Here is a 72,089-nt window from a genome sequence, read left to right as displayed (position 1 = left end):
CTAACACCTGTGGTCAATTAGTGTTTCTGTTCTGCTGAGGTGGATGATTAAATGTAGGGAGAGTGTGCCCGGTCATCCCCACACCAAGACCCCCACCGAAGTAGCAGTGGTAGCCAGGACCCCCCGATAACCTCACAGTACAGCAGATAGAGGAAATCCCCCTGCAATGCAATCATGTCTGCAACCCAGACCACAGCCAGCAGGACCGCCACAGGGGCCCCCAACGTCCAAGAGCAGGTAGGTACAGGAGCCCAGAGAGTGCAAACTCCAGACAGAAGAATAGCCCTCCTGTCCCATGCCACCCACCCACTCCGCGAGAGGAGAGAACAAGGCAGGGGGCGGCCAGCCTCGCCTAGGAGAAGTGGGGGTCCGCAAGGAGTGTTGCAGACATGGCCCGACCAGGCTCACCCACAGTTGGAATTTTGGAGAAGGTGGCGCTTGAGGGCAAGGACTCTAACCCTTGTGCTGTCTTAGATGACCCCCCCCCCTTCCATTGACGTGTTCTCCCTACCATGACAAAGGTGGATAAAGGTGGAAAGATTTCATGTAATCCATGGACACCAGTGAAGATCACAAATCATTGAAGAAAAAAGGTTCAGAGCACTGTCTAGTGGGTCTAGATGACCCAACTCCCAATGTTAAAGTGCCTAGGATAGCACAAGGGTTAAGGAGAAACAAGATCATCTTTGCAGTCATTGATAACAAAAAACAAAAATCTTTTTTTTTCCAGTTTATTTTTACCCAACTAAAAATATGCTTTCTATTTTATAAGGTGCCTGAGACTTCACTTTGTAATAAAGAGAGCTTTGGCTTCAGAAATTAAAAGAAAAGGGCAGAAAAGGGCAGAATTCCCATTCATACCACAGTAACTAACTTAAAATAAAAACACCATTCCTTGAATGATCAAACACACTTAATCATAGCACACATAAAGCATTCATTGTTAAACTGGATGCATCTAATAAAATTGCTTCTAGAGCGTCACATGTTTGAACTTGACAGCAGGGAGACATTTTCCGTGAGGCGGGACATGCGTTGTTGGTCTGAGGTCGCTGTGATCCAGTGATACATGGGCACTCCACAAACCTTCCAGAGTGAAAACCCAATTACCACAGCAACATGTCAGTTCCCAGAAAAGCATTAGAGTGACAGCATGGGCTTTTCCAACCTGCTTGCATGGGCTGAGCAGATAATGCTCCAAAAAATGTTTGATGGACACATGTGATGGAAAAAGCCTCAAAGCTAAAGATGAGGACAGTGAGACGTAGCAACCTGGCCTCATTTTATTTTCACACATAATAAATTGTAGTTATTTTAAAATTCAATCCAGGCGTTCGGGTGTAAAGTGTGTAAGAAAATGTTATTTTGGTGTTAGAGGGGGGCAAAAAATGCGATGGAAACATAAAATTGATTGATGTGATCAGTGAATGGGGATCAGAAAAGCAGGTGTTCTACAGCAAAGACGCTGATCCTTTTAAGAATGTTTCATTTAATTTGATATAGATAGACGCTCAGCACAACTTTGAGAGTAAATGTGTCCATGAATAGATATGCAGATTTTTTTCCCAAGAATCCCAGACTCATATTTGAAAGGAAACGGGCTGCTCAGTATTCGGATCAGCTTCTGCACTTGTGTGTCTATGGAGGGTGAGGAGGTTGCTGAGGATGGAGCTAATTCCCCCGCCTTCACTCCTCTGCTGAGACATGAGCCATTTCCCATCACCCTGAATGGAACGCTCACTGTACAATCTGCAGGAATATCAATGCACTGAAACACCTGGAGTTTATGAACCGCCTGACAGGACTTTGGAACAGTGTCACAACACATGTCTTTTTTTTTTTTAAGAAACAGTGTTTGCAGAGCACGAATTGTTTTTTCTGTTTTTTTGGGAAAAACTCTTTATATTAAAGTGCTTTATATTATCATGTTTACAAAAGATGTTTTTGTAGCACCTGAGTATGACAGGGTTTTTTATTTGTCAGATTATTCAAGTATTCCTGCTGACAATAGAAAGGCAGAAAAACAACTTCTGAGGAGTTACTTTTAGTCCGGTTGAACTCATTTTAGACAGAAAGTCTTTTTTACTTCCGTTTACTGATCAAAGCTCTTGGATATGAGATCAATGTGGGACACGGGTTGTGGAGAGTTTGAGGCCTTCGCTGCACAAAGGGACCTGCACTCACCTCTGAATATGGATTAACCCATGTGCCATCTTAGATGAACCAACTCCCAATGTTTAATCTACCCCAAAACTCAGAATATAGGTGTCAACCTTCAAAAATCTGTGTTTTACTTTGTTAAATGACTAAAAAAATCAGAGAAAGCAAATAGAACGCATGGGATGCTACTGAGATGACTGTCTTTTGTATCACAGGTTTATCTCTTAGTATTTCTATAGCTTGTAATATTACCAAAAGTACCAATAGAAGTTATATTTAAAAGATGTTTCATGTTAACTTGTATGCCTTCCAATAATCTGGTGTCTTAGAATCAGCATGAAGCTTGATCTCTGAGGTTTATCATCTTGTTTGTTCTCCAAATGTCATTATTTTATGCTGAATTACCTGATCAGGTGTCAGTCAAGCAGTAAAAACCTTAAAAACCCAATTCAATAAAAAAGGTGTTTTGGCGTTTTTCACATGTAATAGTAGCATTTTTCTCATAATGGAGACAGAAATTTAGCTTAAAACTCCATTTCTGAGTGCTTCTTTTTTTCCCCCACAACTTTTTAGTAAAGAACGAGTCATTCCTAGTTAGTGACAGGTGGTTCTTTAATCCTAAACCAGTCCATGGATTTTTTGTGGGGAAAATGCTTTAAAGCAGTAATAAATAAGAAGTTAATGAGCAGAAAATGGACAGATAACATGCACATCACCAGCTTTATCACCAGTTTGAACAATCAGTTTTGGCTGCAAATCCGCAACCAGACAAGTTGAATGATGGGAGGCAGGGGGCCATCTGGCTGGAAAGCCCGAGAGGTCCCTTCTCCACGTCTGCACAAAGCAGATTATCCTGTATGCAGCTGAAGGAAGATCATTTCTCTGAAAACAACCAGGGGCATATTGCACTCAGAGGATGTTCTCTCTACTCATCAAAAATGATTTGATCTTCATGTTGGCTGGAGTCTTTTTTTTTACCACATGTTCAAGGTGGATGTTAAGGGGAGGGGCCAGGTGGAGCTTTAGGACTTATTATGGGCTGCTTGACACTTATTTCTATACATTGAGACCAGAATCTCTTTTGCCTGTTTTGGTTTTTTTAACTAAATTTGTGCTTTTTCTCCATTTACATTTTTCTGCAAATTGGCAAATAAAAAATATACCAAGACGGATTTTTTTTTTCTTTTTTCTTTTAATATGTGGAATCTATAAACATTTCATTGGAAATGGTGGCTTGAACACGTGTTGCTGATGGCGCGGAGAACGTAGCATGACTTTCCTCAAACAATAGATTCTCCATAAGAAAAGTAACAAAAGTTACAGTACATTTACCTGAGTAAACATCTGACACCAAATATATATGTATGATGATAAAGTCGGTGCATCCCAAAAGTCACCCCCAGCAGTGCTGGCTTACAGCAGCATAATTACACGCATGACTCAGGCTCACACATGTCAACTATAAAAACCTTATCAAGGAAAAAACCTTGTAGGTCTAGCCTTTAATTGGAGAGGATGTCTGCACATCAAAGTTAGGCGTTTCTCTCAGTTCTGAAATGCTAAAATCCAGTCTTACCACAGACAGGGCACATATGTTCAGCCCAGAATACATAAAACCCGCTGAAATCAGGTAAAGACCTGATGGATGCCTCCTGCACAGTTGGGTTAAGAGTTTCAAAACATTTTCTTTCAGACAGCCAGATGCTCCACTGCTATGGTTTATCTCAGCCAGACTGAGCCCCCTTCATCCTCCCGTAATACCATCACCGTTCTGGCAGCTCTGATGGATCACCGGCAGACTGTCCACAAACATGAAAGTCAGAGAAATCCAGCCCATACCTAGAGGGTGTCCAAAGAATTTCACACCTGAAAGGTGTGTTTGTGATTTCCCATCAGTCCATTTTAGTTTGCTTTCCCTTTTCACAACTTGCTGTGAGCTGGTCTAGGATCTGTGTGTCCAAGTCCTGAGCGTGTCTACCCCCAGCAGCATATTAGGAAGGGGCTTTGTGAGCCGGGGCACTACATCCATATGCTTTACACAGATACAAATATATACTGTATATATTTCGTCACTGTATCCTTGAGGTCAAAATAAATCCTCTTTTATGATGGGTCATCAGATTGATTGTAGCTGATCTCCCCCTCACTGATGGGCTGTTGGCTTTACTTACTATGAAAAGTAGTTGAACATTTCACATCATAAACGCAAGGCTTTTATAATTTCAAAAAACTTAATACTAAACTTACTAAATATTTTTATGCCTGTTTCAGACGGAAATACATACATTTAATGTACAACATTCCACTTTCAGTATAAAAATAATGTATTTTTTAATGTTCGTGTAAAAACTATCAGCTATTATTATATCAGCAATCCTTGTGAAGCTTTGATGCAATTTCAAAAGGAGGATGTAGCTCACTTACAGGTACGCTGGATGTTCCGTCACTCTGCACACCATTATCAATTAGGCCTTCACTTTCAACCAATAGCTGAATAGCCTGCCCTCTGCTCAGCCAATCACAATCTTTCTCTCTGCATCCTAGAAGGTTTGCTGTCCTCCCTCCACCTGGAGTCATCCTTTAGCACGGTCTGGCCTCTAACCACCATCAGCGTCTGGGATTTATGACACTATGGTCCGAGTTCATCCCAATCACGCAGGATGTCATTGGCTCAGAGCCGAACCGCCAAAGGTTATGGACTTATTTCATACCCATTCTATTGTAAGACAAAAACCTCTTTACTTGCATTCCTAATGTCCTTCTTTATTGAATTTGTATTGGTTGAATTATTTAGTACCTATAGGATTTTTGTATTCTGTTAGAGTTCTGAACTGCTCCAATCAAAGACAAAGGCCTTGACCAACATGAGCTGTGCTGCTCTGCAGGGAAAGTAAAGTCCTCAACAGAAAAATAAAACTGTTTTCATAACTGGCTAAAAGTGGTGGACACTCAATAAAAGATTGTTTTTTAAGTAAAACACAAACAAAAGTTTAATAATTTACAATAGAGAGTATTTTGATTTAATCTGAAACGACACACGGCTTTGTTAAATGATGTTATAACAAATTGAATTTCAACATCCTGGAGCAGCTGGAAAGCTGAGCTTGTTAATGACTTCATCTAATTCAGGGCATTACTTCTTTTTCCATTACAAATCCCATAAAATGTGCAGGACAACAAACAACAAGAAAGTTATTTAAGTTTTTAATAAGAAAAACAGAATTGACATGACTTAATATTTATTACGTATTTTTCATCTTTAAGCAGCAATTTAAGTGTAACAGCTATTCCAGCAATTTAAGAGAATTGAAGATTTCCTTGGATTCATAGGCAGTAAATCCAAATTTCAGCCTGAAGGTAAAATGCTTCAAGGACATAGAGAGGCAGCAGATCGGACACTCACGGACAAAAGTACCAACAACACATAAACCAGCAAGTAGAAACATTTCACGGGGATTTAGTTCATGCTGCTTTGACATGATCCCTTCCACGTGTCGACCAACAGCTGATTGATATCAAATAAGTGGTTTTCCCACATTCACTGGCTGCTCATGTAGTCCCCTCACAAGCAGAAAACACTGATATGTTTCATAATGCAGGACATTTTCCAGCATCAAAAGCTATGAAAAGAATAAGCTGCCGAAACCTAACATCTCTAAAAGGAAACACAAAAACGACTCAAACATTTAGATCAAGTTGGTGAACTTAAAGGGAAACAGTGTTAAAGCTACACATATAGTGTATCTAGTGGTTTTTAAATCAGTGGGTCAAAAGTTAAAAACATGTTAATACTTTAGAAATATCTATTAACTTTAGCTCATCATTTCAAAAAGAACAGCATTAAAAATGATCAAGTATTTGTTTAAGAGATGATCAGAGACTTAATCTGAGCTTTCAAGACTTCAAGGTTTTCAGGAAGCTCAAAAAACAAAAGTTAGAAACATTTTGACACTAAGGGCTACGTTGAACAGCATGTTTGAAATCAGACCAACAAATGATGTTTTCATTTTTTCTGAAACAATGTTTTGAAAGGTCAAGTTCAGATCTGCTAGCTTCACTTCCTAGCTGTTCATGTCAACAGATGAGCAAATCTGTCTTGAAGTGATGCACGGCAGAATGTCTGCTGTTCTGTCTCAGACTGAAGATCAGCTCCACGTTCACATCCTGCCCTCCTCAGCAACACCAGACCTGAAGCGGCAAAGCAACGAGCCACGTCCATCATGCGTGTGACTTGAAGCGGATCTTTTTGACATTCACAGCGGGAAGGCGCATGAGTTGGGTGCATTTGGGATTTCGCATCTCCGCAGGTTCGTTTGGCTAAAACACTCCGTCACTCTGTCCTCACTGAGCATGCTCCTGCTGTCTTGATGTTTCTTGAAATGATTGACTGTAGTTCATCATGTGCGTGTTTTTAAGGGTGCACGTTTATGTAAAGTCATGTTCAGTTTGCTTACACTGATTATTTTTCGTGCTGATTTGTAACAGATTCCCTCTTCGAGCATAAGTGCAGCGGTCAGTAAAGGTACCCAAACAGTGCATGACTACAGGATACTGAGATGTGTCTACAGATTTAGCCTCCACCTATGGGAGGTAGAGCATCATGCCCTAAAACTCCAGCTCCTCTGGAACGGTTGGAGAGGTTTCTTCAGGAAGGTGAGCGGGGGTCTGAACCGCGAGCTTTTCTCTGGGATTACAGCAGCTTTGCTTTCCTCAGTGGGAAATCTGTTGCGGTAGACTTCAGGGTAGGACTTCTGGAACTGAAAAGATGGATGAACAGGTTACTGTCCCATTCTGGGAACAAACGTCAAGAGGCACCAACACTCTGAAGCTGCGTTCACACCCAACCATTGACTGTATATTAGAACTGGACTGAGTGACTGTTCCGTCCTCACACGCCTGTTGGTTTCTGCTGGTTCCCAGAAGCCAAAACCCCATAGATGTCTGTAGAGAAACACCGAGCTGCTACTCACTCATTCTATTGTAGAATAGACATTCTTGCTCAACATGTTTTCTACAACATGTTCTTGATAGATTTTTTTTCATATTTTTGCTTTAGCACAAGTTATTCCAGTTATGACCAGACATCTCAGGTGCCTCGGTAAATCTGCGTGGTCTCTTGTTGAGCATTCAAAGCATTTGATTGACAGATTGTCCCGGGCCTGCTTTCAGCAGTAGGGTTGTGAACTTCTAACAAGCTCAGTCCTGGTTGGCGAAGGCAGTTGCCATAGAAATGTGGATCACTGCTTACTGACGATCTCTGGTTCAACATGGTAACAGTGCATCTCAAAAAAGTGGCGACTAAATTGACTTCATTTTGTTGGAGCAAGTCATTTTCTATGTGTGACACCACACTCACTCGGTCCAGTTCTCTGTGCCAATGCACAGAGGACAATTTCTGTTTCAGTGTTAAGTCAATGTACAGACGCCATCAGAGGTCCTGCGGTGGGATTTGAGCGCCAGGCGTGGTGGTCTGGTTTTGGGTGACATGGCAACTCAGCGCAGTTTAAATTTTGTTGTCCAAGCTCAAATATGTGGACTTTGGCGAAGAATTCGCATCACGTCAATCAATCAGGAACTCTGCTTTGCTGTGCTAATGATGGGACTAGTGGGTGGAGTCCAAACCCAACATGCAGGACAATGTGGTCATTCTCCTCCTGAACTTTATGATACTATGTAACTTGTAGTTAGACAATAACAAAAAGAGCTTGTTCTTATTTCTTCCTTCCTCTGACTAATGCAGACAACAAGTTATTCAACTGAGTCACAGAGAGACGGACGGACCACTGCAAGCGTAAACCGTGAGGCTCGGCGTACTGGGAGAGTCTCTGAATGATCTCATGAACCCAGACATGGAGACGTGTTTACCAATGCTTTTGCAGATATAAAGTCCATGCTTCCATTTAGTGATAATGCAGAGCGTTTTGGACAGTAGCTCCTCCCACATGTGGTGGAAGCGTTAGGTCTATGAATGCACGTTTGGACAAGTGTCCAGCAACAAATTGGCAGCACGAATTGCATTCAGTGTAAAGGCAACTTAAAAGGTCTGTCTACATTCAGTATATTCATTTACCATTTCTAAATGACAGTTGAAAGGTCAAATGAAAATATTTGTTGTGAAAATCAAAAGAAAGAAGTCCAGAAATGATCCCTTTCAGGACAGTGGGGTTTTAGGAACCTGTCCCGGCTACTGTTGGGTGAAGGCGGGAACACCCTAGACAGTCTGTAGCAGGACCCGCGGGGGCTGGAGCGATTGATCTTGCTATGCGGCTCCCAGAAAGCGAGCTGGTGGCCGGACAGAGAGCTGCTGCTGGATGGAAACACAGCAGTCATGACAATAATATTCTTATTCTTCCCTCTTGGGTTAATGCGGGACAGCAAGCCTTCAAACTCGATCAGAGAGAGATGGAAACTCTCAGCCTCAGAGAAGCTCACTGAACGGGGAGAATGTGAATAATTCCCAAAGTTGGAGAAGAGATTATCGCTGTTTTGTGTAGAGCTTTAATAATAATAAATAATAATAATAAATAAATCAGATTTCTCAACATCATCTGTGTTTTCCATTCATAGTAAATGGTTCTTCTGACTGATAGAATGACTGAGTAACAGCTGTTTGTTTCTCTATAGAAGTCTATAGGATTTTGGCTTCTTGGAGCCACTTCCTGTGAGGGAGGGGCCACTCAGTCCAGTTCTCATATCCAGCCAACGGTGCTGAGACACAGGCCATAATATGACAGACAAACAGGCTGCATGTGGTTGATTTTGTGAAGCAGTTCTGATTTTTCTGCTAACCTGACCGTCTGTGTAACAGAAGCTAGCAGCTTCACAGTGTGAGTTTCTGAAGGTTTCTAAGGTTTGCTTTCTTCCCGTGCAGCCATGCCGTCTCATAAATAAGGCGGTGAGTGTTTGGTCACGTTTCATAGAAGTCCTGTTTATACTTCCTTTTGTGATTTAGCGATCAGGGAAATGATGCTAGCTACTGGATTTAAACAAAATCAGAAAGGTTTAAAATGTCTACAGTGAATTATTTACAGCATTTGCCTAAAAATAACAATTAGGATTTGAAAGAAATTACAACTCCAAACAAAAATAGATGAACTGGTTAGGAACTTACTAAAGCATGAGTGTACCTGTTTTAGCCTTTTCCTCTTGTCTTTGACAGTGAGCTCTTTGTCTGCAATCAGGCCTTCCAGCAGCTGCTGCAGGGGGATCTGAGTGCCGATGACCTTCTGCTCCTCACTGTCCACTTTGCTGATGTGTTTGCAAAAAGCTGGAGAGGAGCTGAAATCTGTGTCTGAGCCAACATATTTGATCTGGTGGAAGAAAAAACATATTAAGCTTTAAAAATATTAAAGTCATCCTATTCAAGCTCTTCTCGCTGCACCAAGTGATGGGAACTATTATGACTACGGTACTATCCACCCCGCCTCCTAACACAGGCACCTGCGGGTTCGTGTGATGCATTTCACTCTGTGCTGCAACAGCCAGCGCATCAATGATGGATGCCACCTTTTGCATTTGTATCAGGTCTGAGGTACAGGCTGAATTGGGTAAATTAGGTCAGGTGGAGTGTGGAGCTCTTTCTTCGCCCGGCTTAGGAGACAGCAGACCACAAAGCAGTTGAACATGTGAGCTTCAGCTCTGAGCCGCTGAAGTTCAGACAGGAACAGCGGTCAAACAGTCAGAAGAATGTGTGATTATTCAGAAGAGGTTCTATTGATGACCAAACTGGATTGCTCTTCCTTCCACATTTGAAAGCGAGGGAGGCTGTGGTTCCACCCAAAACAAAAGCAGAAGGAACACAGAGCAACAGTGATAGAAACCGACTTCATCTCCATAGAAATCTCTGTAAGCAGTCAGAGCGGCTCCACTGCAGCAGCTACCAGACGCAACCACCGTCAGTGATCAAGTGATCAGCTTCACTTCTTATACGAGGCTGAACACCACACAGAATCTAATGCAGACACACACAAAATCAATAAAAAGACTACTACATTTTATGTCACCTAACCCCTTTGACCTTTAAAGTCCCACTCTGACCATCATTGGCCCATTTTAAAACACTTCCAGTGGACTTTTAATTAGGGGTGGGCGATACAACGATGTCAGTATCCATATCGGACCAATATTTTAAAAATCTACAGAAATTCTTCTGACTGTTTGCAGAAACATTTTATTTTTGAAATGCATATTCGTTCCTCACAGATTGGCAGGCTTCTGTTTACAGTCATAGTCAGTAATGGACTGTTTTCAGGTAAATGGATGCATGTTGTTCCTAATAGATCAATGAGGAGCTTCTGGTTTAAAGTTATTCAAATAATGCTCTGAATGCTTACAGATAGATTTACATGGAAGTTTTAAAGTGATACTTGTTCCTAGGAGATCCTTTGCTGTTTGGTAAAAACATCAATAAGATGACTAGGTAATAAAGAAACAAAGGAAATCTACACGTTGTGTTACTGTAGACTTCAGTATCCTATCAACAAACATCGGCTATCGGCCACAGTTTCAGCTTCAGGTATCAACCAGAATAAGTTATATGGGCCCATCCCTACGGTACTTTTAATTATGATTATGCTTTTTTTTAGCCAGAATCCAAAAAACAAAACGTTTTTATGGGATGTAGTTTCTGCACAGCGGCAGTTCATGAGAAATTCTCAGAAATGTTCATTTAGACAAATCCCAAATAATGATTTAATAAAACAGAAGTAACATGTCTAAAGAATCATGAATACTGGTGTGGAATGCTCCATTCAGTCCTGTATGAACATGCGATGTATGAAGACTTTCTTCAAACATTATTGCATTTGCTACCATCAGCATTACTTCCCTTGAGTTTCCTATGGTAGTCTGGAACCTTCAGTCTCAAACAGCAGAATCTCCATCGAGCTTTTTCATGCTGATTTTGACATTTTTTAGATATTCCATATGCATGTATAAAGTAATGTGTAACAAATAAACAATAAATGCATAATGCATAATGTCCATTCCCAAATCACTCTTCCCTCTCATACAATATGTATTATTTGACAGCGGGAGCCCAAAGGCCAATTCCCTTCAACAGACTTGTTATTGCGGCTGAAGTAACTGTGGGGACCTGCATCGATTCTTCCATTTCTAGATCTACCCCCAGTTAGAAGCTAAAATGGAATGGATTGTTTTGTCCGTGCTGGTTGTTCACCATTTGCTCCAGAGTAGAAATTGAACCGACCTGAGCTCTTTTGAGGTGAGACAGGTGCTCCTCCACCTGGCAGCGAAGCTTTCGGTTCACGTGGAAAATGTTGTTGTGGTGCTCCATCATGAAGGTGACCAGTTTGGTAGCAAGCAGCTCGTCCAGGTCCATGTCGTCTGCAGAACCCAGAACACAGGGGGAGAACAAGTGCACCATCTAGACGGAGAGCAGAAGGGAAACAGAACAACCGATTACAGCTGCAGGGGAAGATAGTTATTTATTTTATTACACAACAGCTGAATCTATGCTACAGCTTTTAAATAAATGTTTACAGAACAAACCAATCATTTCATTTTTCTACTGGTGTAAAACCACCTCAGGTTTCATGTGAACATCTGCATCATCTGCCAAAATGTGGGATTGTCTTTCTCCTAATGTCAATTTTTCTGCAAGTATTGTGAAAAGAGCAAAACAGTTTGTTTTTTCTAAAGGTCAAGAATGACCTTCAGTGCTCCAATCATATTCAGCCTTGCTGAATGACTGCTGTCTTCCTTGATGCATAAAACATGGCAAGTCTTAAACAATCTATTTTCCTGGAATCCGGCTTCTCTTTCACAGTTGCTATTCAGCAATGTTCTGCCAAATTTATCCGGGGTTTAAAACTTAAGTGGTTTTCTCTGAATCCTTCTGCTGCTGAAGTGGGTTTTATAAAGAGGACCTCTTCAGGCGGTTCAAGATACAGGAGAGTAGAAATTATGTCAGGAGAGTAAATACAATTAATTATGTATGAAAATACTGTGCTCCTCAAACTGTGATGATTCAGACCTGGTGCATCAGAGCAGACAAATGCAGGGAAAAGTCAGAGTGAGTACCAGCGTGTGGGTAGCGATGGTGTCGTTGAGTGGAGGCAGGAGGGGATTGTGGCAAACCCGAGCCATTAGTCGCAGCAGAAGCTGGAGGCGTCTTCGGTTGGGTGGTGGCAGCAGGAGGCAGCTGATTTGAAGGGCTTCGGTAGCCGTGTCCTTCTCCTGCAGCAAACCTGCAATGGCGTTCAAATCAATCGAACTTAATCACAAGCATGCAGTGCTGACACCACTCCACGGCGTGAAGAACTCACCCAGAATGCTGACAAAGACCTCATAGAGATGGAAAGTCAGGAGCGGCTCTTTGAGTCGCTGAAAGTAATCCACGATTGTTCTCAGCACATCCCTCTCAAAGCTGGGGTACAGCGGCTGCTTGCTGTCGTTGCTGTTGGGCCCTTCCAAAAAAAGCCAAAGCCACTTTTAAACATTTACAAGACAAGCTAATCCATATAAATGTATGCATAAAATTCTATGTTTAGACAAGAAATACAACTAATGTTACACAAATTTGTAAAAACGTTTTTAAGAAAAGATTTGAAAGAAATCAATATAAAGACCTTTTTCAGCTGCCCGCGTTTCAAAAACTAGTCTTCCAAATTACTGACAAAGAAAAATTATCTGAAAATTTTTTACAACAAGGAGCCAATAATATTAAAGAGCCAATGAAAATCCTGTTCTTTTTCTTTTTAACCAAAAAACCTGCATTTCTGAGTTTTTCTTTATTCAAATAGTTGTCAGTTAGGAGCAGATGAAAAATGCAGTGTGATAAAGATTATAGGATTGACGCAGAAAAGGTCCCTGCTCCACTCCATCCTGATTAATTCACTTAATCTCTCTCCTCTGTCCTACATAAACGACACCGTTTTGTTTTATTTTGGCTAAAAACGGCATGTTCATTACCGCTTTGAAAAAGGTCAAAAGATGATCGGGACTTTAAGTTGTTTACAAGAGTTTTCACCAGAGTCTTTCTAAACATGTTCTAAAGCGGATATTCCCACCCTAATCCCTACATAGAGCACCGTGTAGCGCGTTCGCCGTTTTCTAGTGCTGTTCGAATCTACATTTTCAAAAACCAGAGCCCTAGAAATTCCCCAGAAGTCTCTACGAACAACCAGTGTGCATCGATGCTCAATAGATCGGCCAATATAGACCACAATGCATTGCGTCTAAACAGTTTTTGCCAAAAATATGTATTTCTTTTAATGAACCATCAACGTTCTTATCTTCATAAACAATCATCACAAAACGCTCATACCAATTAGATTTTAACTTTGTGAAATTAGTGACGTCATATTTGCCGTTACAATAAAAAGTAGTGAGCGTGGTTTCCAAACTGCTTTAAAGCCCAGGGCGCTACATGGTTCCACACTACAGTGATCCCTTGCTATAACGCGGTTTACTTTTCACGGTTTCGCTACTTCACGGATTTGCATGGTGCATTGTGTTCTGCATTCTGATTGGCTAAAAAGTCACTTCACTTCTTCTCTACCTGTGCGTCAATAACGCTGCAGTTTAATATGTACACGTACGTAGAACAGCTTGCCAAATACACAACACGTACGTGCAAATCATCTTGCAATTTCGAGTGTCTCTAAAACCCATAGAAAAAAGAGCGACAACAACTACCTATGACTATGTTCTAGGGTTGTGCCGATGGACGATATCATCGTCCATCGTGATGGGTGACTGACATCCCGATGGAGAGACCACCATCGTGATGCCACGCCCCCGCCACGTTGCGCGTCGACACCAGAAGCCGCGGTTACATGTACAAAATATCTTGATGGGATCAATGGTCGGATTAGAATCCAACCGTGTACATGGGCCCAGAAAAATGTTTTCAGAATATAAAAACGTTCACTAAGGTCACAATTTCGGTCGGAATAAATCATTCGCACACGCGCAGTATTCGCACATGCGCAGTTTGAAAACCGGAAGAGGATACAACTTCCGCCGAGCGGCTTTTTTTCCAAACTTTATTGAAGGTAACAATTCAATACAAAACGATAACAGCGGCGAGCAGCTATATACATTGACATGTCAGCTCGGTAAAATACGAGACGATCTTCTAAACGTGCTTTTAATAATGTTACGGTTATTATGAAACACCTGTTCGCTCATCATTTGAATTTTAATCCGTGTGGTCAGTGCTTTTTCTGAACGTAGCCAGGATTAGCAGTATGCTAACACGGGCTAACAACATTAGCTTTGGGTGGCGCTGCATCCTGTGAATAACATCAGCCTTTATTTAGTCGGGACACGACTGGAAACACAAATCCACGTGATTGATTGAATGTTTTCTAAGGACTGAGCGAAATTTCTGCTTTGAAGCTCAAACCGCTGTGTGTCTGCTGACGGTCCGAACTGTGCTCAGACACACGTTTAGACCCGGTTCTGAGTTTGATAGCTCGTCGTACCCCTAGAGCTGCGGGACGGATCGCAGTCTTAAATCTCCCACACATACCGCTCATGTACCCCCCCCCCCCTTCCCATCAAACATAAAGCTGTAAATCCGCCCTCCGCCGGTCCACTTCGCTAGTTAAGTGCGGGAGCGGACCACTTCTTTTCTATTTTGCTTGTTACTTTTTCTGTTAAAGTCACTTCCCTCAGTTTATACTGGATCATCGCAGATTAACCATTAGTTGGGAAATAAAATGAAAAAAGCAAAATAACGAATAGCAGTTATATAAGAACGAAAAATTTAAAAATACCCCCCCCGACGATGTCATTGTCCATCCCGATGGTTGACAGCAAACATCGTCAACGGCCAAATTAGGGGACATCGCCCAACCCTACTATGTTCTTCTCCTGAACAAACACAGCTGCACCGCGGGCTTCAAAATAAGAAAACACATCAGAGCGGAGTCAGGATGCAGCGGCTCAGTCTGAAGAGCAGTGAAATACACCTGAGTCACTATTTGTTCCACTGCACTTTGTATTTTTTTCATAATCATTTTAAATTTTCTCCCGTTTAATCCAATTACTCGGGTCGTGGTGGGCGGGGCTAATCTCCGCGATTTGAAGCCTTCTGTTCACATCGATGATTAAAATTATTATTTGACAGTACAGTACAGAAGTTATTTGTTGAAAAAAAAAACGTTTCTAAAGTACTTTGATTTGTGAAACAAATGCTTGAGCCTGTAAAATGGTTTGTTCTTTCTTTTCAATGTATAAAAGAGTATTTAATTGTATAATAATTGTAAAAGAAAAATAGAGGTGTCTACTTCACGGATTTTGCCTATCACGGGTTATTTTTGGAACGTAACCCCCGCGAAAAACAAGGGTTTACTGTATATCATTTTTTAGTATTTAGGGAGTAGGGAGGGAATTCAGACACAGCCTGTGTCTTTTCATACTCCTGTCAAAAAGCCAAAGGTTTACTCACAGTTAGCAAGACATTTCATGGCTGACACCACCCAATAAGGCATATCCTCTGAAAACACAAAGATACATCAAAGTACTATTACTACTTTTAAGTTGTAACACAAAAAAGAAAAACACACTTTCCATTTTGGTTGTAAATAAATCATCTCACCAGATTTGTTCTCCAGTACCACGATGCCAGTTTTATTAACACTGAAGACATTGTGAACAATATGCCTTCCATTGACATGAACAGGATTTAAAACGCCATCCAATGTCTTCAGACCCAGGACTTTCTGTAAACTGAAGCAGCAGAGAGTTAACATCACAAAGACCCAGAAGGGAGATTGACAAACGTACTGTGTGACGGTCATTGTTTTCCAGATGTGGTCCACTTGTTTTTGAGTGACTTCCTTCCTGCGTATGAGCTTGCATTCGTTCACATCCCCAATGGCTACACTGTGTCGTTTGTTCCACAAATCTGAAGCCTGAGAAACCAGGAGAATTGAGAAGATGCTTCTGTAAAATGATAGAGGCTTCAGATTTAAACATGGCAGGGATCCAAGCAAAGAGGTTTTTGATAAAAAAGGTTCAAAATCCTGCCTAAATCTTAAATGTCACGCTTTAAAAACCCACTGCCACCTTCCAATTTCCAACAATTGACGATTTTCAAAAAAATCAGGTGGCGGCATGAAATGTTTCTGCCAATGCATCACCCCCCCATTGTATCTGTGACCGTGGTGTAGGGATAAAGCAGGTGAGACGCAGGCACGTCGTAAGGATACTTTCCAAAATCTGCACAGGGAGCTCGTTAGTTCTGTTCAAGTCATAAGAGTGCGCTCTGAGTGTGCAGTTTGTGTGGACGTCCAACAGACGTCCTACAGGCACGCATAACCTGCTCCCCCCGCCGTGCAGCCTTTGCATCAGTCAGTTAGGAGCCATTGTGCTCACCTGACTAACAGTGTGGCATAAGGGCACCATAGGACAGCATCACCCATACGTTACAATTGTGCACAACTTACATTAGCCTTATTCATTTCCTACACGAACAACAACGGTACCTTCCATTCTCATTCTTCCATTCTCTTAAGGTGGGCGTACGAGCCTCCAGAGAACTGTATAACACACCTGCGCTCCCTTTATGATGCAGCCGCACCTGTCTACAACCCCCCATGAGCACAGACAACCTAGACACCTGGATGGGTTGACCCCATACGGGTGCGTGTGGCTTTTCAGACCTAGACACATGTTTGCAGTTGGATGCAAACATGTGCTGCACAGTGGAATATGAGGGATTGTTTGCTTTGTGTTCAGCCTCAGCTGGAGAATCCAACACACAACAAGCAATAACCGTCTGCTGTGCAACTGCATGAAAGCACAGAGGGAGGGGCTGGTTTCTTACCAGGACAGCAGACTTGGAAGGTGCTACGTTTTCCTGCAGAGGCAGTTCCTCGTAGTCGTCCCAGCGGATGAGTCTGGGCAGGTCTCTGCTGTCCCTCACAAGAGGTCTGGTAGGAAGGGTCTTTAGAGGGGACATTGTGGGAAACCTGGGGAGAAAAATAGGACTCTCACTCAAATAACAGAGACTAAACACCTCTCAGGTGTGTTGATTATTTCAGGCCAAGAAGAAAGTTGCTGTGATGGATTGACTAAGACAGGTAAATGTTTTTCTTCACTTGATTTCTGGAGCCGCTATGAAAATCTGTCACTCAGTGTAAAGGGTACAACTCAAAATGACTGCCAAGTCTCTACTTATTAATCAAAGCAGCAACACCGGCACATTTCAGAAATGAAAAAGTGGATGCAAGAAACCCGACGAGGAAACCGGGGCATATTTAATGACTGTTGGGTAGTAGACGGTCAGAATGACCAGCCTGAAGAACAGGCTGTTTCTCAGAGCAGCAAGACTCTGTGCCAGAGTGCAGGGATGTGCACAAGCAGCATGATAGAAAAACAGGTCCTTCTTAATCTCCTATTGGAAGATGTGTCTCATGGCCAGGCTAGAATCATCAAACATTTTCAAAATTCATACATGTTCACAGCAAAGTTGGTCAGAAATCAGAGCTCTATGATTCTGCAGGGTGGAAAATATATGATTTATGTTATCAGCCTCAGATGCTCCTTGAGTGCAGTCAAGTTGTAAATGAGCTAAAGGCCATGCTTCGAATGTCAGCTGAACGAGATGCTTTAACTGCAGAGGAAGAGGAGAAGAACTGAGTCCATTCCATCACAGAGCATGGTGAAACCCAGGCAGCATGTTAGACACTCACGGGATACCAAAGTGAATGTTACATGGCTGTTACCAAAGAAACGAGTACCCAGGTTTTCACGACCAACCACTGATGCATCCTGGGAGTTGGAGGGCTGCAAACAAACCAACACTTCAGGATCATCGCCCACACTCCCTTCAGATTTCCAGCAGGCTACTTCTCAAACTTTCACAGGAGACGTGGGCTGAGCTAACGCACCACTGTCAAAACTAATTCTCGTTTGGAGTCTGCAGGAAGATTTCCCCTCAGAGTCTCTAGCACTATGAAGACTGCACTCCATCAGCTGGATGCTCCTTTTTAGGTAAAAAAAATATCAGGAACAAACTAAAGCAAAGTATTTTTTTATTTCAACTTCCTAAAAGTCTCAAAAGGTTGAATTTGGAGTCAAAAACAGTTGGAACCTTACTGGATTGATCATTTACTGTTTATTTATCATTTTAAAGACCCACTTTGATGAAAGTCATGTTTTTAACATATTCTTGCAGCATTATTCTGATGATGGAGGACAAGAAATGAATTAGATTAAAAATGCATTTCTGAATATTTCTTTTTTTAAATTGTTGTGATTTAGGGCAGAAAATAAAATGCTGTTTAAAAAAGCTTATTTGTGATGTAGAAAGTACAATCTACAACCATGCTCCATTACGATCATCCACCTGCAGACAAATAGATCCATCTTGTTTTCCTCGTCTGAGCTGGCATCACACTCAGAACTGAACGACTAGACAGCTCTGCTAATGCTCACCGTTTTTGTTGCAGCAGTAATGTAAAGTGGGGGGCGTGAGGGCGGTAAGCTAGGGGGAGAGCACGTAAACAGATGGGTGACAGGAAGCGGGGCAGGCTTATGCTGCGCCACTGGTTCCGCCCACAAACTAGAAGACGACACCGGTTTTGGATATTGGCTAAAAATAATTAATAGACTTTCTGCAAAAGTTTTTCAAAAAGATCAAAAGATGACTAATTTTAGATAACTAAAATTCAGTGTACTCACTTAGATCTTCCTTTTCTTGCAGTTTAAGAAAAGTAAAATAAACTCCAATGAGTAACAAGAGTGGGTAGCACTTGGTTTAAATATGCAGTGTCTCCTGTGCTTTCAATGAGCCTCAATTATACATACTGTGTTCAATTTAAAATGAGGAGGTTTGCAGCTTATATAAGCCACTGTTTGGCTCAAGGTTTTCTTCATTTTTCCATGGTTTTATTTTGGTGATAAAATGTATTTCTGTTTCTTATTGTGTTCTGTGTTGCACCTCTGTCAGAGAATATTTTAAAAAAGGATTTTGTGTATAAAACATTATCTTTTTTTAAATAAATCTATAAAACCAAAACAAATATTTGAGGTATCTTACATTTCTTTCTTTTACCTGTACAGTTGGCCGCCGTCTTCAAAGTCCTCTGTCCCGTAGCGACCCTTAACGTCTTCAATCACGTGAGCTTTGAAGAACTTCTTGAGCAGCTGCAGGGTCTGGTAGCGCGTCACCTCCGGCCCAAAGTTGGAGTTGCTTCTGAGCAGTTGGTGCAGATAATCCACAGCCTCTGATCCCGAGAAACTCCAGTCGTAGCAGCGGAAGTGCGCCCAGTGCCTCCGAACCGGCATCCCTCCCCGGAAGAGTTTGATCGTTTCGTTCCACTGAATCCAAAAGACACACACAATGGCAGGGCTGCAGGATTTGAGGAAAACTTGCGAAATGCGACATTAATGATCAATATTGCGATGTCAATATGACTTGAGATACATGAACAAATAGCAAAACAACCAAAAACCTCAATTCCATGTCACTGCAGGAGTTTAATTTAAATAATAGTCAACATAACTTAAATTATACTCCAAATGGTAATTTGGAGTATAATATAATATAAATATATAGTATTTATATATAATTGGAGAAAAGCTCCAATTGGGTGGCAGTTTAGCTCAGGCGGTAGAGCAGGTCGTCTAATAACCAAAGGGTTGGAGGATCTATCCCCGCTCTCCTCAGCCAGCTAGTCTGCAGCTCCCCGCTCCCCCTAGGGGATGGGTTAAAGTGCAGAGAACAATTTCCCCATTGTGGGATAAATAAAAGTAAATAATTTTTTTTTTTTAAAAAGACCCTCATCTACATAGGAGGCAAGCATCTAACATCAAAGGGCTCCATCTGATTGGTCAAATGCATTAAGGGATTTATTTGATTCATTAAATACTTCAAGCTGCCATGCTTTGCAAGGCAACCATTGATTTTATTGCGATTCTCGTCATCTTTTGCGATATGCATATTCCACACCTTGATATTGCGATAACGATAAATGTGCGATTTGTTGTGCCTGCCTACACAATGGCATTTAAAAATGCTTCAAGAGGAAAAAGAAGGCATCTTGCGTATCAGAGGGTCATGGATTCTATAGTTTTTAAGACAGATGTTCATAAGTTTCAATGCTGAAAGGACTGAAACTTACGACCCCAAGTTTTCCTAAGAACCCTACAATAACAGGAACATTTTTTGTATCTTTTATCAGTGTATTTTGTAAAGAACTAATTGCAGTAAAGTACCATTACGTTCTAAATCGAGTTTTCATTAACTACAAAGACCTAGAAAATGGCATGCAGTTCAAATGTTAACTAATAGACTTTCATCACTAAAACGTCTTCATATTGGTGGATTTGTGCGTATCGACCAGCATTTCAATAGCGCTAAATGATTGAGATGCTTTGTGGCTTTAAAGTTGACACTGTTGTGTCTGATATTGTGTTTGTTTGCAGAAACATACTTGTTTAGTGATTGTCCGAAACAAAAAGTACATTTGTGTGATGTGGTTAACATTTATGAAGTACTTTAGAGTTGCTTGTTCGATGTTTTAAGGATAAAAGTAGTATGTGATGCATTCAGACAAAAGCGGAGACAACGTCATTTTGGATGTGTATTTGTGAAAAACACACTAGTTTTAGAAGGACTCCAGCGCAGGGCTCTTTTCTTCCTGTGGGGATTCAGATGGCAACTCAGAACGATGTCTTCTGTAAGTATATGTGATCATGCTGATGTTTTAGATCAAAAGGATTCATCTAGATGTGAAGAAGACCTTCAGAGAGAATAGACTGCACTAAAGCTCTTCACTGAGTCCAGACAATACAAGAAGAAAACATGTTAAGTCTTAAACAAGCAGCTTGAAACAGAGTTCATAGATGGGTACTGCGATAGATAAAATGTTAAGAAATGCCTTGACACTGTTGGAAGAACAGATTTGAACTAAGTCCATGTAGAAAACATGAAATAGAACCTCTGATTGTCCATACAAAGAGCATCCTGAGGCCACGTCACACAGCCACTGCCAACACTATGAGATATTAGTCTTTCGTGATACAATTACATGTTATAATATACGTGTTTCCTACCAGTTTATGCGTTCATCATTCATAAATACGCCCAGGTGTCCGTCGAGGTGAATTCGGTTTTAAGCTGTTCAAAATGTTTGGTCAGCTGAGATTTACGTAGTTTATACGCAATTATTAAGTAAATCTTACGCAATTGTGTGTAATTTTTTTGCAAGATGCACATTAGTGTCTGTCCACGACCGTTCCACGCATGTTTAATGGACTTTTCATGCATGTACCACCGATGTATAACTTATATATATTGCACATATGTTCAAATTATGGGATTGATGTACGGATCACTAATGCAAAAATAAAAATGTTCATGTTGTCCTACTGTTCAGGCAGACGTTTTTAGGTTGTAATCCATAAAATATAATATGTGGCTGCAATATTCTTACACAGACAGTCTGACATTGAAGTATGGTGTCACTAACGAAATAAAAGTTAGAAAAAAATGCCCCGTTTTGTACCAAATGTTGTTAAAGCTGTATAAGTACAACTTAAGATTTCTTTATTACCAATATAAGAACATGTTCCAGTCATTCCGTAACATAGTTCTAGGTTTTACGTTGATGTCTAGGATTTTCGGCTAGCTTTCGTAAATAAACTCGTTCTTCATGCCAACAATTCACTTTACGTAGACTCACCAGTTTGGTTGCTCTGTAAGGCCCGGGGCCGATAACTTCCCCCTCCATTCTCAACTCCGGGTTACCTGTGGAGAAAACGCGGCGGAGGCAGACAAAAGTGTTAAAAACTCCGTGGAGGATGTTTCCAAACAGAGACGTTGCTGCCAACTTTGAATCTCCTGCGTTCCACCAATCAAAGGCCGTGATTGGATAGAAGGGTGGTCACGTGACTAACGGAAATCCAAACACGGAAGTTCAGTGGCAAAGCGTTTTTTAAATGACAAAAAATGTTTTTATAGAATGAGACTTTTATAATTTGTTTCCACATATCTACAGTTTTAAGTTAAACATTTTTTTCTTGTAAATAAAGAGTTTTACAGGGAAAAATCTAGAAAACCATGAAAAGGTTGCAGAAATATTTTTTGGGGAGGGGTTGCATTTGCCTAAGGACTGTTTTAATTTACTTTATATATTGCAAAAAAACATCTCTTCAAGCAATACTAAAATTATTTATTTTTGCTTACTTCATCAATAAGCAAAACAATATACTTTCAGATTCCATTTTTTAAATTCACATTTATGATTATTGTTTTGACGAAATTTTTCAGAGTTGATGTGAATTTCATTTTTCTGTCTTGAAAGCATAGAACATATACATTTTATACTATGGCAAAGAAAAAAAGTGATTTGGGTTCATGACATTATAAAATTTAAACCAAATAATTTTGTTAAACACCAATGAGGCCAGATCTTTGAAAACTCATTTTATGACAACAACGACAAAAAAACTGTAAGGAAGTACATAAACATTGAGCCGCAGAGGAGCTGAGAATATGATAATTTAACAACAGGCTTAGTTAACCACAGGCCAAAGTGCAAAGAAGAATCCTGTATAAATTGTCCACTGTGGGACCTGGAAACACATCCACTGGTGGTTGAGGCGAGGCTCATCCCAGAGAGTTTGCCAGTCTGTCACAGGGCTAAACAACCTATTCACACCTAAGGGACAATTTAGAGTATTTTTGGAAGCCAGAAGGGATTTTAGGGGAAAACCCACACATGCACAGGGAAAATATGCAAACTCAACACTGAAAGGACCTAACTGGGATTTGAATCAGAGCTTTTTTCCTGAGAGGAATGAGAGTAAACCACTACTCCACTCTGCAGCCAACAGTAAGGGATTTATACATTTTTTAAGAGACGCTGACTGCAAATGTCCTGTTTATAATCCATTTCAGTTATGTCAAATTCATTGATGTTGAGGCATTGACTGTCTTGTAACAGTAAGGAACCTCCAGCACAAAAAGTTGGTGTGGGCATCAACCAGTGACCTGCGGTCAGGTGAGGCAAGTGAGGCAGAGCCTCACCTGTCACAATCGTGATAAAATAGAAAAAGGTAAATTAAGGAAATGTTATTGTCCACTGATCTGTTTTAAATATACATGTTCAGTCAACTCAACACATTTTCCACAGTTTCTGAGGTTAAAATTACAGAATTTGAGTGTTGCGCGATCACAGATGGAGCAGAAACTCCAGGTGAGGCTCTGAAGCGCTGTGCCTCATGTCTGACGGCAGGACTCAATGTTAACGGAGACGTGCGCTAAAAACTCTGCTGTAGGCCCACAGAAAAGGCTTTAGGTGAGGCTTGACTCACCAGCAGGGGGCAGACGTGAACTGACAGCTGCTTTGTAGGTACACTGCTGCTGTACGAAAAGACTAAGTACGTCTTTCTCCATTCAGAGGGAGAAAGTCATATAAACTAAAGGACAATAAGGAAGACTTTTCCAAACAGATCATATCATATGTCATTGTGGAGAAGGATCAGCGCACTGACTCAAAAAGTAAGGCCAAACATGGTTTTTAATGTTTGTTTTTAAAAAATAAAATGGGAGTAAGTGGGAAAAAATGTACGTAAAATCATTTATTTTATGATCATTTTCACAGACAACATTTGATTACTGATTAAAGCTCCAGAATCTGAAGTTTGAAAAATACCAGAAATAGTTACTGAGAGTCAAATGTGTGCTGAACACATCTGTATAATTTAATTTGTTTTCAGTATAGATGAATAATTTATAGACAAGAAGAGTGTTCTCTCCATGTCTTGAAAAGAAATATTCTCTGTAGGACAAATATGTTCTTGTGTGTATTTTATAAGCTGTTAGCTGCTGTTGGATGAACGGTGAAATGTTCAGTTCTTGTAATTGTAAATGTGACTCCAGAGGAGTCAGTGCCTCACCAGCCATCAACCTCACCGCACGTCACTGGCATCGACGTGGACAGAACAGTGTGTTTAAAAATTAATAAAAAAAAGTGTACACAGAAGAACAGCCCTCAGTGCATAGCATAATGAAATCTTACTAACCACAGCAAAACACTGTGGAGCTTCAGAACTCAACTGAACAAACCTAGTAGACAAAACACAAAAACGTCTGTTCAGGCCGAGGAGAGGTCTTGTCAAAAGCAGCCACTTCAGCTGCACTGGTTTGTACTTTAGAAAACTCTTGGAACAACAAGTAGACCTACAGTCTGAGGACAAAGTGCTCTGTTGGGATAAGATGTGACAAAAAATGTGAGAAAATCACATGTGCCTTTACAGGCACCACTGTGGAGACTAACTAGACAGACTTTTTGATGTCGATTATTCATTTTTGACATTCCAAGTTTTGGTTGGTAGAGTTCTATAAATGTTTGTTTTCGTGCAGTCCCACAGCAACATTTCAATCAGGCTTCTTTTCTGGACTTTGACCCATGAATTCAATATGTTGATTCTCTCTTCTTCCTCGGCCATTCTCCAGTGAATTTCCTAAAGTGCTTGGTGTCTTTATGCTAAAGCACGACTCTGTTTAGCTGAACTGATGCTGTTGCAGATGTTCGTCTGTTTGAACGCCCAAGTGTAGAAATGGATGCACGACCAACTTGAAGAACACGGACTCTGTGACTGAGAGACTACACGAGAGTCTTTTTTTACACCATCATGCTTGATACCGCAGAAAAATGAGGCATTAGCCCTGAGTGTTTTGGCTTTTTTTTTATTCAGCCAGGTAAATATCTGTGCTTTCTGTGCATTACTGTTCATAAACACTGTATATTTCCTCATTGCCATCTCTTTATCATTTCTCTCTATCACTCTCCGTTAATGTCAGGTGTTGTGTTTTTAATAAACTATTTTTAAAAGCAGATTTTTATTGAATTTCTTCCCTGAAATATAAATGTGTTCTAGGAAAGTAGATCAGAACATTGAAAACAGAGAAAACAACAACTTAAACTGATGTTTTTGTGTTCAAGCTCTCATTACCTGCAGTTCACATGAATAGAAACAAATTCTGACATAGATGAAAGCCGTCTGAAGGTCTTGAAGGTTCGGTTTCTCCACCTGCTGGGAAGTGACTGAAGTTTATCTGTAACTAGATAAAATGAACCGTTTTATTCAGCTCCATCTCTCTTCTAAAATAGAAGAACATACAGTAGATGAGTGGCTGATGTGAATCTGTTTGGCCATTTCTCTGAATTCATTGGTATAGAGGCCTTTTGTTACTTCAAGGTGGCAGCAGCTCATTCACATTCATTAGGGTTTTTTTTGGTATAAACATCATACAGCTGTATTTCCATGACACAAATATGCAAAACTTTATCGAAATTCTACAAATGTTAAAAAAAACCTGAATTTGCAATTACACTGTTTCCATTATATCATAAGATATAGAACCAAGCGATAAGTCCTTCAGAAACATGGCGAAGGATGTAAGCAATACTTTGATTGACAGCAGATACATTCACATTTCTGCCACGGCGCTCATCATCACCTATCAAAGTAGACGATGGCGTCTTCTTCAGGCTGTGGAGCGGCGAGCTCCTTACACGTGGGAGCGGCCACAGATGAAGCCATTCTAGAAAATGGTGGTTGGTGATTTCACAGAGGAGCCATGGATCTGACAATTCCACATGACACGCCCATCTATTGATTAGCTGTGTGATGCTGTGGGACGTCTGGTGGCGCCCGCTGTACAGCACACTATCTACAAACTGCCTACCTGTGGTCACTTGACTCATTTAATTTGAAAAGAGTGTTTTCACTGCAGCTTTTTAAAATAGGTCAGTTTCAAAAACACCTCCGCAAGCGCAAAAACTGTTTTTCAATAAATGCAAGTTTTTTTTTAACTTGTGTTTCCATTAGGCAAATTCATTATCGCAGATCTAATTTGCGGAATCATAGTCAATGGAGATGCAGCTACTGTAGTTTTATGTAAGCAATACAACAAGCTGACTGAATTTGTGGGAATAAATTTAAATGAACAAACATTCATTTCTTTATAACGCTGTTTTCTTAATGGTTATTGTGACTCTCTGAAAAGCTTTAGGTACAAAAAAAAAAGATGACAATAGAGAAAATGACCCACCCACCTACTCCATCCATCCACTTTTCTTATCCACTGCATATCCTTGGGGGTCACGGGGTTACTAAAGTTTGTCCCGGCTACTGTTGGGGCGGGGTATACCCTGAACAGGTCACAGGTCTCTGTTACAGGACCCTGTCTACTCCATTTATAAAATCTTCCTTTAATCAAATACAACAAAAACTCTTCATTGTCTAAATATTGAGTTTTTTTATTGAGAGGATAAAAAAACAACAATTTTGACTAATAAAGTTTGTCTAAATGCCTTTAGACAAACAAGTTGATAAAGACATTTTTACTTTCTGACTTATTGATTTTTTTTCACTTACCGGTAATCATAATGTAATCTGTCATTAAAATCAATAATATTAGTCCCCCAACACCTTCTGAAAACCTTAGGATTTCTTGATTTTGATTGGCTAAGTTACCGTTACAACTCGTTGAAAATGAAACCCAGTTCTTTCTCTTTGGTGGATGTGGTGGATCCTCTCCATCTGCCTTTCTGAAAAGCGCCACGTCCATCACTGAATAGAGCAAGTGTCACTTTAAGATGGGGGAAAATTCAATTCAATTCAATTCAATTCAATTTTATTTGTATAGCCCAAAATCACAACAACAGTCGTCTCGATGGGCTTCGAAGTAAAACATGAAATCAAAAGGATCACGAATACAAAGAGTTCAATAGAAAAATACTAAAATGAACTAACAAACTGACTAAGCTATACTGGCATCCCTGCCCTTAGACCCCCCTTCGCGGTAAGGAAAAACTCCCAAAAAAAAACGGATTCCGGAAAAAACGAAGAAACCTCAGGGGTGCCCACATGAAGGAGGGATCCTCCCCCAGGACGGACAGGCGATTTACCAGAAATCTTAGAGAAGAATTAACTTATCTAAATCTACAACTACATATATAAAAGTCCAGCAGACGAGCTTCATCCAGCCGTGGTTGTGGGGACAGTCAAAGGCGCGAGTCGAGCCGGAGACAGGAACCACAGCCAGGTGTAGGAGCAGGAGCAGAGGCGAGATACTCGGTCAGGTACAGAGCAGAGACGAGCCAGAGATGAGCCAGAGGCAGGATCCACAGCCAGGTGTAGGAGCAGGAGCAAAGGCGAGGTAAACGGTCAGGAACTGGAGCACGGATGAGCCAACAGGAGTCTGGAAGCACTCCCACTCCCCAGGAGGGGAGAGGAAAAGAGGGACAATACATGAATCGCACTGCACCAAACAGAGGCATGGAGAACTAAATGATAAATTATGATCAAGAATAGAGGAGAGGAAGGGTAGAAGTAAAAACAGGAAAGAGGACAGAACCCCAGTGTACCATAGTTACCCCAGCTTCAACTTCTAGCAGCCTTTTAAAAGAAATAGTTATTATTAAGTTTAATTTAAACAAACTAACATTAAGTTAAATAATCTCTGAATACTAACTAGTCTGACAATAAGCCTGTCCAAAGAGGAATGTTTTCAGTCTAGCTTTGAATGTAGAAACTGAGTCGGCCTCTCTTACATGAGCTGGGAGTTTATTCCATAAGACAGGGGCTTGGTGGCTAAACGCTCTACCTCCAACCGTACTTTTACTAATTCTAGGAACCACAAGCAGTCCTGCATTTTGCGAGCGAAGTGTTCTGATTGGTTGGTAAGGGACTATGAGGTCCTTAATATAGGACGGGGCCAGTCCATGTAAGGCCTTATAGGTTAACAGGAGGATCTTGAACTTAATTCTAGAATCAACTGGGAGCCAATGGAGCGAAACTAACACAGGAGTGATGTGATCTCTTCTGCTGGTTCCAGCTAACAATCTAGCTGCTGCGTTCTGAACAAGCTGGAGACTTCTTAAGGAACTCTTAGGACACGCTGCTAACAAGGAGTTACAGTAATCCAGCCTCGACGTAACAAATGCATGGATGAGTTTTTCAGCATCACTCTTAGAAAGTATATTTCTGATCTTAGCAATATTCCGCAGGTGAAAAAAGGCAGTTCTACATGCCTGAGATATGTGAGCCTTAAATGATAAATCCTGGTCAAGTAAAACCCCAAGGTTTCTAACTGTGGAATTGGGGGCTATACTTATGCCATCCACGGAGACTATCTGAGCAGACAGAGTATCTCTGAGGTTTTTAGGACCAAGTATAATGACCTCAGTTTTTTCTGGGTTCAAGAGGAGGTAATTAATTGTCATCCAGGTCTTGATGTCACTGATGCAGGCGTTCAGTTTCTCTATCTGGTCATTCTGGTCAGGCTTCATGGATAAATACAACTGCGTATCGTCGGCATAACAATGAAAATTAATGCTGTGTTTCCTGATTATGTTTCCTAGGGGTAACATATAAAGCGTAAACAGGATCGGTCCCAAGACTGAGCCCTGTGGGACTCCATAGTTGACTCGAGTGCACTGAGAGGAATGGCCATTTACATTAACGAACTGATACCTATCAGACAGATAGGATTTAAACCACTGGAGAGCAGATCCTCTGATCCCTATGTCCTGCTCTAATCTATGGAGTAAAATACTGTGGTCGATAGTGTCAAAGGCTGCACTGAGGTCCAACAGGAAAATTGCACAGAAGGGTAATGGCTGTGTTTACTAAAGGCCAAAGCTACCACTGCTCTTGGATCATGGTATGTTGACAGAGGAAACAAAGCAGAGCTACATGAGACTGCACTGATCTCGTTTTACCAGTAAATCAACAAAGACTGTAAGAAAAAAGTGGTGGGTAAAAAAACAGCATGAATAATAACTGGTAACCCAAAAAAACCAGAGGATTTCAGTTCTCAACAAAGAACAGCATTGAAAGGAAGATTTGAGAGAAAGACTTTCAAAAACATTGGAATGGATCGCTAACTTAGATTTCTCTACTGAAAAACAACTTTTGTTTTCTTAATTCGAAGTTAAGCTGCAATTTTTTAGCTATTAACAAAATGTTCCACAACACTGATGGTAAAAAAAAAACTTTTACTTAGAGAAATATGAATGAACTGAGAAACTTCGACATTTAATTGATACATCAATTATGCAGCATAATAAGACTTTGCCTTCAAAGGGGCAATTAAAGGAGCAGCTCAATAAAAATCTCAGAGAACAATAGAAGGCGCTTGACATTTTTTGTGGTTCTTTCACAACTTTCCAGCACATTTTGGCTGAAGTCTGATATTTTTCTTTACTTTTCTTTCATGTGTGATATTTTTGTGCAGAAAACAGCAGCATGATAGAGTTCCAGCTTGGAATGGAACCGCATTGCTGCCCCTGAAGGCACTGCATCAAAAATGATGGAGAGGATATTACTGAGCCGCACACAAATGTTTTAGTTTGAAGCTTAAATCTTTGGGTTTAGATGCAGATAGGAAATTTATGTTGGAAACACAGCAAAATGAGATTTTTATTGTCAAACAGAAACTTTGAAGAGAGATGAAATCTTTTTTGAGAAGTATATCAGCTGACAGAAAAGCCTGAAACAAGCAGGTGAAGCAGCAGGAAGTGGGCGCTTTATGTTTAAATCATTTCATTATGTTCCCTAACCTTGACGCTTCATCCAAACACTCTGCTTTCACTCGAATGCTTCATTTGCATTTTCGTTCTAAAGATGTCCCGGGCGATGTGCTTTAAATTCAGACATCCCAACATTTATGGCAGGGGCTGACATGCAGAAAAAAGCCACGACTCAGAAAGCCTGGATGGAAGCAGAATGTAGAACTTTCAAAAAACTTTCAATGAACTCAGTTTGTCTAAAAAAAAAGAAAGAAAAGAAGAAGATGGCCTTTTGAATCCAGCCTTCTTCCACATCTATTGGAAAATAATTCAGGTCAAAATGGAATACACTGTGTGTGCTTGGAAATATGGTTTTGCATAAGTTATTAAGTTTGGTTGTTTTGTGTGTGTGGGGGGGGGCTTTATCCTCTTGTGGGGTATAGATTAAGCAGCTTGTGTGCCATCTCAACGCAAGACTTTAAAATTAGAAAAAAATGACAATGTTTTCTTTTAAGGTCATGAACAGCCATTACTCAAGAGGATGTACCACCAGAAGAAACAGCACCTCGGAACCAGTTCTAGTGGTTTAATCCCACTTAAAAGACAAAAGACGCTCATCTGAAGACCAGAACGTACAGATTATTGACAGATGGTTTGAAAGAGGGTCAGAGAAAAACAGTGGAACTGATGGGAACTGAAAGTAGGCTCACTGTGCTCCAACAGAACTGCCCAAAACTCAGAGGTGAGTTTCCAATGAACTCCTGCCACTCTGAAGAAACCATGTCCCAGAAACGACACTGGTTTTTGGATCATAATTAAAAGAGCACTGGGGAGGCTTTTACAGTAGATCAAAAGATGATGGAAGTGGGACTTCAATGATACATCCATTTTTAGGATTGTGGGTGTGAGGACACAAACGTGGACTGAGTCCTGCACCACTCAGACTGATGAAGCTCCTGGATGGAGAAATGTTTTAAGAAAGAAGATTTTCATTCCTGTTTGATTCTGTCTGGTTCCGGGTTACACAGCAGGACGCGTGGCGTGCCTCTCTGCGAATACAACTATCTTCAAATTACTTAAAAGGTTGATTTTCCCCAAAAAAGAGAGCTGACAATGCCCTCGAAGAAACCCCAGGAATACGAAGACCTCAAAAAGACTCTTGACATTATTCAAGAAACGCTGAAAAGTTTTATGGAACAAGTGTCGGCTAAGCTAACGCCACTTTGGGAAATGATGGAAGAGTTCCGAAGATTTCGGGCTCAAAACAAGCAGCGAGAAAACCGGGTCGAGATTCTGGAGAAAAGACTGGACGATGTGGATCAGCAAGTAAGGATGAATAATGTCATTCTCACTGGATTACCGATCAAGCCTCAAGCGAAGCTGAATGCAGCTGGAGCTAGCACTGCTAATGCTAGCGCTAGCGTAGCTAGCAGTGCTAATACGGCGATCGGTGCAGAGTCTTTGGAGCAGCAAATACATTCATTTCTCACATCTAAAGGGATTTCCCTGGATCTCAATACCATCGAGACCTGCCACCTGCTCCCCAGGAGAAAGGAGACGGATAAACCAGCGATCCTCATCAGGTTTGTGAATCACAAACACAAGCTAGCTTTGATGACCCAAAGGAAACACCTGAAAGGTTCGGCTGCTTATCTGAACGACCATCTGACCAGAAGGAATGCTGGAATCTCAAAACATGCACGGCTTCTCAGGAAGCGTGAGCAGATTGAGAACACTTGGGTTAAAGGCTGCAGGATTTATGTCAAACCGCTCGGTCCAGAGGACCGATCCAAGGTTCTGGTTGTGAGCACCATGAAGGACTTTGAAAAGAGTTTGACCACGGTCGTCTGAAACAACATGGAGCAATAAATCAAAGAGCCAAATAATTTCAAGAAATATGACACGTGGATTCATCACTTTACGTAACCTGAATAACAGCAGAGTTCTGACCTGCAGACAACTTGACCTCAACTTTCACCGTCGCTGATTTCAGCTGAAGAAGGATATGGACCTGAATCTAATGTCTGCAGACATAACATCGAAGAGAACTATAAACTCTGTTTTGAACCCAGAAGAACGGCTTTTATCAGTAAAAGAAGAAATACCAACCTTGGACAATCGACAGTTATGGACCCTTTTTACTTTTCCCCTACAGCATTACTTTATTATAAAAAAAATAAAATAAAAAAAATACAAAAAAAATATTAAAAAAAGTAAAACAAATGATTAATCACTTATTGAAAATTGTTAAATTGATTGACTTTTAATGATATTACTTCACTTTCTCCAAAAATCGATAAATTGATTCAAAAATCTTTCCTAATGTAGCATAATTTTGCACATGTTTTTATCTTTTGATACATGATGAAATTTTGCTATGAAAATTCCTGAAACAGTGTTGTGTCTACTTTACTGATATAGTATTATGTTTTATTCATATGAATGGCTTTTATAAGTAACATAATCTGCATATATTTCAGATGCTGGATTTGCCATGTTGATTTCTAAAATAGTTATTTTTGACGTAATACTTAAGTAATTCATCTTTGTCATGTGCTTTATCGATATCTCATGATTTTTAATTCTGTCTGATAAAAACTGGGAACCGGATATTGATAAATCATGTAATAAAATGGTTATAGTATAACGGGGTGGGATTATATAAGGTCGCTTCCTTCCACTCCCTTTCAAGCAATATTTATTAATGTCTAATTATCCTAAGTATGATTACTTACTGTATGAATGTATAACTGATGATTATATTGCTGTTGTGTATTATTTCTACTTAATTGTTTGAAATAAACCATTTCAAATTCAAATAAAAAAAAATTCCAGTTGCTATGACTTCCCTTCAAAATGTCACCCGGAGGAATGAGAACCTTCATAGACAAGGTCCTTCAAAGATCTTCACCGAGAGCTCTCGCCAAAAGTTTCAAAGAGGTTTTCATCAGCTAGATGCAAAAAAGCAGCAACTGATCAAAGTATTCTGTCTCAAATGATGCAGTCTTTTCAGAAATTGTCACGTTGACATAATTCTATTAGTGATGTTCATTTCAGACCCGATTAACCCATTGAAAGAGCGAGCGCCAGCCGTCAGCGACAGAGAAAGCGTGAAGGTTATTCCTCAGTCAGACTTCCTGTTGTGGCTGCTCAACTCAAAACGTGAGGCGGCATCTGCGAAGCCTGTCCGATTTATTTGGATCTCCTCAGAAATTAGACAACAAGCAGCAAAACACAAATTTACATTTTAAGCCATGAGGCTGAATTGCTTTTTTCTCACTAAAGTATTCTCTGAAACTGTCTGTGTCCCGAAGAGCTGAAGGGTTGCATAATGACTTGCAGACTTCTGTGTTGCATTAAATTGAGTTGTCAATATCTGAAAGGAGCAAAAACAAAAAAAAGAAACTAGATTTGCATAGAAAGAATATTTCTTTCAGTCCCTGGTTTTAGTACTTTCAGGAAGCCCTTCGTGAATGTCATTACTTTTTCAGCATGTATGCTGTTACTGAAGCTCCACCACAAATAACAGACGTGTGCAAAATGACTTTTAATTAGCCTCAATAAATCCTTATAGAGGATACGGACATTGGTTTGGCTCTGAACTCTGAGAAAGCCTCTAAGAACAGAATGGAAAGAAAAGAAATCAATGAAGTAGCTTTACTGTACTGTGAGCTCCAAAGACCCTATGACATCATTAAAATTAGGCACAAACTGTCAGCAGGTTCATTCGATTGCATGATGTTCGACCCTCAGCTCTTCCTTTCATTGGCTTGACGTCCTTTCAACTTCTGTTTTTCATCATAAAAATGTGTTTAAGGATCAGTTGCCTGGTTGTCAACCCTCGATTTACACTTTTTACTTTTCAATGAGGATTAGAAAACCTTTACTCTGAAAATATTAGATTTGAGTCCATATTTAAAAGACACAATAAAAAAATGAAAAGTTTGAATCAATAGTGAAAGTGAGGGTGTTATTTTATTTAGATACTTTCCAAAATTAGAAAATCATAAAAAGTTTATTGATTTTCATAATTCCTTTTATTATGTATTATTTAACTTGTTCTGTCCAACAGCTGGGCAAACAGATGAGAGCTGAAGGCCTTTTGTGTTGGACAGGTTTTACTATCACAAAAAGAGGTTATGAATCTTTGAAAAACCAGAGTGTACATTTGTATAAACCTCTTTTTGTTACTTTATTATTTTTTATTTCTTTGTTACATTTAGTGTGTGTGGGGAGGGACAGGGGAAGAATTCCATAAAAAATGAAACCTTCATAGAATATTTATTCAGGGCCGACTGATTTCTAGTATTTATTTGTTTATTTTTTACATAAATTGGAGTTTCAGCTCATAAAACTTACAAAAACAGGACTTTAAAATTTGAGAATCTGCCCGGTTTGCACATTCAGACGCATTCAGGAGATGGAGTCCAGCTGTCTGGTGTTTCAGGTCAAGAAACTTCTAAACCTGGACCAATGGAGGAAACATCTTAACTGGGCCAAGGAGAAGAAGGACTGAACTGTTTCCAGTGGTTTTCTGATGAAAGGAAAGTGTACCTTACAATTGGAAATCAAGGTTGGAGGGTTTGGAGGAAGACTGGTAAGGAGCAGAAAACATTTTGCTTGAGGTCCAGAGGGAAATCTCCAGTCTGTAAAGATTTGGGGTTTAATGTCCAGAATCACTGCTGCAGTCTACCAGAATGTTCCACAGGCCTTCATGTTTCCTTCTGCTGTGGATCTGGATGGAGACGCAGGTTTCATCTTGCAGCAGTACCCGGCTCATACAATAGAAGTATTTAAGATGGACATGTCAATCTGAGAAGACTTTATTTTGAATAAGTTGATGTTATTTTTTTGGACGAACTGAGAAGTAAATCCTGGTTTCTTCATTGAATTCAAATTTTCGGAAATCCTGTTTTTTTGTTTCTTTTTTTGGTTCTTTTATTTACTGGAACATGAATTTATAATTTTTGGGAAAGGGCTTGTATACAGACTTACATATTTGTCTCTTTGAAATTGTCTGGATGCAATAATTAAGGTTGACACACAGAACAGATGCATTTTGACTGCAGATTGGTTAAAAAAAAGTGTACAAGATCCTTTTTCTTCCTGGATATTTTCTCTCTCGTCTCACCTCAAAACAGAGACTGACAGAAGGATGTGAAGATGAAAGAACCTCTCTGTCAGATGACAACTCCCTCACCAGGAAGGGTTGATGCATCCTACAGGCTGATGCTCTGCTTTGTTGTCTTCATTGGATACGCCATCCACACCTTGTGTTTTTATGCTGCGTTTTGTGGCTGCGGCGGGATGAGAATGGCGTCTCTGCCACCTGTCTGTGCGTTTAATCTCCCCACACAACATAACTGACTCATCTCACCACCATCGCTTTGCCTTTAACTCCTGCCGCTGCTCTTTCGTCCCACATGACTCCAGACAATTCTCACTTCCCACTCCACTCCACTCACCTCCTCACCGCTTCCTTCACACTTTCTGTAGCTCTGAACAGTTGAGCCCCGGACGACACCTGTACTCTGTCGTTTCTTCCCTGTTCTCCTTTCAGGCTACATCTCAAACGACTGACAAATGCGAACGGCAAAAGGTCAGAAATGGAAAGTCATCAAATGAGTCAAATTAATCTTGAGGACACTTTTTCCTGAGAGATTTTAAACTGTTTATCTCAGAACCATAAATGTCAGACTTCACTGAGCCTGTACGTTGGAAATGATTCCAATTTGGACTCTCAGAAATCCCCGCAGAAGGTCAATTCAGATTTATTTTTTCCTTTATATAATGAAAAAGATATTTGGTTCCAGAAACTCTAAGGGCAACCCAACCAGACCTGTTTATTATGTCATATTTGGTATCAGGAATAGCAGAGCGCACACATATTTCACCATGATGAATAGCATCAAATCACAAAAGCTGTTATCTAGATCCAAAAAAACAGCTTTACAATAAAACAATGTGAGCAATAGGAAAAAAAATAACAAAAATGCTCATTTGTGAAAACAAAATGGGCAGTCGTGAGCTCAGAGAATTAACGGATGACCTTATGTGATTCCCTGTGCACAAACACCAGTTCTGGACAACAGCACACTTCAAACCTTGACGAAACAGCTTGAGAAAAGCTCTTTAGTTATTTATAGATGCATCTGAGTGAGGCCAGTTCAGCAGTTCACACAGTTCAGCATGGCCCTGACCTCAGCCCTCTGGACACATCTGGGAGGAAGTGGAGCCAGGCCTTTCCTCACACCACCATCGTCTGACCTCATCAATTCTCCACAGAATAACACGAACTCCAGTTCCCACAGAAACACTCAGACGTTTCTCTGATACCTAAAATAAAGTCTGTGTTCTTAGTAAATCATTGTAAAAGTTTTTTAGACAAGTTTTGTTAACTGTTAGTTTCTTCTTTCAATACGTCCAAAAGTGATTTCTTATAAACTAATAAGTCTGATATAAAAAGCAGAGTAAACCTGAGTGTTTGTCACATTATTGGCAGCAGTTATGCTCTTTTATGGCGCCGTGAGAAAACAGGCACTTATGGCTCAGATTTTGTGTTTTTATTTCAGTTGGTGTGTTGACAGGAAATCCCATCAGACCGCTGGTGCGTTCAGCAAAAGCCAAACTGGGAGGGGGGTGGGAACATGGCACGTTTCCTTTTTATAGCTTTATGGTGCTACAGAGACAATCCTATTTTAGAAATGAACATCCAAAAAAAACCATCATCATTGGATTTCTGCAAGAGCCATACAAACGAGTGCAGAGATGATTATAAAGAACCCTGGACACACAGAATCAAAATGTGTCCCCTCAAATTAATAATTTGTGACCTTAAAGTAGAATTCTGTGAGGTCATAAATGATCATTTTGTGATCAAAAATTAGCTTTTTGTGGTTACATATTAGCTTTTTGTGCACACAAATCAACATTTTGTGGGTTCAAAAGAGCGTTTTCTTCAATTAGCCTTCCGCCTAACCCTCTGTTCTAGAAAAACAGAAATCTGACCTTTGGGGGGAGAGAGGGAGTAGTGTGAGAGTTTCTCTTGATTTTGTGATTTGTTTGTTTCTTTTCTTCTGTACCATGCCTCTGTCAGCCAGTAGCTAGGATAGGCTAGGATAGCTAGTCTATTAGGTGGGTTCAATGAATAAATAAATGTTTGTTTGTGCTTCTGTGAGAAAAAGTACAGTAAATAAAGTAAGAAAACATGTTAACATGTCTTACATTTGGTCAAAGCACAGACTAAATCGGGTTCCACTCCAACTATGTTTTGATTTATCGCAAAATCATTCCCAGGGGTTTTTAATAAGCCTGAGCCAACAGCTTGGGATATTTTTTTAAGACATAGTTTCTGCAGAGCAGTAGGAGTCCATTGGAAAGTCTCCTGGTTTATGGACTGTTGGCCTCCGTGAGGATCTGTGAGCCTCCGCTCGTATCCCATTTCCCTTTGTTTACATTCTCTCCTGCTAATAGCCCCTCACAACCCCAAGCTAGCATTACTGGTACAGCATAAATGAGGAGAAACAGGTGAGCTATCCAGACGTGCAGTTCTGAGCCAGACGTGGGCTCGGATGAGGAAAACAAAGACGTACATGGATCTATTTGTCAGCAAGGGGATGCATTGGAATGGAGCAGAGCAGGGAGACTTTGGCCCGTCCATTCCAGTTGCTGCACCACAACTACAATATTTTTCCAGCGGCTTTCTACCATCTGCTCCTGAGTCGTAACAATTTAGATAAATAAATAAAATGTCTGTGCTTTTCACAAACTCCCTGATCTGCCCCGTCCAGCGTGCAAAGGCTCAGGTGTAGCATAAGAGAAGATGGCCCATTGCTGCATTTAATGCAATTTAAGTGCGTCCAAGGCTGGATTTTGTTGTTTGCCGCACGTTTTTACAATGAAACTTAAAATTAAAGTCCCAAATGTGTTTTCCACACTTGTGTTCCCTCTCTGTTTGAAGGCTTACTGTCTCGCAGTAACCAGAGAGGGTAAAAATAGAAAAAAAAGAATATGGGGGGGGGGGGCAAATTTCTCCTCTACATGGCCACTCAGGAGATTGTGGAAATAGAGGCTTCAGATAGACATGAAAATAGGCTTTTTAAGACATTTAGGTTGTGGGATTTTGAATAAAAATGTCATCATCATAATTAAAACAGCACTGGGAAAGCTTTTATTAAAACAATGTCACAGGGGGACTTTAAGCTTAAATTATTTTATAAATATGTCCTTCATCATGACATAATTGTGACATGAACATGTTAAAAACACCAAAAACACAATTTTCATTGGAGTTGGTCTTTCGTTAAAAAATACTGTTTGGGTTGTGTCTAAATGTAACAAAGGCTCAGATCTCAGATCATATTATGGTCCTTTGTCACTTTGAAAGAAAAACCTATACCTTAAATTTTGTTTTAACAAGCGTCCGTAAGGGTTTAAGTATAAATTTAAACTAGCAGAATGTTACATTCTTCAATTTTCTGAACACGCTTATCCCTTTAGGGGTTAAAGGGTTGCTGGAGCCAACCCAGCTACTGTTGGGTCAATGCAGGGTTCACCCTGAACCGGTTGCCACTATGTTGCAGGACCACACACTCACCTCTACGAGCAATTTAAAGGTGCCAAGTCACCTTTGAAGCATGCTTTTGGACTGTGGGAGGAAGTTGAAGTGGCCATAGAAAACCCTCGCATGCACAGGGAGAACATGCAAACGCCACACAGAAAGAAGATTTAAACCTCCCTGTGATGCGATGTGATGGAGTAGACTGACAGAGGCATGGCTGCCAGTACGTCTCTACCGGGACATTCACACGCCAGTGGAGCCACACTGGAGGGAGGGAGGGTGAAGTGTTTTGCCCAAGGACACAACGGCAGTTGGCTGGTGGGGGTGGGGATCAAACCGCCGATCCTTCGGTCATTACAGTGGCTCAGATGCTCAACCACCTGAGCCACTGCTGCCAAGTATATCCTTATGAAAAATGTTAGAGTTGCCATCGGTAGGAATGCTTTAGCAATCGATCAAAAGATGATCGGAGGGCACTTTAACAACTGAACAGCATGGTCATATTAATCCATACATGTCACAGTAGATTGGGTCATTTTCTAATTTGTTAGCAGTGTCTCTGAAGGGGATTGGTGACTTTACATCAGTGAGCTTCTCTGAACCCCACAGAAAGACATAAATGCAGCCGTCTGTCCGTTTGTTGGACCATCTGCACGGCCTAAGTTATGTACTCAAGAAGACAACCTCACTGACTGCAAAGATGAGTGTGCTGAATAAAGTAGTGTTATCATGTGCTCTGATATTTATCCTGTCGGCTGCTTTTCTGGTAAAAAGGAAAATGTGGGTTTAGTAAGAATAAATGAGTCTACTCAGCATTTTTGTTGAAAGCTTTTACTGCAGATTTGCAAGAGTCAAAGCACACATGACACTTTCAACATATACACTTCATTCACATGCGACATGCGCACTTCACATCACTTAGGAAACTACAAATGCTCTCTTCGTGCGAAGTCCTGCTTATTTCACAACACGGCCCTCCAGACCTTTTTAGAGAAACAGAAAAAACAGTGAAAGATCGCGACTTTAGGTTTAAGATATGTCGTTTCTTCTTTCCTCTTTTTTAAGAATGACCTCATTGTTGCTGTGCTGAGGTAAAGATGTGCTGTGAAGCAAATGTTTCACTTACATTCAAGAGCCTGGCTCAGTCAAACAGCACAACAACGTCCAATAACTGCCGACAAAGCATCAAAGCAAAGAAGGAGGCTTTCACAGGCGTGTGTGCATATCCTCATCTAAGCTCCAAGTATTTACATCCAAATCTAAAGTCAGTCTTCTGAAGGGTTGTAAATACGATGGAGCTGTTTTATTTTTAATGAGTTTGGTAAAAACAAACCAAAAAAGGATGGTTGTATAAAAGTTAGTTAATATTTTACACACTTACACAGTAGCTTAGTTGTCTTTATGGTTCGTAGTGTTGGATGTTTTATTAATGCAGCTTCTAAGAATTCTACCTGTGAATAAGATGGATTAACATGTCATTCAAATGTAGTTTATGAATTTTGTTGAGAATGAACGTAAACTATTTGGATTTTATTTGTTGGTGTCATAGTGTAACTAAAACACTACAATTCCCAGCACATTCTTCAGTCTGTTCTAGAGTCTATGTAAGCCCAGAATCTGGATTTTTTGGTTACTGTGATCTCTCTGCTTCTGTCCTGGTATTCGGCCTGCCTGCAGAGGTGTGCTTGTTGACTGTATATGGGAACTGGACTGAGTGACCCCTTCTCCCTCACGTTCCAAATAAGAAGTACCTGCTGGTTCCAAGAAGCCAAAATCTCATAGACTTCTATTAAGAAATAAACAGATATTAATCATTAATTTGTCAAAATAACAATTCTTGCTCTAATACCTTTTTTAGACATCTTTTTGCCAATCCTTATTTTTTCCTTTTCTCTTTATCACAAGTTATTCAAGTTTCATTTCGCCGGAGCCAGAAGTAAGGCATTTTCTATGGACAACGTCACACTCGCTCAGTCCAGTTCCATCTTATCCCTTGTGCTATCCTTGGCACTTTAACATTTGGAGTTGGGTCATCTAGACCCACTAGACAGTGCGCCGAACCTTTTTTCTTTAATGATTTGTGATCTTCACTGGTGTCCATGGATTACATGAAATCTTTCCACCTTTATCCACCTTTGTCATGGTAGGGAGAACACGTCAATGATCATCTTGAACCTATAGGATAGCACAAGGATTAAACAATCAATGTTTGTGCCACAGGACCAATCACAGACCTGAGAACAGGCTGGCTGTGTTGTGAACCCCAAAAAGCACAGAGAACTTCATGATGTCAATAATCGGTTCTCTGGGTCCTATAAACGAACAAAATCGAAACTTTGGGTTTGTGTCGGACAAAAAGAGTCTTTTGCTTTTGTTTCTTACAACCAGCTGACGTTCAGTTGAGTCTGTTCTCTCTGAACACCAGATGTTCTCTGCATTACGTCTCTTTCATTGTTCTTTTTCATGTTCTATTTTAGCGTTTAATCCTTCTACACTGTGCACTGAAGACATAGTTTAACATTAGGCTGTACATAAAAAGCTCAAAACCTCTTCTGATTATCGTTTGTGGTGCAGACATGAAGTTACATTGTCCAGCCCCCACTGGATCGGAGCTCATGGTGACACTGTTTTCCCAGGCAGCCAAAAGAACCCAAAAGGATTGACAGCTCTGGGTGATAATGTGAGCCAATATAATACGACAGTAGCTCGATTAACACTTGCACTATTGAACTGACATTGTAAATACACCAGGATACACCAGTGATGTGTAAATATTTGTCTTTAAAACAACTGTATACAACAATCTGTTTACCTGAGCTTCAGAAACCAAAGGCTTTTGTTCTGAAAGGACTCATGTCCTGCAGCTTTGGTGGCTGAGCTGCTTCCTGCCCAGGTACTTTATGCTCAAACTTTAATGGAATAATATGGTCTCCCATGCTTGCCAAGATCAACAATTCCCACCACCCTTCATGAGGACCCCTTCACCATGACTCATAGTGAGATTCAATGCCACAGGTGGCAAAATTCCTTTCCCTGGCACCAAAAGCAGAATCAAACATTAGTGCAATTAGTTGAGGCGGCCGTGTCTGCTTTACTGCGGATCTCTTTGATGTCATTAAGCGGGGAGTTGCTGGCACCAGTCTGGCATTTGAACACCTGCTTGTAAGCCTTTCTGAAGTTCTCCGACAGGAATGCGTAGATGACAGGGTTGACCGATGAGTTGCTGTACGCCAAGCAGTGGGCGGCCACGCGTAGCACAAAGGAGGCCTGGTTGAGGGGGAAGGTCCCGAACTCAGCCCAGAGGTGAACAACATGGTGAGGCAGCCAAGACAGGCAGAACACCACCACCACCACCAGGACCGTCTGAGCTGTCTGGAAGCCAAAGGGAAGAAACACAAAGAAAGAAGGGAGTCAGTAAAAGCAGGATTTGAACAGGCTGCACTCAACAGAGTGGTTACACGACAAATAAAGACACATTACTGGTCTGTATTTGAAAAAACATATTAATGGTCAAAATTATGTTATAAAATAGAAACATAGTTCTAATGTTTATGAATGTTTAAGTAGATCAATGATGCAGAGTAACAGTTGTTAAAGAAAGTAAAACACTTGAATCCGGTATATACTTTATTGTGATTGTCCACCACATCATTCGTATCCAGACCCTGCTGCAACCGTGCGGTCTAGTTCGCTTGCGACTCTCTGCAGTAACTGCAACAAACTTTTAAAGCCTGATGAAGTGAACGTCCCCAGTATCTCCAGTGTTTCAGTGGTTTGGTATTATGTTTATTGTGTTGTATAACGTGTATATGTGGGTTTTCTCTGAGCACTCAGGCTTCCTCCTGCAATCCAAAGGCATGCTTCATAGGAACTGATAACTCTAAACTGTCCCTATAGGTGTAAATGTAAGTGTGTGTGGGTATGTATGTATGTATGTATGTATGGATGGATGGATGGATGGATGGATGGATGGATGGATGGATGGATGGATGGATGGATGGATGGATGGATGGATGGATGGATGGATGGATGGATGGATGGATGGATGATGGATGGATGGATGGATGGATGGATGGATGGATGGATGGATGGATGGATGGATGGATGGATGGATGGATGGATGGATGGATGGATGGTGCTATACAGGGATCTGTCAGATTTTTTTTCGTATGCAACATTTCTACACATGTATACTGTAAATAAGTTTGTGGTTAATTAAGGGTGGAGACAAGACAAGGTTGTTGTTACATTAGTTTTTTGGGTTTTTTGTTTTGTATTTTAAAAGCCTCAACATACCAAAAAAACTGTACTGCAAAAAAAATGATTTGACAGCTGCTCCATATCTTAATGGAACATAGCTGAAGTAATAGTTGCTTTAGAAAGTAAATATTCTGTGAAAATGAGATGTTTTTTTAATTCTAAACCCTCTTGTATTTAAAATGGAGTAATAGCGGCCTTGTCTTCAAAATCCTAGGACATTGCTCGAAAAGGAGGGGTAAGAAGCAGATGTATATAATAACCTCACCCTACTGAGTCATTTTATTTTAGATTTTTGCATTGTTGCCATAATTCTGTTCTGATTAGATCAAATGCAGATTTTCTTGTCAAGTAACATGACTAATCTTTCACGATCTTTCATGACTTCACTAAAGAATAACATGAACTTTATGTCATGGGACATAGAACCTGCATCATTCTTTGATCAAGTTTGCTTCACCATTTTGGTTTCTAATCTCTTGAAATGTACACGATCGTACTGCGAGCACAAAGTTCCAGCGTCACATTTCACAGTTTTGGGGTGATTCCTTTCCAATTACCTCACGATCAATGCGACCCAAGTGATTACAAATTACTGTGAAATATACACTGAGCATAAATTGTGTAACAGTTCAACCTACATATTTAAAAATTATGTGTTGCAACAGGCAGATTTTCATCTTTATAAAGGTGCTTCTTAATATGCTGTAAGATTGGTCCTTACGATTTACCAACCTGCTGATTTGAAGTTGTAAGTAAACATAGTTAGGTTTCACAAAACTGAAAACATTGTTTACCTTGTAGTCACCATCTGGTGGTTTAATCCTACTCTAATTTAACCTTTGATGCTCAGTGTCAAGCAGAAAGCCTCAGGTCTTATTTGGTGTGATTCAACAGTAGACTTGAGTAACAATCTCGCAAGGCAGACCGGCTGAGCTGGTGACCAGCGACCAATAAATGTCCTATTCAACTCAATTTACTTACAAGTCACTTGTTGACAACCGAGATTGTTTCCAGATAATACACAAAAGGCAAAAGCTTTCTACCGAGCTGAAATTACATTTTAATCCAATTCATTTCCAAAATTATTACATTCAAATTGAGTCCAGATCATTCCAGAGAGGCCAGATTGACACCATGCATTAATTATGTAAATGAGCAACTGATTACATTGAAGGTTTTTTTTTTAATGTAATTTACATACTGATCAAACAAGAGCTGACAGTGAAGAGGAAAATTCCCTCTAATTTGAAAATTTAGTAAGGAAGCTCCAGCAGGGCTTCCATCTGCAATGTGTGGTTGGGTTCTGAAAGGACATTTTAGCCTTGTCTCTACTGAACTGTACGCTCCGGTATGGTACCCTCCGGTATGGTACATTCCGGTATGCTACGTTCCGTTATGGTACGCTCCGGTATGGTATGTTCCGGTATGGTACGTTCTGGTAAGGTACGTTCCGGTATGGTATGCTCCGGTATGGTACGCTCTGGTATGGTATGCTCCGGTATGGTACGCTCCGGTATGGTACGTTCCGGTATGGTACGTTCCGGTAAGGTACGTTCCGGTATGGTATGCTCCGGTATGGTACGCTCCGGTATGGTACGTTCTGGTATGGTACAGTCAAGTATGGTACGCTCCGGTATGGTACGTTCCGGTATGTTACCCTCCGGTATGGTACGCTCCGGTATGGTACGTTCCGGTATGTTACCCTCCGGTATGGTACGTTCCGGTATGGTACGCTCCGGTATGGTAAGCTCCGGTACGGTACGTTCCCGTACAGTATGTTCCGGTATGGTACCCTCCGGTACGGTACGTTCCGGTATGGTACCTTCCGGTATGGTACGTTCCAGTATGGTACGCTCCGGTATTGTACGCTCCGGTATTATACGCTCCGGTATAGTAAGCTCCGGTATGGTACGCTCCAGTATGGAATGGTCCAGACAGTTCAGGTGTGAGTTTCCACTCAAAGGTGGTCCGTCATGGCACATACGGGGTGTAGACCGATTATACACCTTTGAGTCATAATAGTGCGACTAAAGCAAAAGCTAAGCTGTCAACAACAACAATGGGGGTCATCCAGCAGCTCTTTTCTTCCGCTTGGCTTTTGGTAAATTAAAGTAATTTTGTTTGAAAGAAAATTGAGAGCGGCGAAGAGGAAAACAGGTTTGGCCTTTTTTATTTGCCGCAATGACCTTCCACCAATTGACATGTTTTATCATGTGGCAACAGTATCTCCACCTAACCAGGCCAATCCATTTTTCTATGGACCTACAACCAACGGGGGCCCAAAAATGGTACAGTTTGGTCCGGCTTTATTAGTCTATTTTATAATGGAATTACTCTAAAGACTGTACTGGATCGTACTGTATTGCTCAGAGGAAACGAGGCTTTTATTGCGGATTAACTTGATTAATTAAAGGAAAAATGTATCTCAGGTGTTTAGTCAACAGTTATTTCAAATTCGTTTTATAAGTAAACCTTGATTTTTACTAGTCTTTTCTTGGTCGTTTTCTATCATGTCTAAAAAACTCGTTTTCCTCAAGTAAAACTCATCAGTTCATGGTGAAAGCCGGTTCTCTGCAGTCCTAAGCGAGGATAATTCCTTTCTGTTCTCCTTTATTGTCTGCTCTGATCAGCTGGGTCTGGATCCAGGGTCTATAATGAGGCGTGCAGAGATACAGGCCAAAAAAATTAGACACAAATAATGAGTCCAAGTTTTAAATGAAATCTCTGACAGAATGGCAATTGTTTCTCAATGATTTCCTATAATTGGTCTAAGCCTCTTACCCCATTTGTCACAATCTGACTTACAGCTAATATTAAAAAATACTGAGTATTGCTGCTTTAAACAGAGAACTTAGCGTTTATCAAAGCAAGGTTATTTGCATGCACCATCATCCAAAGCCTATATTAAGTCGCATAAAATGGACTAGCACCATACTAACCACATTTTTACTGCAATAATCAACTCCTTTAAAGGTTTAAATGACTTTTATTTATTTAGCATTAAGGTAAAACATAAAGCACCTTTGTTCTCCTGCAAAGCCAGAAATCAAGAAAATCTGGAATTTACAATTCTATCAAGTGCATGTTTGAACAATTTTATCTATTCATATTTGACAAGGACTTAGAAAGACTGTCTGTGTGTCAGTGTTGAAGCGTCTCCTCCATACAGTCCGGGGCCTTGCACTGAAATTGTCAGTGACATTCTGGCTCTCTCCATTTGCTGCCAGCATTAAGAGCAGGTCACACGGTCTGGATTCTGAGGTCTTTGGGGATTTGTCAGGAGGATTTTCTGGACATCCTTAACCCTGGACATCCTTGTGCTATCTTAGATGACCCCACCCTTCCATTGACGTGTTCTCCCTACCATGACAAAGGTGGATGAAGGTGGAAAGATTTCATGTAATCCATGGACACCAGTGAAGATCACAAATCATTGAAGAAAACGGTTCAGAGCACTGTCTAGTGGGTCTAGATGACCCAACTCCCAATGTTAAAGTGCCTAGGATAGCACAAGGGATACAGACGTTTCTTCACAGGTCATTAAAGTCCCGGTCCAGTGAAAATGTTGTTTTTAACATGTTCTTGTGGCATTTTTCTAATGATGGAGGACATATATAAAGAAAATTAACGATAAAATTCTATTTCTGAATATGTCTTTTTTTAAATAAGTGTGAATCAGGAACAGACGAAAACAAGCTGATGGGAAAAGCTTGTATTTGGGATGTATACTATTTGTAGCTCCCTGCTCCGCTCCATTCTGATCATCCACTTGCAGATAAACAGATCCATGTACTTCTTCATTTTCATCTTCCAAGCTGGCATCTGGCTCTACACCACATGCGTCAAACTCAAGGCCTGCGGGCCAAATGTGGCCCTCCATGTCATTTTATGCGGCCCGCGAGGGCAAAGAAGTTTTTAATTTCTTAAAAAAAGTAAAAATTGATGTGTAATTATTCATATCTATGGGGAATTAGACTTGAAATATCAGATTGGGCAGCTATACATTAGGACTTAAACACTGTCCATATAACTAACCTGACAGAATCAAATGTAAAAGTATTTATGCTAGAGTAACAAGCAAACATATGTTTCCTATGCAACTGTAATTGTCACTTCAAAAATTTATAATACATAAATAATGAGTTATTTAACATTAAGGAGTCGTAACATTTATTTGTCATTACATTTAGTTACATTTATAAGTTATATCTGGCCCTTTGAGGACAGCCGCTATGCTGATGTGGCCCTCGGTGAAAATGAGTTTGACACCCCTGGCCTAGACTGCACAGCTGTAAAGCTCCAGTATAGCTCACCATTTCTGTTGGACCAGTAATGATAGGTCGGGGTGGGAGAGGCTGTAAGCTAGTGGGAGAGAGTGGAAACCGATGGATGACAAGAAGTAGGGGCGGGCTTACTCCTGCCCAAAACTCAGAAGGGAATTACTAATGAACTCCTGCCGCTCTGCAGAAATTATGTCCTAGAAAATGACATGTTTTTGGATTTTGGCTAAAGGGGTAATAATCATAACAAGAAGAATTAAAGCCGCAAGCGGCGTTGTATGGCCCGCAGACGCAACCCGCCTTCCACGCCCAACTCTAAGCACCACCGCCCTCACCGCCCTCACCGCCCACTTTTGATAATGGCTAGTCAAAACTGCATATGCTAATTATGCTAACTATGCTAGCTATGCTAATGTGGCTAAAAGTGCTAGCATTGCGATCAGCATCATCAACTGACTCAGAAAAACACATTACCTAAAATGCTAATTATGCTAACTATGCTAGCTATGCTAATGTGGCTAAAATTGCTAGCATATCGATCAGCATCATCAACTGACTCAGAAAAACACATTGCCTAAAATGCTAATTATGCTAACTATGCTAGCTATGCTAATGTGGCTAAAATTGCTAGCATAGCGATCAGCACCATCAACTGACTCACAAAAACACATTGCCTAAAATGCTAATTATGCTAACTATGCTAGCTATGCTAATGTGGCTAAAATTGCTAGCATAGCGATCATCATCATTTACTGACTCAGAAAAACACATTCCTCCATTGGTGAAAGCTATATGTCATAAGTTGATAAAAAACCTACTTTTTCCAAAATGGTGGATTTTCTGTTTATTTTATCTCCATAGCAACCATTTTATGTTTTGGTTATTTAGAGAAGACGAACTGATTGACGTCAGTTTCGGACAAATCGGTAAAAGTAAACTTTTTGTCGTCCTTAGCAACAGTGGTTTTATGCTAACCACGCCCACATTCCTTATATGTCCATATCCAGTCTTTTTCAATGTATTCAGTTTCAGGCATGAATGCATGCATTCAATTTTCACTGTTTTGTATTGAAATGCATGGGAGTTATAACAGTGTGCCACTTTGCTAGCTTGCCACGCGCACGCCGTTCAAAATCTACAACTTGTAATTCCAACATTTTTTCCACAGTAGCTTGCCATTGATGCCCAAAAAGTTTCGAGACGATCGATGAAAATTCCAACGACAAGTTTACGTTTGAATCCAGTGGCAAAGGTGTTTTTTATAGAAAATTCAAGATGGCCGCCTTTTCCCGAGGTCAAAGGTCGACGAAACTCCAGAGGTAATTGTAGACTTATGCTACGGACGTGCGAGTCAAATTTCGTGAAAATCGCTCGAAAAAAAGTTCATTTTTCTATATTGTGTAAAAACGCGAAAAACTCAAAATGGCAGATTTTGGCACAAAATGGCCGCCAAACCGTGGGTCGTGTCGCCATCACGTAATGATTTCAAAACTTTTTTTGGATATACCCGACAAAGTTATCTGGATTTCGCTAGCCGATTCTTAAAAAAAAATCCGAAATTTTTTTTTTTAGCCGAGTCAGCACTTTTTTTTGCGATCGTTTTTTGTTTACCACGGCCACATTCCTTTATCGATTTTGTCGTATGTGACATCATTTTTTTCAGTATGGGCCAGGGAATCGCATATTTCAGTTTCAGGCTATTCCGATAAAATATGTGCGAGCTAGCTAAAATGGCGACGGTTGCGAATTCGCCACGCGCACGCGTTTCAAATTCTACAACTTCTAATTCCAACATTTTGTCCACAGTTGCTTGCCATTGATGCCCGAGAAGTTTCAAAAAAATCGCTAAAAATCCCTAGGAGGAGTTTTCGTTTGTATCCGTTACTAAATATTTTTTTTTGGCCCCATAAGCGATTTTCGGCCCATTCATTTTTTTTACGGGAACGCTCGCCGTGATGTCATCGACGTGGGGGGGGTGATGTTCTCTTTGCCGAAAATTCATTTTCAATTTATCCCAGATGTGTGCCAATTTTGGTGAGTTTTCGGGTATGTGGCGGGGGTCAAATTTTCGATCAACGGATCCGTTAGAAAGAAGAAGAAAAAGAATAATGAAACGAAGCAGAAACAATATAGAAGTTTTTGCAGTCAGGTGGCCTATGTATTTCAATGCGGCCTGTCTTTTACTATAGGATGGGCATGTCTTTTGGGCTTTATACCTGTCTTTTGAGGGCTTTTTGGGGCTTTTTGTGTGTTTGTCGTCATTTTTGCGACTACAATTTTTACGTTTTTGCGTTGGTGTTGTGCGTGTGTGTGTGTATTTTTGTTGCGTTACACTATTGTCGTGTCGTTGTGTGCTTTGGGCGACTTTTGACCCCATTTTTTGGCGTTTTGACGCGGTTTTTTGACGTTTTGGCCTTTTTGAGTGTTCGACCCTCGTAGCAGTTACAATATGGTCCTTGCACTCTGTGAGTGCTGCGGGCCATAATTAAAAGACCACTGGTATTGCTTTTACAATCGATGATCGGATTGGGACTGTAAGGCACTTTTACTATTCGTTAAATTTGGTTACCATAAGAAGATGTGTGATATGTAGAAATTGTGGTTTGAATCGTTGTTGCTGCTTGTGCTGTGTTATTATCTAATGTTAGTGGCAACCGTGGTTACAAAGTCATGAACTGATGCATTCAAGAGTCCGTCCTCCTGACACCACTGACCATTTCCACAGCCAGAAACCAGTTTTTTCAGGAAGAAAGCCATGGATCCCGTTATCTCTGGAAAGACTATCAGTAAAGCCAAAGACTAAAGCTTAAAGTGTCATTAAAAAGAAAAAAACGAATTACATGCTGCCTGATCCTTTTACATTTTCCACAGCGGGGTAAAAAAGGGGCCTTATTTCACCACCTGGTAAAAATAATGATCCTTTTCTCATTCAACTGTTTGGATTGTTTTAAAAATTGCCTTTCATGTGAGTTTCATGTTTCATGGCTAAAAACGTAGTTTAGAAGAAGCTCAGTCAGGTCAGCCAGTCTGGTTCAATATAGGGAAGAAGTGTTTTACTTTTGAAGAGCAAATTGTCTCTCAGACACAGATGATGAAGGGCAAAGTGGTAAAAAATCGATGGTGGATGTGCCAGTCGAAACTATCCTGAATGTGGATCTGAGCTGGAACATTGGTCAGGTTGGAGGAAAAAGCGCTGTTTCAGAGGAGTTAAGTTAAAAAATGCATCCCGAAGTTTAATTTATGATGATGTACTTAAGTGAAAGAGCATCAGAGTGTTTCTGGATAGGTTAAGTAGCTGGTAGCAGCTTCAGTCATTACGGAGAAATTAATCTCTAATCAAATTTTGTTCCTGACAAGTGGCTAAAAGGTGACGCCTTAGTGTTTTTCAAAGAAGTTGAATATACTTTTTGAAGGCAAAAGTTTCAGCTAAATAACCTTTGACTGATTGTGTATTTTATTTAATTTTTTTCTTTATTTATAGGGATTTGATTGACTGCTGGAAGATTTTAGAAAAATGTCTTATATCTATTTTATTGATCTTTTTCCCCCCTATTTTCTTAGTTTGCCATACAGGATAATTGTTTTTTTTCCCCATAATTCAACCTGCGTACACTATTCGATTTATCTAGATTTCAGCGTGGCAGAGCAAAAGTTTCACAATCTGCCTTTTTTCTACTCCTGAAACAGACAGAAATGTCTTCAGCTGACCGGAAAGGATTCGCTCGCAGGCATGCAGCCAAACGTGTAAAAGCTATTCCAATAAAGTGATTTGGATTTTGTTCTTTAAATCGTCTTTGGAAATGAATTGCACATTTTCAGTAAGTTGCTCTTGTTCCTCTGAAGTCAGGTTTACTCCAGGCTCTATGTAGTAATCACTTCAATGCGTCCTGTTTGGATTCATTAGTCCCCTCAGCATGTTTAGGTCCATAGTTTCAGTGGATATGACATCTCATTCCGCTCATTTAAAAACTCTCCTGCCTCTGCTCTCTTTTAGGTTCTACTAAATTCCATTTTATGCTGACATCAATTTTACACTTCACACAAATACATCATTATTATAAAGTGTAAATGGGGTTTCAATCGATTTAAAAGAAACATAAAGCACAAGAAACCACCATGCACTCCATCCATTTTCTTAAACTGCTGAATCCCTTTAGAGGTCACGGGCTGCTGGGGCCTATCCCAGCTACTGTTGGGGGACAGCTGTGTGGTACACACACAGCTAGTCTGCTGCACCCACATGCTCACCGAATCAATTAACCTCTAAAGTGTGTTTTTAAGTGTGGCAGGAGACAGGACTCAAACCCAGGGCTTCTCGCTGTGAGGCAAGATTGCTAACCACTACACCACAGTTTAAGGAGACATCTATAACTAAAAGTTTGCAGTTTGTCAAAGGTCAAATGGCGTCTTTGTTTCAGATTTGATCTGCATTACCTACTCCCGGATAGACACACATGATATTTCAATGTTTTGGCCTCGATTGCGATTCCAGTTTGAGTCTAAAGAATCAAATGATGCTGCAGGTTCCCTTGTAACATAATTCAGATGTGTTGTTGGAGACCTGAAAGAGTTTGCATCATGCAAACTGTGTCAGTGGGATGGAGGTGGGAGTGGTGAGGGAGCTGCAGCACCCCCTTATGGTGAGGGCATTTCACTGCAGGAAATAACTGTACGCTCATTGTGCATTTATTTTGTGAAATGACTATGAAACTCATATGATGATTGTATGAAAGTAGATGAGTATTTGGCTTTCTAACTAATTATTTAGTTCAAACATTAAACATAAAACCTCAAACCTTTTTGGTGTTTCAGGATGTTTGTGAATCTTTTCTGAATCTGTCTGCAAACACCAACATTTAACTCTTTTGAACAGGAATAAACAAGCAGCCTCATTTTTTTGTTTTGACATTATGTTGATATTGGGCTTTCATATTTAATTTAACAGCTGCAAAATGAAAGAAACACTAACTTGTCTTTAGGGGTTAAATTAATGTCAAGAGAAAAGCTTTTAGCTCCTCCTGTTTTCTTATATTTCTTAAAGGATTATTTTTTTCCTTACGTTTATGTTTTATTAATCATTTAATCACTTGAATTTTGTGCAACAGGCAGCTATCCTTCAGAAGTCTGACTCAGCCCATTGCAAATGCTATATTTGGTGACAAAAAAACAACTCAAAGTGTAAAAAGTTATGGAAAATTCTCATCAACAGGTAAATTTCTAATGAACGACTGCTCCTCTGCAGAAACTATGTCCCAGTAAACACAGTTTTTTTGGATTTTGGCTAAAAATGGCTTAATCGTACCTGAAAGACCATTGGGAACACTTTTGGAATAGTGGGACTCTAAGTTATGTTGACCACCGTTGGGGGGTAAAATAAAACATATTCTCTATCAGACCTCCAGCTGTCCTCCCGCCTTTCTGTCTTTAAAATAAAGGCAGAGTAATGTCACTTTAAAATATTATTCACGTTGAAGTAAAACATTGTTGCATGGATGTTTAATGACTTATGAAGAACTAGTAAAGTACTTTGTTACAGTTTAAAAATATGTGATTTTTAATCTTAAACTGGATGAATCAGGCAAAGGGAAATTAATTATAGCCATTTCTGGTATTGCCAGATACTGAAACTGTTTTAAATTATTGAGGCACATTCCTGCACGGTGGCGCAGTGGTTAGCGCTCTTGCCTCACAGCAAGAAGGTCCTGGCTGGGGGGCCCTGAACACCATTGGGGGACCTTTCTGTGTGGAGTTTGCATGTTCTCCCTGTGCATGCGTGTGTTTTCTTCAGGAACTCTGGCTTCCTCCCACCATGCAAAAACATGCTTCATGGTTCCTCTAAATTGACCCTAGGTGTGAGTGTGAGTGTGAATGGGTGTGTGATTGTGGCCCTGCGACAGACTGACGACCTGTCCAGGATGTCCCCAGCCTTCAACCACAAGTGGGAAGGATAGAATCCTCCCCATCACCCCGAAAGGGAGCAAATGATTCAGAAGATATAGAAGATTAAAAAAGGTCACATTTCTCTGTTTAAAGTGTTTCTGGCAACAAGGCTTTCGTTGCTGTATACATAAAAATAGAGATGTGCTTTATTAGAATTTGGCAGTATCAGATAAACAGATATTTTTGAACTTGTTAGCTCATACAGATATGGGATTTTTAATGATATGAAAAACTGTCTCATGATTTTGTTTGAGTTCCAACCTTCAGCTACAGAAAAATACACGAGTCTGATTTTGTCAATCGATGCTGTTCAAGTGGTCGTCTTCAGCTCTTACACTGCAGGCATCCATCAACTTTCAGTCACTGGTGTCATGGTTGGAGTTTCTTTTGTCTTGGTTTTTGCTTTCAGTTTTGGTCTGTCATGTTTGAGTTCTGTTCCCTGTTTTATTTTGAAGGGTTTCCTGTCTTGTCATGTTTTTGAGTTTTACTTCCTTTGTCCCAATCTGTCCTGATCATGTTCACTTGTGTCTTGTCTGCCCTGTCTGTATATAAGTCTTGTCTCTGCCTTCCTCTTGTGCTGGTCCATTAATGTCTGTAATGTCTCTTATGTCTTAATGTCTCTTCGTCCCTGACTGTCATGTCCATGTTTCATGCCACGCCACAGTAAGTTTAGTTTTGTTATCCTGCTCTGCAGCGCCTTTTGTTTGTAATTAAACCCCTTGCCCTGGAACCGTGTGCCTCCTGCCTCTGGGTCCTACCTGCTCTCAAACCCCCCCAACCCTGACAACCGGCTCTCAGTATGAATACGATGAGAAATAAAGTAGAAGAAAAGTCATATTTTGATGATCAGAAGCAAACTAGATTTGAACTGGGACTGGCTTAATCCAGTTTCTGATGAGTTTAAGTCCTTCTGTGATTCTATTAATCTTACCCAGTTGGTCAATTTACCCACTCGGCCTAATCTTAAGTGTCTTGATAATTCCACCTTAATCGATTTAATCTTAACAAATGTACCACATAAATTCTCATCTTTTGGTGTTTTCTGCAATTATTTGAGTGACCACTGTGTGGTGGCTGCTGTTAGGAACACCAAAATCCCCAAATATAAACCACGCATTATTAATATACTTTTTAATCAACAACCATATCACCATGATTTGTCTGCAGTTAACTGGAGGAATATAGGTCTCTGGCCAGATGTAGAATTAGCTTGGACTTTTTTTGAGACAAGTTTTATGCAAATTGTAAATAAGCATGCTCCTTTAAGAAGGCACAGGCTATAATATATATACTATGCATATGATATAGATACTATGCATGAGCGTAACATGTCTTGGGCCTGTGCAAGGAAAACTGGGGCTACAAATGATTGGTCTGTTTTTAGAAACTAAGAAACAAATGCTCTTCCCTTATTAAAAAGGCCAAATCAGAATATGATTTATCTGTCACCACAGAAAATTTAAATAATCCACAGAAATTCTGGAAAGTTATTAAGTCCCTTTCTGTGAGTCAAGATCACAGGCTCTACCTAGATATATTTTAAATGAGTCTAGCCCTGTTTTTAATAATAAAACAATTGTTTTAACAAACATTTAATATCTTCTAGTTCCTTGTTTGGCTCTGAAGGAGCAGACTTTGTGAAACCCTGCACTGACCCCCCAGAGTCCACTGGACACCCTTTTAATTTTGTACCAGTCACCATTCAGGTAGTGCACAAAGCCCTGAAAGCTCTAGATCATAACAAATCTCCTGGACCTGACTTAATATACCCTTACTTTTTGAAACTAGCAGCTGATTTTGTGGCAGAACCTCTGACAATTCTTTTTAACCTCACAGTCCAAACCAAAGAAATTCCCTACGGTTGGAAATCAGCTTTTGTTCTCCCTTTATTAAAAGGAGGTGACCCAGCAATTTTAGCTAATTTCAGATCTATATCTAATCTATCAGTATTTTGCAAAATTCTTGAATCTCTTGTAAGTGAGCAATTAAAAGACTTTTTATTTTCCAATACAATCTTGTCAAAATATCAGTCAGGCTTTAGAATAAAACACAGCACTGTTACAGCTGCGATGAAGGTGATAAATGATATTATTGTTGCTCTTGGCGAGAAACAATATTGTGCATCGCTTTTTATTGATCTGTCAAAAGCATTTGATGCTGTCGATCATGGGGTTTTAAAGAGAAGGCTTCTTCGGTCAGGATTGTCAGAACAAGCAGTTGATTGGTTCTCTAATTACCTGAGTAATAGAACCCAGTGCATTAAATATGAAGGTCTATGTTCTGAATGTGTTACTGTCCACAGGGGGGTTCCACAGGGTTCTATATTAGGTCCCCTCCTATTCATTTTTTTATATCAATAACTTGGGACTAAATGTATCTGATGCTAATATGCATTTTTATGCTGATGATACAGTTATTTATTGCTGTGGATCAACTCTTGATCAGGCCATTGAATCCTTGCAGAAAGCCTTTGGTGCTGTCCAGCAATCTTTACTTCAACTAAAATTAGTTCTCAATGCTGATAAAACCAAGCTTATGTTGTTTTCTAATTGTAAGAAGATGCCTCATAAAATTCCCACAGTGTCCACTCTTGAAGGAAACAACATAAAGGTTGTTCATGTGTATAAATACCTTGGTGTATTGATTGATGACTCCCTCACTTTCAAACCTCATGTGGAGAATCTTGTTAAGAAACTGAGACTAAAATTGGGTTTTTTTTTCGAAACAAGGTGTGAAGGTCTTCGTATGATTGACACGGTTTATCATTTTTCTCTGAGGTTCATTACTAACTGCAAAACAATGACACACCACTCTGAGTTGTATTCTCAAGTGGGTTGGCCTGCCCTGGCCATGCGAAGGAGGATTCATTGGTACACTTTCATTTATAAGGCACTGCTTAGACTATTGCCGACCTACATCTGTTCCTTACTGTCACAGAGAAGGGCTGATTCTTATTCTCTTCGTTCACATGATCATGTGTTGCTCTCTTTTCCATTTGCTCGCACCAAACTGGGCAAAAAGGCTTTTGTCCACTCTGCACCTATGCATGGAACATGTTGCAGAAGAACTGGAACTTGACAGAGTTGATTTCCTTGAATGCTTTTAAAGTTAAACTGAGAGGTCTCGAGGCTGACTCCAACATGCACTTCTTTTTCATAATCGGTTTGTTATTTCCTGTTATTTTGCTCTTTGCAATTATGTAACTGTATTTTAGTTGCTGCTGCCGCTTGCCCAGCACTCCCTTGAAAAATAGGTTTTTAATCTCAGCGGGACTTTCCTGGTTAAATAAAGGTCAAATAAATAAATAGATGCAAAACTCTCTATTCCTAACTTGTTTGTGCTTGACAGTGTCCTTTAAGTCCCACTCATTAAAATAAGTATTCCCAGTGATCTTTTAATTGTGGTGATGCTGTTTTTAGGTAAATTCCAAACATCGTTTACTAAGACATAGTTTCTGCAGAGCGGCAGGAGTACATCAGAAATTCTCCTGTGAGTTGTGGGTGGGACTGTGAGCGTAGAACTTTGAGCAGGGAGCTTGTGGCCAATCCAGCGTGTTTTCTATGTCACAAATAAACTATTTTTCAAAAAGCATTTTTGAAAAAGGGGTCATGGGGTTGCTGGAGCCTGTCCCAGCTGATGTTGGGCAAAGGCGGGGTACACCCTCGTCAGTCGCACACACTCCCACACACTCACTGCACACCTAGGGACACTCCAGAGTAATACAGTGGTGGACCAAATTGTTGGTACCCCTCAGTTAAAGAAAGTCCACAATCCTCACTGAAATTACTTGAAACGTTCAAAAGTAACAATAAATTAAAAGTTATTGAAAATTAAATAATCAAAATTAGCCATTACTTTTGAGTTGTTGATTAACAGAATTATTTAAAAAAAAAAACGAATGAAATAGGGCTGGACAAAAATGATGGTACCCATAACTTAATATTTTGTTGCACATCCTTTTGAGGCAATCACTGCAATGAAACGGTTTCTATATTTGTCAATGAGCCTTCTGCACCTGTCCACAGGTATTTTGGCCCACTCCTCATGAGCAAACTGCTCCAGATGTCTCAGGTTTGATGGGTGTCTTCTCCAAATGGCATGTTTCAGCTCCTTCCACAGATGTTTAATGGGATTCAGATCTGGGCTCATTGAAGGCCACTTCAGAATAGTCCAACGCTTTTCTCTGAGCCATTCTTGGGGGTTTTTGGCTGTGTTTTGGATCGTTGTCCTGTTGGAAAATCCATGACCTGAGACTGAGACCAAGCTTTCTAACACTAGGCAGCACATTTCTATCCAGAATGCCTTGATCATCTTGAGATTTCATTTGACCTTGCACAACTTCAAGACACCCTGTGTCAGATGCAGAAAAGCAGCCCCAAAACAGAACTGAGCCTCCTCCATGTTTCACAGTAGGGACAGTGTTCTTTTGGTTGGATGCTTCATTTTTGAGTCTGCCAACATAGAGCTGATGTGCCTTACCAAAAAGCTCCAGTTTTGTCTCATCTGTCCAAAGGACATTTCCCCAGAAGCTTTGTGGCTTGTCAACATGCATTTTTGCAAATTCCAGTCTGGCTTTTTTAGGATTTCCTTTCAACAGTGGTGTTCCTCCTTGGTCGTCTCCCATGAAGTCCACTCTGGCTCAAACAACCACGAATGGTGCGATGTGACACTGATGTACCTTGATCTAGGAGTTCACCTTTAATGTCTTTGGAGGTTGTTCTGGGCTCTTTGGGTACAGTTCCAACTATCCGTCTCCTCAATTTGTCGGCCCCTGGCCACGTCCAGGGAGGTTGGCTACTGTCCCGTAGGTCTTTAACTTCTGAATAATATGTGCCACTGTCGTCCAGGAACTTCAAGCTGCTTAGAGATTGTTTTATAGCCTTTACCTTTACAATGTTTGTCTGTAATTGTGTTTCTAATGTCTTGGGACAATTCTCTCCTTCCATTTCTGTTGTCCATGTTCAGTGTGGTACACACCTTTTCACCAAACAGCAACGTGACTATTTGACTCCCTTTTAAATAGGCAGACTGACTGATTATGGGTTTCATTAGTTTGTTTTTTAAAATAATTCTGTTAATCAACAACTCAAAAGTAATGGCTGATTTTGATTATTTAATTTTCCATAAATTTTAATTTATTGTTACTTTTGAACGTTTCAAGTAATTTCAGTGAGCATTGTGTAGTTTATTTCTTTCACTGAGGGTTACCAACAATTTTGTCCACTACTGTATATGAAGCATTTGTTTGGACTGTGGGAGGAAGCTGGAGTTTCCGGAGAAAATCCACGAATGCATGAGGAGAACATGGAAACTCCACACAGAGCCAGGATTCAAACAGGGTAAAGATTCAAATCCTGGCTCCGCAGAGCAGCCCACATTCTCAAATGATATCACATAATTTAATTATAAAGCTTATTGCACATCTTTATGCATCACCTATTTGTGGAGATGTACATGAAGACCAATCTGCAAACTGACAGCAAGCAAAAACATCAGCATGCTGAATATTACTCTCCACTTCAGTGCCCAGCTGTCCCAAGGAAGCACACATACAGCTGTAGACTGCTCACATCAACCCAAAGTAATAGAAGAATCCTATGAGTTCAGGCTCTGGCAACCCTTGCATTTAGTTCAAAGATTTGATTAAAACCCTTAATTCTGTCAGAAAATGCAACATCCCTGACACAAATCTTTCCAATTAAAATGTCTCGGTACTCACACAATTATACTCTAAAAAACTGTTTCTTATAGACCCTAGAACTAAAAAAGACCCATGTTTAAAACATAAACATTTCTTATTTTCTGTCTTGCAAGAAAAGCTCAGCTCAGTGACCTTGTGGTTAGAGTGTCGTGGAAGGTCGTGGGTTCAAACCTAGGCCGAGTCATACCAAAGACTTTAAAAATGGGACCAAATATTTGACACTCAGCATTGAGGGGTTGGATTGGGGGGGGTTAAGCCACCAAATGGTTCCTGAGCGTGGCTGTCTGCAGCGCACCGCTCCCCCAGGGGAGGGGTCAAATGCGGAGAACAAATCTGCACACCTAGGTGTGTGACGGCTAGTGGGGGGAAAATAAATAAATATCATCATGAACATTTTTCAAAAGCAAAATAATCCTAGTTTGAGAAGACATGTGTTGGTGACAAGATTTATTTTCTTGAAATAAGAATTCTTGGTAAGACCATTGATCTTATCCCAGTGACAGATTTTCTTTGTGCTTATTTAAAGAGTTTTGTCAGCGGGGTAGGTGTTGCTCCTCTAAGTCGCTGCTCAAAGGGCATGTGGTCTGTGGTATGGAATAGATACAGCACACGTGTTGAGCTGCTAGCATCATCACCACGACAGGATTTATTCTTCCATAGTCACAACATAAACATCTCCAATATCCACGTAACCATAACATGACCTATAATATTCCTTCTGCTAATTACCAATTATATTTCTAAATTATAATTATTCCTTCCAGTATTCTTTCTCTGCTTTTGGACAGGACAAAATACAGTCCATATATTGCACTATGTCTATGTAAACGCACCTTTATGTGCATTTCAAGCTTAAACTTTTAAAACTCTCCCGCTGACACATCTTTACACAAGTTTTTAGTCTGTTGTAGGGTTTTACTTAGAAAATGTGCAACAGTTGACGGCGTTTTGACAGTTTAACCAGTTGTATTTTGACCAAACACGGACTCGGATTTCTTAGTGACGATTGGTGGCATCTTTTTTAATTCACATAAGTACCAACCATTTGAAAATTGATCATGTCAGAAAAAATATCAATTGTGGTTTGTGCCCGGATGGGGTTATTTGACACCAAGTTTTTCCTAATGGATACCGACCGGGCTGGGAAAGAATAACCATGCCAGGCAGAGGCTGGATTCAAATGCACCAGGTTTCTTAGCTCAGCTAAAAGCCCAGAAAGCTAAATCAGGGTCAGGCAGGCAGGGGTAATAACGAGCATGAGAGAATAAGAGAAGTAACAGGGGTGGTCAGGATCCAGGCGAGGGTCAGGGCAGGCGGGAGGAAAAAGGGTCAGGCTCAGGAGACAGAAGATCAGGTCCAGATATGATGCTCAGTAATGAAGGCAAAATGGCACAAACAATACTTCACACTGAGTGAGGCTCAGTGCAGAGCTCAAGTCTACTGTGGTTGATTGGATGAATGAGAGTCAGGTGTGTGGCATCCAGGAAGTGTGCGCTGAGGATGCTGGGAGATGAAGTCTGGCTAGAACTCAGGGAAGGTTCCTGTCGGTGACCAGAGGGGGAGATAGAGCTCTTACTTCTGACAGCCTTGAACAAGTTTCAAGAGATTTGCACCGCTTCGACATTTCACACCAAACCCATCCAACTGTAGCTATGTGCTCTGGTATCAGGTAGCAACAGTCCTGTGTGAACACTGCAAGAGAAAAGCTCGTTCAAGAACCCGCCGTCATCTTGTTCTTAAAGGAGCAACACATGCCCAGAGTAAACGTAGCACTCAAAATGATTTTTTTTAATAAATTCCAACTACTTGAGGGCACTGTAGGAGAGTGATTCAGTGTTTGCTTCTGACACCAACACAGAAGAAGAAATGCCACTTAGTCTTATGCAAAACTTGTCGAAATTGTTCCAAAGCGACACAAACGATGAAGAATTAAACAGATGTGGTGATTTGAAGTGATATAAAGAATTTTGTCCACTTGTTAACACGTTCTATATGCTCCTGTTATCTGAATAATTGTTCATTTGTTGCACTAATAGCGGCTGGGTAGCTCGGTTGGTAAGGTGGGAAGCTACCATGCAGGAAACCAGGGTTCGATTCCCGGAGGGGAATGAGCAATGGTGCTGGGGGCAATTACCATATAAATGGCAAGCAGTTAACATCACCCAGTGAGGGCAAGACCCTTAACGCTACCACCTCCCAAGCGCGGTTTGGCTGCAGCTCACCGCTCACCGCAGCTCACCAGATGGGTCAAATGTGGAGAAAGAATTTTCTCCAGATAAATGCAGTGTACTAAAAAAAACTAAAACTAATATACTAGATTCCTCCTATGATGCTAAATAAGCAATGTGCTATGGTGGTGAGGCTTGCATACATTCAGTCTATTATTATCTATTCTTTTATGATTTACTCAAGAGACTCAGCGTCTCAAGATGAAATGTCTGTTCTTGGTTCCGTATTTTGTTAAAAACTCTCTTATAAGTGTAACTTATATATGATCTTTTTCTTCTTTATTACCCTTTTTTTAGCTGCTGCAATGTATACTCTGCCTGAAGAGTCCAATCAAAATACGGCAGTTAAACACGCATGTGCAGTGACTTACGTATCAGGGGATGTTCAATAGGTCATTCTGTGCGTCACTCAAGTGACGTACGTATGGCATGGATGATGATTGGCTGATGACAATTTTGCTAACGTATATAGATATGTTTTGTTTGATGACCCGCACCCCTGGTTTAAGCAGTCAAGACATCCAGTGCCAACGCACCAAAGGACCCTCAAAACAACATTGAACTTCCTCCATGTTTGGACAGTGTCCTTGTTCCGCCCTTATTTGTTTTTGTCTTAACACTGCCACGATGTCCTTTACAAACAAGCTCTATTTATGTCTAATCTGTCCACAGAGGGCTTGTGGTTTTGTCACGTAACTTTTGTTGTCAGCAGTGCATCCTCCTGGGTCTCCTTCTATGGGGTTCTTTTTCATTCAGATGGCGATGGATAGTGCAAGGTGACACTGTTGTACCTTTGGTCTGCAGATCAGCTTGAATTTATTTGAAAGTTAATCTGGGCTTTTTTATCCATCAGACAAACATTCCTTTGTTGTAATGTTTCGTTATTTTGCTCTTCCATCTACATCCAGGGAGGTTATCTACAGAGCCGTGGGCTGCAAACCTCTTGATGATATTGCCCACAGTGAACAAAGGAACATTAAGATCTCTGGAGATGGACTCATAGCCCTGAGATTGTTCCTTTTTCACTGTTTTTCCTCTCAAATCCTCAGACATGACTTTACACTTCTTTCCTGTCTCCGTGCCCAATACAACACAGAAAGGCTGTGTCCTCCATTTTAACTGTTTTCAAGTGTGGTTACTGCATATTCCAAAACCTTTTATCGGCCACAGGTGTGCCCAATAAACCAATGACAGAAGCATCACATGTTGGAAAAGCTTTTATTTCTCAAAGTTTCAACAAGTGGCAAATAATTTGAGTTTAGTCTCAGTGTTTGATTGGTAAACTGGTAACGCTGATCACCACGATGTCGGCCTTTATTCAGAGTGTTGTACACATCCCTCTGATCCATCAGGTCGCTAAACTAGAATCTGTTGCTGGGAGGTTCTGCAGAACTTCAGCCCGCTTTGCCGATAGCATTTTAGCCGATGCTAAGCGCATTAGCTACTGCCGTGCTTCACTCTTATTTATCTGAGCCACTAAAAAGCACAGCAATCCACGTTTTTATATGTTACTGGCAGCAACATGGCTCAGAGTTTCTGTTTGGTATCCATCCCACGGAAAAACGAAGTAGTTCATGTCTCATAACAATGAAACAAGCTGCCTCTGGCTGCAGTCTTCCTGTTGTCTTGTGTGGAGTAGAGCTGCTCAAAGAGGCTCCGTGTTCTCTGCTGCCAACTAGTGGTCGGAGGGTGAAGTGGACAACAAGAGTCAGACACTAAAGAAGCTCAGAAATGATTAAATATCGTCCTGGCAGCATTTTGAATCGATACAAGTATTGCCAAATGAAGTATTGCGATATAATGCCGAATGGATTTTTTCTGACATCTCTACTGAGCCACAGAGCAATAAAGGCTCAGATCTACCACACTAGACAAGACCCAAGGTGTAGGCTGTGCAAAGAGGCGCCTGAAACAATCCAGCACATAATGGCAGGATGTAAGATGCTGGCAGGTAAAGCATACATGGAGCGCCACAATCAAGTGGCTGGAATAATATACAGGAACATGTGTGCAGAATATGAACTGGAAACCCCAAGGTCAAAATGGGAAACACCTCCGAAGGTGGTAGAGAATGAGAGGGCAAAGATCCTGTGGGACTTCCAGATCCAGACTGATAGGATGGTAATGGAGAACCAACCAGACATTGTAGTGGTGGATAAAGAACAGAGGAAAGCCGTTGTGGTGGATGTGGCAGTGCCAAGAGATGGGAACATCAGGAAGAAGGAACATGAGAAACTGGAGTGTGGGTGCTGGTGTGGTTGTGTTTATTGAATAAAACCATGTATTTAATTTAGATTTTAAAATTTTTGCATTTATGTACTTTAAGACATGGACCTATTATGAAAAAGCACATCTTAAAGTCAATTAAACAATTGTTTTCAATGAAATTGATAAATTTAGAAAAATATGTAAGATTACGTTTTTCTTTCAACAGCTTGTTGGACCCATGAGTTCGTAGTTGTCATGTCAACGGTGCTGCAGCACACAGTGTGTAGACAACAGACACGTTCCATGTGCATTCTGTTTGAGGTTCCTTTTGAGTGATTGACTTTGGACCATTTCAGAAAAAATGAGTCACATCAGCAGCTACATCCACGGTTAGAAGTGAGAAGCTGAAAACTCAAACTATTCCAAAGCTTAAGGAAGAAAAGGAAAGTCTAGAGGGGAAACGCATGTACCAGGAGTTGTTTGATTGGCTGTTCTGCAATCAAGTGACGTACTTCATGCTGGAGATTATGATTGGCTGACGACATTTTTAAAAACAATTTTTTTCTTTTGATGGCCGGCAAGCACACTTCCTACGCAATCACATATTAGCCCCCTTGGTCTATGCCAATAAAGCAAAGGTTTTCCTTTGCTTTATTGGCTTTAAAGAGCGCAATTCAAAGTTTTAATCCAGTAAACGTGAAGACCTTTCTCTTATTTTGTTATGTTTTTAGTTTCTCATTTGTGTGCTTTTGTGTCTAAAATTCTAATACTGTTTAATCTTCAAAGGAACTGTGAGAGCCTCAAAGAACTGTAGCCAAAATATACAGAAGTTATTCATTTACCGTGTTTTATGAAAAACAACTGAACAACAGGGTGTACTTATTTTTCACACATTTGTTTTATGAGTCTATCCCAAAAAAACATTTCATTGGGTGTGGTTTATCTGTGTGTATCCATGAGATGCAGTGAGGATCAAATGTTGACATGTTGCTACACAAACCTCTGAATTAGGCAGAAAGTGACTCTCCTTTTGGGAGCATAAATTCAGAGAAGAGAAATTACAACTCTTTCAGAAGTGCTTTTGAAAAAGGAATCACGGAACGGCACTAAAACATGACAAAGTGTTGCAGCAGGTTAAAAATCTTACATCCATTATTTTTGAGAAGTGTCATTTCTTCATACTTCCTCTGGGATTGCTGGTAATGTCTTTTCATGGTTCATTTGAAATCTTTAATTAAAGCCTTTGTGAATTACAGTAGAGGCCACTGAGAGATGAATGTGTCACTTAATTTATGCCATTTTGGCTAATAAACAATTAAAGTCTCAAAGGTGTTAACCATCAGTTCAGACTCTGTTTTAAATTCAAGGGGCCAAATATGAATGTTTTGTTTTCTTTGTGCTTCTGAGCATGATCTAGACCAGGAGTCTGCAACCTTCAAAAGTCATTTCGTTCAATTACTCACCGACCACAACCCAGTAGGAGCTACAAAGTCTGATTTCCCCCTTTAGAAAAGTTAAACTCTGACTTTTATTTACCTTATTGTAGCTATTATAAGGAATATAAATGCGTAACGAAAACATAAAATATCCTCTTTTTTTCTTAACATGACATAGTTTCTAACTTTTGACCGGGGTCAGAGGACTTCCTTTCAAAATAAAAGACACTTTGGCAACCTAGATCATCTCGCTGCAACAAAAGCAGTAGCAGGAAGTGAAGTCAACAGCGATTTGAAGTCCCACTCCGATCATCTTTTGTTCTATTTTCAAAGCCTTAGTGGTCTTTAATTATGATTATGCCATAATTAGCCAAAATTGAAAAAACAAAAAAGCGTTGTTCTCTTAGACATAGATTCTGCAGAGCGGCTGTAGCTCATTGAAAAATTTCCTTTTAAAAAATGGAAGGAAGCTCTCTGTTTAGTCTTTTTCCTGCTAGCTTACAGCCCCTTACGCCCCTGACCTTAAATTACCGGTGCAACAAAAATAGCGATCAATGTTGGGGCTCTCCAGCCGTATAGTTTTGTTTCAAAATTTCCGCTCAGACAAGGAAAACTATGACGTTCATAGAAATAGTCATCAGAATGGAGCGGAGAAATGGGATCTTTTTCTACCTGCATTTTTTTCATCTGCTCCTGATTAACAGTGATTCGAATAAAGAAATACTCAAGAAATGCAATTCCAAGTTGACTGTTCTTTATATTGGTTCTCCATCGCGACAAAAATGTTACAAGAGCATGTTAAAAAAAACAAAAACATGATTTCCACAGGTCTATTAAAAAAATGTTAATTTTATTGTTTGTGGTGCATCTAAATAACTAAACTACAGTGGTAGCTTATTCAGGGACCCTTACCATCTTTTTGTGACCACTTCAACCACTCAAAATACTGTTTTTTCCCCACAAATAGACAATCTGCACTATATACATAATTCTGGTTGTACCAACTGACCTCAAGTTAATGTTAGGTGGCAAACGACACACAAAAATCTGTCAAAATGTTCAACTTTGTTAACCAGGAAGCAAAATCGCTTGATGGATTGTAGAGGCATTATGGGTAGTGTAGTCTGGTGCCTTGAAAAGAGATACAGTATGTGTTGTTCTTCAACTGTTTGTGAGAGAATGGAATAAAGCTTGAGTTGGTTTACTGACTTGAAAAACATGTCATTTTCCTTTAACCAGACAGTCACCATGGAGACCTAAAAGAGCCACATGTGGCTCCGGAGCTGCAGATTGCAGACCCCTGAAATGGACAGTCTTACCCTTTGGTCCAGCTCTCAGAACATTTGTTTGGTAAGAAGAAGATCACAGACATCAAGCAGCTCCACCATCAGGATGTTTGCTCTCCTGAGAGTCAGACAGATTATGGCTGAACAATAATACTTGTTCATTAAAAGTCTCTCCCCAACTTTGCACAACTTTGTATCCTCAAATGATTAATGACTCATCCAGCACGCTTTATTAAATTTGGCTTTTCACATCGTCTCTGAATTGTAGAGGCTGTTTGTTTTCTAAATGCCATGACGATGATAAGAACTTTGTGTTTCACAACAGCAGTGGGAATGACCTTGGTCTGCCCAGCTGCCACCATCATTATTTTTCACAGGCATAGTGGCAATCTACACTTGTCAGCCCCAAAATTATTAGTTAGGCTCCTATTTGAAGAACTCTCCCACCACTTTTCACCAAGGTCACTGTAGGATTCAACAAAACCCTCTTTTCCTGTAGGAATCTCTACTCAAAGAAGCTTCTTGTCTTGCTTGCTTCATTTGTTGTTGATTCTTATTAGAGATGAAAAAAGGTTTCCACAGGGAAGTCAATGCGGTGTGAGTGTAAAGGAAAAATGTCCTGGACAGAATGTCATTAAGGCTTAAAGGACACATTCAACATGTTGAAATATGGTCCTTCACCCCTCTGGTTGTGTTTCCAGTTGTGTAAAAGTTAGGCAGATAGTAGTAAAAACACCATGAAAGCACACAGTCCTCCAGTTTGCCAGAGCGAACTTTTGTGTCAACATTTTCAACAAAAACCTGCAGAGTACGTTTTCCATGCTATAACTAGTTCATATCTGGACTGATTTTGAACGGTAGACCAAATCTTTGCAGCTCTGTGCCGACCAGAACATCTTTATTACTGGAAACAGATTCTGTTGTTTCATGAAATCAAAACTAAGCTGTTAAATTTGATTAACTGCTGCAAAATTTGGAGAAATCAGCAGGAAAGCTGCAAATCTCAGAAGACTAGTAAGTAAGTAAGTAAGTTTTATTTATATAGCGCCTTTCCCAGATAAAATTTACAAAGTGCTGAACAATAAAAACCATAACAAACAATAAAAACACAGAAACAATCAATTAAATATGATGTAAAGCAAAACTAAATAGAAGAAAATAAACGTAGTATGGAGATAACAATAAAACCAGTCAGCTTAAAGCATTTATGAATAAAAGTGTCTTTAGTTGTCTTTTAAAAGAATCAACAGTATCGGCCACACGAAGGGACAGAGGGACGGCATCCCAGAGTCTGGGGGCTATTGCCTGGAATGACCTCACCTCTGGTTTTATATTTGGTCCTAAAAATCTTTAAAGATTTTGATCTGAGGATTGGAGGGCACGGCCAGAAGCGTAGGGACAGAGCAAGTCTGATAAGCATAGTGGGGGCTGTCCGTTTAAAGCTCTGTAGGTTAAACCTAATATTTTAAAATCAGTACGCCACTTGATCAGTGCAAGGAGGATCAAATGGGGGTGATGTGTGTCCTTTTGTCAGATCCTGTTGAAAGCCTTGCAGCAGTGTTTTGGACTAACTGAAGACGGTTAAGAACAGATTTATTAAAACAACTATAAAGAGAATTACAATAAACTAAACGAGAGGAAACAAAAAGCATGGATAGCCACCTCTAAGATGGAGTTAGATAAAAAGGCCAGCAGTTTTGCTATGTTACGTGAATGGTAAAAAGACTTTCTAATAAAATGTCTAGAATGACTCCACCATCATGAAGCATGGGGGGGGCATCATATTTTGTGGGTGCTGTGCATCACCAACAGCTATTTCAGTAAAGAATATAGATGACTCGGTGAAAGAGAGACTCACACATTTAACAAATATTTGGTCAAGTAAACCATGAGAATAGACTCCAAACTGATTACAAAAACAGTTTGAGACCAAAATAAGTTCCGCTCTGGAATTTTTCCACCACAAAGCCGCTGACTTAAACCCTGGATATGATTTTCAATGCGTGGGCGTCATGCACTCTATTATCTGCTGAATATGATTAACAACAAAAAAGTGAAGCTCGGCTCAGATCTAACAGACCTGTCAACAAACTTCCATGCCTTGTCAACCAGGTTTAATCGCTAAACTAACTTCTCCTTAACCTGTTAACTAGCAGGAAAAACACGTCTGCATACTGTATATACGTAACAGGGGTGTAACCATCAATCACCTTAATGGATATATATTTCCGCTCCACACAGATCGATCTCTATGAGGCAAGCTGTTAACCAAATCGACCTATTCAGTTATAAAATCATTTCAAAAGGAAATCAATACATAATGAGGAACATTCCCACCTTAAATAAAAAATAGGTTTGAGTCTGAAACACACTTCTTTTTGACCCCTTGGCTTTTGCCGACCTTTCAGGGTGAATCAGCTTCCACCGAGTCACACTGGTGGTTTGGCAGAGATTATTACACCCCCCCCTGACACTCTGCACTTCATCCGGGCTGGGGACCGGCACAGGGGTACCCAGGCTTGGGCCCCCTTGTGGCTACATGGTTAGGCAGTAGCATGAAGGGTCTTGCCCACACTGGATGAAGCTCATCGCGTCCCCTGGGAATCAGACCCTGGTTTCCTATGCGCCATGCAGCCAACTGTGCCGAACAGCTGCTCCGTACGCTGTACTCATACTGATATATGTATTTATGGGTAGAAAGGGGTTCCACACTGTCACATCTAGGGATGGATACCGAGCCCCGGAATTGAACGAGGCAACATTCTTCAAGACCGCAGTATCGTTAAGATCTGACCTCAGCGGTTCTGCTATCGGTACTGGAGAAGTCGCTTTTTTTGTGGCCCACAAGATACAAACTAGAGCTGTGACGGTGTGGGATTTTGATCACCGCACTGATGTCGCGGTGTCGCCGTCACCCGCACCCCGCAACCCTGTACCGTTAAAACCTTAACGATACCCATCCCAGTCACACCTGGTGAAGATTGTGACGCACAAAGGATTGAAAAACAGCTCTTAATCAAACCCTAAAAGCCAACATTCCAAAATATTACCATCTCTTCTGTCCAGGCTGAAAACAAATTTACATCTCTATGATTGGCATCTTGCTGAAAAAACAAAGACTACAGCAAACTAATGCAAGTCCCAAAACTGAGAGAAAAATCATCCTTCAGGAGGCACTGATTAATTTTAACCCAGTTTTCAACGGGATCAGTTTTTTTTGTCTGATTTCAGGTTCAATTTAATGATCATTTGCATAATTGGATCTCCCCAAGTAATCATTCAGAGCTGTTGCAGTCTACAGACACAACTTTCAACACAAAAAAACTGGAGCAGATGTCACTCTTTATGGAAATGATGCATTTTCCTAACAACAACCGTTTTCACAATCCCAAAGCATGCGCACACACACTGCCTGCATGCACTGACCACATACATGCAGCAGCTCGTTGTCACAGATTCATGCGGCATTCCCTCTTTCCTTTCCCTGTGCAGTGGGAGAGAGCGCCTGACCGTCCTGCTCTGCCTGCTGCCCTAACGTCAAGGTCCTCGCTGTGTGGCGCGAAGCAGCCAAGAACCTGACCAGCCATGAAGAGCAACGGCTGCAAAGAGGCACACAGGCAGGACAGCAATCAAGAGGACCACTGATTAGTGGAGTGAATGACCTCCGTCGAGACAAGTGACGGCTACAAATGCCAGTTTGAGGACAGGCTGCTCTAAAGGCAGCGAACAGAAACGACTGAAGCAGTAATATTGGAGCTCAGCCTGCAGAGGATGGAGTTATTTCTGGCTACTTAAGGACATCCATGCGACTGGATGGACATGCACCTCTTCTAAATCAAACTGTATGTCAGTAGAAAGGATGAGGCGGAAGCCATAAAAACGAATTAAAAATGACACTCATCACCTCATCACAATTACAAAAATATAAGATTGGATTCAGTGCAGGAGAGGCTAATTATCAAATAAAAATGTAGTCAGTTGGATCTCAGTGAGATTACTGAAATAAATCTTTTCCTTCCCTGAGATGAGACTCGGTTATTACACAGTCATAACTCATCAGTTCAACAGGTAACATCAATCCATCATGTTCTGTAGAATCTTTGTAAAAGAAAAATAGAAGTTGGAGCAAAATGACACCTAAAAAAATAAATGACACCTACCTTTTTCTTTGAGGCTTCTGACTTTTTGGACATATTTCTGAGTTTTTTATGTAAGTGATTTAACACCTGTAACCAAGAAAAGAGAGATGAGATGCACATCCGTTAGATCATCAGTGATGTCAACGTCGGTTTGGTGACCCATGGCCACTTTTTATTTTGGATTGTTCCTCTTACCTTTGCGTAACAGAAGGAAATCAGCAGCAGAGGCAAAACATAACCAAAAACAAAGGTGCACACCACGTAGATCTTTTTCTGGGTCTGATCTGGCCACACTTCCCAGCAGAAAGTGTAGTTGTCCGAGCTGTGAAAAATGTTCTGGTAGTGCATGATGGGCGCTGCCATGACCAGAGAGATGATCCAGATCACCACGACCCCGATCAGGGCGTACTTCGCCACCCGAATGGAGGACGACTTTCTGGAGTGCACGATGGCGATGTAGCGGTCCACGGACATGGCAGAGAGGGTGAAGATGCTCACCAGCATGGAGACGGTGAAAAAATAGTGGATGAACTTGCAAATGAATGCGCCCAGGACCCACGACGGCAGGATGTAGACGGTGGACTGGAAGGGGATGCAGAAGAGCAGGTAGGACAGGTCTGCGATGCTCAGGTTCAGGATGAAGATGTTGGTGGTGCCCCGCGGCTTGCCGGGTTTGCTCCGGGCCAGAACGGTGATGACCACGGAGTTGCCCAGGACGCCGAGCGTGAAGATGAGCCCGAACACCAGCAGCGAGATGAAATTATCCGTGCCGATGCCAAATAAGAGTTTCCGCTCCTCGTTTTCCATTGCGCTCAGGTTCAGCGGCTCCTCGAGGAGCCACAGAGACTCCGACAAGTTCATGATAGATTCAGTCCTCCTTGGACAAACTTTACACGATCACCAAATCGGCAGGGCAGAGATCCAGCGGCGCCTCAAGACGCAGAGATGTCACTCAAACGGTTTAATCTGCCTTCGTCAACGCGCGAGCGCTGTTTTGGATTGATTTGAGATTCTATGTCACATTCCCGCTTTATTTTTGTCAATAACATACAACTAGAATGTGAATGAACGAATTCCCCCAAATCTAACCTGTCTGCTGCTCAGCATAAATCGAGATTCGCGCTGTGGATGTTGGAGGATCTCCGGTGCGCAAAAGACGCGTCTGCGCTCCGTGCGCCCTCATCCAGACTGCTGCCCACTTCTCTGCGTCTGGACCTTCTCTCACATAAATTGCGGGCTGGGCTGGGCCATCAACGTCAGAGTTCGTACCACCTCCAAAGAAATAGAAAAAAGAGAGAAAGAGAAGGAAAAACACGAAAGCTTTGTACTCATTGCGGCTCTGAGTCTATCCTTGTATAGTTTAAAAGCCGGCAATATGTTTAAAGAGAGACGGGCTTTAGTGAGATAAAGATTTGATTTTATGCTTAGACTGTAAAGATTGCTACATCAAAACAAATTATCTGATTTGTCTCTCTTCCTATTAAAGTGTTTTCGCAAAGAAATGAGACTGCGAGAGAAAAAAATAGATCACTGAAGAATAAAAACGTCTTTTCAAACCTCTGGGCATGACGTGAAAACCCTTTGAAGACCAACTCCAATTAAAATTGTCTTTCTAAAATATTCTTATGGAATTTTTCTGATGATGGAGGACATGTAAAAAAATTCATATCAAAATTGTATTTTTGAGTATTTCTTTGTTAAAAACGCTGTGAATCAGGAGCGGACAAAAAGAATCAGTTTGGAAAAGCTTATGGTGTGACAGAATACATGGCAGGTCATAAGCTCCTCGCTTCACTTCATTCTGATGCCTCCACTGTCAGACAAATAGATCCACTTACGTCTTTGTTTTGCTCATCCAAGCTGGCATCTGGATCTAAACTGTACAGCTGAATAGCTCCTATATCGCGTCGTTTGCCATTTTTGTTACACCACTGGAGATTTGTGCAAGGCTGTAAGCTACTGGGAGAGAGTGTAAACAGATGGATGATGGGAAGTGGGGGTGGCCTAATCCTCACCAACAGTCCCACAATTTAGAGGTGTATTTCTACTGAATTATTGCTGCCTTGCAGAAACTATGTCCTAAAAACAACACAGGTTTTTGGATTTGGCTAATAATGGCTTAATCATATCTAAAAGACCCATGGGAACGCTTTGAAAATAGGTCAAAAGATGATCGGAGTGGGACTTTTAAAGAGTCTAAATTATTTTTACTGGTCAAAGCTATTTTAAAATGTACATCTTACCTATATTTCTTTACAGATTCATGCAGAAGACCACCTTTTGTCAACAAAATCAAATCAAACTGTTCATTAAATAGAAATTGTTTTCTGTTTGAATCCACAGAACAGCAGTCTTTGAGGAGCATACCATACACTGTAATAAAGAAGC

At 40.5% G+C, this 72,089-nt stretch overlaps 2 protein-coding genes and 1 long non-coding RNA gene across 4 annotated transcripts; 1 reads left to right on the top strand and 2 right to left on the bottom strand.

The window, feature by feature from the left end:
• Positions 1–5,351: 5,351 nt before the first annotated feature.
• On the bottom strand, positions 5,352–22,011 carry LOC101173206 (DEP domain-containing protein 1B). The gene is made up of 11 exons (XM_011473303.4): positions 21,822–22,011; positions 19,190–19,455; positions 16,958–17,102; positions 15,916–16,043; positions 15,728–15,858; positions 15,578–15,625; positions 12,447–12,587; positions 12,202–12,368; positions 11,369–11,545; positions 9,288–9,470; positions 5,352–6,917 (listed from the first exon to the last, which is right to left on the bottom strand). The coding sequence occupies exons 1-11, from the start codon at positions 21,867–21,869 to the stop codon at positions 6,759–6,761; spliced, it is 1,593 nt and encodes a 530-aa protein (XP_011471605.1). The 5' UTR covers positions 21,870–22,011; the 3' UTR covers positions 5,352–6,758.
• Positions 22,012–39,038: 17,027 nt separating this feature from the next.
• Positions 39,039–71,145, bottom strand: galr1a (galanin receptor 1a). 2 transcript variants are annotated; one of them, XM_020701864.3, is made up of 4 exons: positions 69,897–71,145; positions 69,723–69,788; positions 68,996–69,161; positions 41,460–41,595 (listed from the first exon to the last, which is right to left on the bottom strand). In XM_020701864.3, exons 1-3 carry the CDS (start codon positions 70,560–70,562, stop codon positions 69,012–69,014), a joined length of 882 nt encoding a protein of 293 aa, XP_020557523.1. In that variant the 5' UTR covers positions 70,563–71,145; the 3' UTR covers positions 41,460–41,595; positions 68,996–69,011. The 2 variants fall into 2 exon arrangements, with proteins under 2 accessions (XP_004086705.1, XP_020557523.1); XM_004086657.5 differs by lacking the exon at positions 68,996–69,161 and having other exon boundaries at positions 39,039–41,595; positions 69,897–71,044.
• Positions 53,288–69,191, top strand: LOC144984511 (uncharacterized). Its single transcript, XR_013648263.1, has 3 exons — positions 53,288–53,366; positions 65,516–65,626; positions 69,055–69,191. It is a non-coding gene; the product is annotated as an uncharacterized LOC144984511 (long non-coding RNA).
• Positions 71,146–72,089: the final 944 nt, after the last annotated feature.

Source organism: Oryzias latipes, chromosome 16 (assembly GCF_053564925.1).
Source record: "Oryzias latipes strain Hd-rR chromosome 16, Olatipes_Hd-rR_3.1".
NCBI lineage: Eukaryota > Metazoa > Chordata > Actinopteri > Beloniformes > Adrianichthyidae > Oryzias > Oryzias latipes.
The sequence above is the reverse complement of the archived record's forward strand: the minus strand, read 5'-3'. Positions and strand labels throughout refer to the sequence as shown.

Bases quoted from the DNA above. Each gene is read 5' to 3' on its own strand.
- LOC101173206 (XM_011473303.4), bottom strand. From the start codon at position 21,869: ATGGAGGGGGAAGTTATCGGCCCCGGGCCTTACAGAGCAACCAAACTG. The intron at 12,588-15,577 runs GTGAGTAAACCT...TTTTTTTGGAAG, and splicing joins CATGAAATGTCTTGCTAACT to GGCCCAACAGCAACGACAGC. The intron at 9,471-11,368 runs GTCGGTTCAATT...TTCTTCCACCAG, and splicing joins CTCACCTCAAAAGAGCTCAG to ATCAAATATGTTGGCTCAGA.
- galr1a (XM_004086657.5), bottom strand. From the start codon at position 70,562: ATGAACTTGTCGGAGTCTCTGTGGCTCCTCGAGGAGCCGCTGAACCTG. The intron at 69,789-69,896 runs GTAAGAGGAACA...TCTTGGTTACAG, and splicing joins TTTCCTTCTGTTACGCAAAG to GTGTTAAATCACTTACATAA. The intron at 41,596-69,722 runs GTAGGTGTCATT...TTTGGCTTCCAG, and splicing joins CAGAAGCCTCAAAGAAAAAG to ACAGCTCAGACGGTCCTGGT.